The 72,089-nt window shown below is 45.4% G+C and overlaps 2 protein-coding genes and 1 pseudogene across 2 annotated transcripts; 1 reads left to right on the plus strand and 2 right to left on the minus strand.

Annotated features, from left to right (window-relative positions):
- The first annotated feature begins 26,717 nt into the window (after positions 1 to 26,717).
- Positions 26,718 to 27,656, plus strand: LOC141975997 (olfactory receptor 52P1-like). Its single transcript, XM_074936778.1, has one exon. It carries the CDS (start codon positions 26,718 to 26,720, stop codon positions 27,654 to 27,656), a length of 939 nt encoding a protein of 312 aa, XP_074792879.1.
- A 13,596-nt stretch (positions 27,657 to 41,252) lies between these two features.
- On the minus strand, positions 41,253 to 42,202 carry LOC141976066 (olfactory receptor 52P1-like; annotated as a pseudogene).
- A 25,106-nt stretch (positions 42,203 to 67,308) lies between these two features.
- On the minus strand, positions 67,309 to 68,247 carry LOC141976150 (olfactory receptor 52P1-like). Its single transcript, XM_074936985.1, has one exon. The coding sequence runs from the start codon at positions 68,245 to 68,247 to the stop codon at positions 67,309 to 67,311; it is 939 nt and encodes a 312-aa protein (XP_074793086.1).
- Positions 68,248 to 72,089: the final 3,842 nt, after the last annotated feature.

Raw genomic sequence — 72,089 nt, forward strand, 5'->3', positions numbered from 1 at the left:
AAGAGAGAAAAACCTTGCTGGGGTATGGATCCACCACAAGGTGTCTCTTAGGGTGAGCAGGCACCCTTCACGGTACCTTCCCACAGACGGAGACCTTGGGACTTTCGCAGGGAGGTGGTAGGAAGTGGCCAAGAAGGGCCACCTTACATAGGCAGCGGGTATAGGTCGCCAAGGGAGGCTAAATCTCCACTGTGGTGCTGACCCACCTGCCACATTTGAAAGTGTGGACACCTGGGCTGTGGTGGCTCATGCCCCACCTGCTCTCTGCCCCTCATGCCCCTCCCCTCTTTTCTTCCATGACTTCACCTACGCTCCATTCTTCCTGTCCTTGCGACACCTGGTTACCATGGCCTTTGCTGAGTCCTGACTCCCTCCTCTCCTCCAACCCCTCCTCCGTGAAGCCCCTGTCTGCCACTCACTGAGTCCCTCCTCTCATCCACTCACCTTCCCTGTGGCCCCCCACCTCCCACATGCTGAGTGCCTCCTCTGCTGCACCCCCGACCCACTGCTCTCTGAGTCCCTCCCCCTAATCCCTCATCCCCCAAAGCTTCTATTCCCTGTGGCATCTCTGTGTAATACAGAACCACATTTCAAAGCGGTCCCTGGCCTCCTGGCCTCCTGCATTCAAGCCCCCTCAGCTAAGTTGTTCCAGCATCAGCAGGCACAGCGGCAGGAGGAGTCCCACAGCTGGGCCAAGGGTAGGATCCAGATGTCAACCAAAAACCAGAGGCATGCAAATGCCGTAAGTGATTAAGGGTATGTCTGCACTACAGAATTAGGCCAGTGTTATTTAAGTCAATCCTCAGCCTCTGATTTAAGCAGTTCTGTTTTACATGTCCCCACTATGTTCATTGTGTCGGCTAAGCGCATCCTCACTAGCAGGGCTTGTCAGCATGCTCTTGTCTAACACTGCAGTTTATTAGATTGAGGCACACACAGACATAACCTATAGGTCTAGAATATCCCAGATATTTACCTAACATCTGGAATGGAACTGAATAATAAACAGCAGGTTCGCAGTGGGCAGTTGGTCACCCACTGGGGAGAAAGGGTGTCAGGAAAAAGGTTTCTCAAGATGGTTTCAGAGGACTGCTCCAAAGTGCAATATAATTAGCTCATCTTTTATAATGTCTACAAAGCATAGAGGTCATAGTGACCCCTACTGGATCACCACTTTTACCAACTTTCAATAAACTTCGAATATCAGAGGTGTTTAGATTCAAGGTTTTCATCCATTTATCTTCTCTCTTTCTCATGTATTTACTTGTCTGTCCACTCCTCCCATTGCAATTAGCAGAAACTGCCTGCTAGATTTTGACCTTGCATCTAAAAACCTCTTTTCTAATTAATCCTTAACTATGTGGTGTTCTATATTATTAATTCATTGTGGCCAGTGCACATCATATGGCTGCGATTAGCTTGATAACATTCTGAGGTAAACATCCCTCAAAATCCAGGGTAACATAGTGCAGTTCCAAAACCCTCTCTTGTCATGCGGGTTTAAAGTCAGTACCGCGAGGTGAGTATGTTCTGCAGATGTATTTGACCACTTTGTCACGAAGATCCTTGGTTTTGATCCCATAAATGATAGGGTTGACCATAGGGGGAATGAGGTAATTGAGGTTGGACAAGATGATGTGAACGTGCGGAGTGATGCCCTGACCAAACCTGTGTGACAGACTGGAGAGGAGTCCAAGAGGATAAGCCATCATTAGCGCACAGATATGGGCTGTGCAGGTGTTGAGGGCTTTCTGGTTGGCTTCCTTGGAAGAGATTCTGAGGAGCGTCCGGATGATCAGACCGTAGGACAGGCCAATGAGCGTCAGGTCGAACCCAATGATTACAAACGTTATCAGCAAGCCGTACACTCTGCTGGCTGTGCTGTCCCCACATGACACCTTTGCCACAGCTATGTGGTCACAGTACGTATGGGGGATAATGCGGTTGGCACAGAATGGCTGCCCGCTCAGGAGCAGGGGCATAGGCAGAATGAAGAGAACAGCTCTTATCAAACCCACTAGCCCTAGCTTAGCTATTCGTGCGTTGGTGAGGATGGTGGCGTATCTCAGAGGGTTACATATGGCAACATAGCGATCAAAGGCCATTGTCACTAGGACAGCTGAGTGCATAGTAGAAAATGCGTGAAAGAAGAACATCTGGGTGAGGCAACTCTTCACAGTAATGCTTTTCAAATTGAACCAAAAAATACACAGTGCCTTTGGCACAAAGGAGGTAGATGTGGTGATGTCTGAGAGCGCCAGCATGCAGAGCAGCAGGTACATCGGCTTGTGCAGGGTCTGCTCTTTGCCTACCACAAACAGAACTGTGAAATTTCCCAACAGGCCCATAATGTAGAACGCAGAGAAAGGGATGGAAATCCAGATGTGGTCAGCTTCCAGGCCAGGGATGCCAGTTAGGATGAATATTGAAGAGTCAGAGGGGGAGAAGCTGAAATTTGCCATGAGGTGGCCGGTGCGTCGATCAGGCTCAGAAATGTTCCATGTGCCTGTGAAGGGAGAGAAGCACAGCGAGGGGGATTACACAGTTTATAACAAATAGTATGGTAACTATTTTATAGTTATGAAGACTATAGAAAGGGGGTTAACCAGTGAGGTGGCAAGATTTACAGATGGCACCATATTATTTTGGCCATAGTCAACTCCAGAAATGGATTGGATCTGCCGTTGCAGCTTGATTCCTGTATGTTTTATGTGCTCTTGCCAAGAACTGAACAAAATAGGTACTCTATCTATACAAGCTCTGGCAAATGTTTGGAACCCAATTAACATCAAGCCAAGTTAATGTTGTCAATAGTGTAGGAATCTTGGCTTTTAGCCATGAAAGGAATATGATAGTGTGCCTCAGTTTCCCTTCTTATACAGCACATGAGGTCTGGAGTTCCTTCTCTCCTGTGAAAAGTTTCAAGACTGTTCACAGACACTAACTTTGAAATATCACAATCACAACGTCTTCTCACATAAAAGTGTTTTCTCATGCATCACTCTTAACATGTTCAAGGGATTTTCCAAACGATTAGGCACATTGTATAGTTTTACAGTTCTTGGTATTAGCAACACATTACTTCCAAAAATCACCACTGGCAATAACAACAAATCCATTGCAAGTGTCCATCTACAATCATTTTTGTCATGCCACACCTTTGGCCCAATACCATTGGGATTTTGGGGTTTTAGGGTTAACCTGTGGCCTCCCCTTGCAAAATTAAGTTCTCTCTTTCCTCCTTGTCCTGAAGGATCAAATCCTGATTTCTCTTGCTTAACAGATTCCACTGGCTGATTGGGTGTGCCCTCTGTGCTAACAGCTATTAGCCAGTCTTTCTTCTCCCTGTCAGCCAGGTAATTTGCATCCAACCAGACAGAAGCCCCTTTACCAGTGTTCAGATCCTTAACTCTTACCAATTCCAAGGCTGGACTCTGTCTTAAAGAGATACCATCCATTTTTACTAACATATTAGATGCAAGATTCTGTTGTCCTTCCATTACCAACCTCTGTTTCCACATGGAAACAGATGTTAAATTCACTGAGAGACTACAAGTCATAGCCAAAATGTCTAGAGGTGAGAGTGTACCTGCCATCCCTGGCCTGCATTCTTGAGAGATTAACTGCACAGATCTTCTGCTCTGCAGATTTAGCTACCCAGTCTTCCCTCTCAATCTGAGACACAGATTGTTCACTCACAGAATCTACATGGAGACATTCCCGTCCCAACAACATTGTCTTCCCAAAAAACTGGTGAAGCACAGCCACTTGGTTATAGGGCTGATCAAATTCCCTAACAATTTTCATTTTATCTGAAGCCTTCTCACAGCTATCCATACTGGATCTTTTCAAAGCAAAGTTAATGAATTGATTCTTAGCAGAACATTTCTGGCTATCAGGAACTGAAACTTCCTTGATTAAATCACGTCCACACCCTTCAGCTACAGCAAACTGCTTGCACAGATTACCATTACCTTTTCCTAGGAGCTTCTCTAAGCAACAATTCACCCCTCACAGAAATTCTGCCCATACCCTCTTCCCCTAGGGCTTGCTTTAAAGGACCATCTTCCTCAGCAACAACAGACTTTCTGGCCCATCGGGGCAATTTTTACAGAATCTCCTTTCAGGCAAGCTCATAGCCTCCCTAGATAAAAGGTTAGAGGTACTTTCTTTCCCACTGCAACTTTCCTGACAGTCACCAGCAACATGCAAGTTGTCAGGCTCAATAGGCTTAGGAATCATTTCCTCCTTGTTACAAGTTTCCACATTGTCAATGGGCAACATAGTCAAATCACCTTCATGCTCTCTTTGTGCCCTAGCTGATCAATCTGATCACGCAGACCTGGTATACCCTCTCCCAGCAACACCCCAGCAACAGGCAAAATAAAAGCACCAGAATTGTTTGGTCTCTGGGATTTTGTCATGACACTAACTGGATGCAACCCAGTCACAGTGTCATTCTTCCCAGGAGACACAAATCTAGGGCCATTCCCTTAATGGGCTTTAGTTGTATCCAGAACCGACTCTGAGACACCTGCATTACCCGCAACCATCACAGGCTGTACTGGTGCCTGCCTTGGCATTTGCCCCTCGTGTGTGATATATCTCACTGGCGAGACACAGTCACTGATTACCCCTCAGCCAAGGGAGCAGGGGTGACAGGAGGCACCTCACCCCCTGCAGAGGAAGAGCTGTGGAGAGCGTGGGGTGGCTCTGAGATGGTCAGATCTAGGGATTATTGGGGAGCATGGAGCAGACACTAGCGACCAGCATGCTGTTGGAATCGGGACAGCCTGGGATGGGGAAGGAGAGTATGGAGAGGGGGGGACAGAGTATAATGGGAGATTGAAAAAGGTGAGGAGCAAACTAACGGGTTTGTCCCAGGTGGCACCTGGAGCTGGGGTTCCACCAAGTCCTCTGACTCCTCAGCCTGAGCTTCCTCTCTCAATGGGCTGTTGTGACCCGCTAAAGACCCGCTCCCAGTGTTGCCCCCACCAGCGTTCCCACAGGCAGGGACACACCCGGCTGCAGGTACAGGCAGGCTCTGACCAGCTTCTGCGTGAGCCAACGATAGACCGATTACAGCCAAAATAACCCCCAGCTCCCCAGCCCATGACCCCAGAGCTGTGCCGGACTGAACTGGTCCAAACTCCAACCAGTATGAATTTCTTTCCTGGTTTGCCCCTCCCTCAATGTGGGGACACAGTGCACGCTTTTGGTAACCAAGCTGATATTCCCCCGCTCCCCACACACTTCACTTAACGGCATCCTGGGTTTAGATTAAAACATCAAACAAGTTTATGAATTATACTTGGGTTTCTCAGGTTTCCGTACACAGGTTAGAAATCCCTTTGGCCAGGGTCCAGCACTTCCCTCAGTCAGGCTTATTTCCTCACATCTTTCCCGTCCTCTTGAGTGGAGAGGCCCTTCCCAACCAGCTACCTAGATTGAAGGCATCTTGCCTAGCGGGCATTACTGATGTGTAACTACAATTGAAAAACAGATCGTAGAATACCAGGGTCGAAAGGGACCTCAGGACGTCATCTAGTCCAACCCCCTGCTCAACGCTGGACCAATCCCCAATTTTTGCCCCAGATCCCTAAATGGCCCCCTGAAGGATTAAACTCACAACTCTGGGTTTAGTAGGCCAATGCTCAAACCACTGAGCTATCCCTCCCTCCTACATATTGATACATAGTCAGTATTCATGATTTCAGGTACACAAATCATACATGCATACAAACAGGATAATCATATTCAGAACATCATAACTTTTCCAATGACATCTTACATAACACATCTGACATGAAATGTATCAGAAATATGCTATAATCATATCATAATAATATCACGATGAGAAATAGGGGTGCAGTGTCACACAAAGGTCAATTGTTCTTTCTACGGGTGAAATGCCTGAAGTTACACAACAACAACGATTGGAAATAAAACTGAGTAAACGTTGTGACACCCAGGCTGCAGTTCTGTGGCTTGCCAGGGCAAGGAGACCCATAGACCAGCACAAATGCACCCAGGGCCAGGAAAGTTCCCAGCACTGACCTTAGACCAACAATTACAAAGAAAATTTTAATTTCAGCAGCACTGCCCACCTGGCAGGTATATACCGCTCCCTGTCCCCAACACACTCAGCTCCACTTGTCTGTCCCTGTGTACCCGCTGCCTGTCCCCACAACCCTCAGTGCTTCCCTATTCTTTGTGTACACACCCTGCTTGCCTCCCCTACCCTCAGCACTGCCCACTTGCCCATTTACAACCTGCTTCCTTCCTCCATAACTCTGAGTGCTGGCTACTCATCCATGTAGGTCTCCAACCCCGCACAACTTCCAGCCCTGGCACACAGTGCTGCCCTCACCCAAAACCAAAAACAGGAGCAAGACCCCAGAGAGGCAGCTCACAGAAATATCTCCTCAGACGAGGTTAAAGTCAGTGTCTGCCTGCACAGGGAAAAGGGGGAGATCAGCCTAAACTGCCTTTCTGGGGGCGAAGGGAACCCCAGCAGCAGCTCAGCTTGTGCATGAAAGGAGAGAGGGACAGATCCGGTGGGAGGGAGAGCGGACGTGGAGACTAAAAATAACCAGTCTCAGTAACTCTTCCTCAGAATGACTGTCAACGTTCCTTCCCCACTCTGAACTCTAGGGTACAGATGTGGGGACCTGCATGAAAGACCCCCTAAGCTTATTCTTACCAGCTTAGATTAAAACTTCCACAAGGTACAAACTTTTACCTTTTGTCCTTGGACCTTATGCTGCCACCACCAAGTGTTTTAAACAAAGAACAGGGAAAGAGCCCACTTGGAAACGTCTTCCCCTCAAAATGCCCCCCAAATCCTACACCCCCTTTCCTGGGGCAGGCTTGATAAAAATCCTCACCAATTTGTATAGGTGAACACAGACCCAAACCCTTGGATCTTAAGAACAATGAAAAAGCAATCAGATTCTAAACAGAAGAATTTTAATTAAAGAAAAGTAAATAATCACCTATGTAAAATCGGGATGGTAAATACCTTACAGGGTAATCAGATTCAAAACATAGAGGATCCCTCTAGGCAAAACCTTAAGTTACAAAAAGACATAAAAAACAGGAATATATATTCCATTCAGCACAGCTTACCAGCCATTTAATCAAAACAGAAATCTAACGCATATCTAACTAGATTACATACTAAGTTCTAAGAGTCCCTTCCTTTTCTGTTCCCAGCAAAAGCACCTCTCTCTCTCTCTCTCTCTCTCACACACACACACACACCCTTTGTTTCCTCTCCCTCCAGATTTTAAAATGGGTCAGGTGCCAGCGAGGTTTCTTAGCTTCTTAACCCTTTATAGGTGAAAGGATTTTGCTTCTGGCCAGGAGGGATTTTAGAGCACTGTATACAGAAAGGTGGTTACCCTTCCCTTTATATTTATGACAATGACATAAAGCTTTAACGTATTGCAGCCCCTTAGAAAACCGGACACCCCGTCCTGTGGCTGCTTTTCCATCTTGGCAATTGCTGATGTTACCACAAGGCTGTAGTGGGGCTACTCATGGGAGAAAGGGCGGTTGAGATGGGGGATGGTGTCAGATACAATCTGGCACAATGTGTTTTACATTATGTTGTAGTCTGAGACCCCCACCGATCCTAGGAGAACTTGTGATGCTTCTTTGCTCTGGGAATTAAGCAGGATGTTCATTCCCAGTCTGGATACTGCACATCCCCACTGCTCTCCACGCACTGTGCATTCCTGGACCACCCCAGGGTTAGATTTCTCGCACCACCTGGTTTCCTCTAAGGCAGAAACATGCTTTTATTTTTACTGCCTTTTGGGCTTCTCGAACCAGAGATGCAGGGGCACAGAGAGAGCAGACCTCTCTCCTGCCCTAAAAAAATTGTTACCCTGATTGATTTGAACCTCTAAACCTCTGAGTGAGATTTCAGGACACGAATAAACATTTCAAGTAACTGTGTAGGTGAACTCCTGCCCAGATGGTCCCTGACTTGAACCTGGAACTTTTCCTGAGCCCTTTACAATAACTTTAATGCAGAAACAAGCAACTTACCAAACATGCTTTTATTTTTACTGCCTTTTGGGGCTTCTCAAACCAGAGATGCCGGGGCACAGAGAAGTCAGACTCAAGTCCCGCCCTAAAGAAATTGTTATCCTGATTGATCTCAACCTGTACTCCTCTGAGTTTGAGATTTCAGGAACTCTGTTGTCAGTTTTTCTTTGGTCCAAATGAGCTCACCTGTCCTAAGAGACCACAGGATGACTCCAGTTGAAACCACTGGAGGCTCATGGCCAGTGTAAATCAGGCCATTTTTTTAAGTCCCTACAGGTGGATTTAGAGTGAACTCCAGGCCATGTTGGGAGTTTTGCCTTTGATCTCAATGAGATCAAGATTGCCACAGTTAGCGATTAACTTTCGGCTCCCAGCTGTGAAAATCACACCTTTGGGTCCTGCTACAGAGAGAGCTGTTTTGTTAGGGTGCTGAAAGAGCCCCCCAGGTTCATGTTGCATTCTCATTTTGTTCTCCCCAAAGGCCAGTTTTTTCTCCCCGTAGGAGTGACCCAGTGAGGGCAGAATGTTAGAGCAGAATTTGGCCAGTATGTGACCCATTCTTGCTGTGAATGCTCTGGTAACACAGAAACCCACTGCAGAGACTCTCTCTGGAGTTCCCAATAGGGCAGTGAAGTTACTGAATTTGAAAACTGGAGCGAATCGGAGGATAATCCACATAAACTAAAAACCAAAAAAAGAAAAAAAAAGAATTCAGCTACTGTGAGAGATAGAAGGACACAGTAAGACACAAGGAACTGTCCATAAAAACAAATATTTGGCTAAACTATTGCCAATACATCCGTAGTCCAAATTTTACCATATAAATCCACTGATGTTTTTGACACTACTAAACATTCAATGTCACCGTGAAGGTGAATTCCTGCACAGATGGTCCCTGACTTGAACCTGGAACTTTTCCTGAGCCCTTAACAATAACTTTAATTCAGAAACAAGCAACTTACCAAAATCCTGTTCAACAGGGGTTGCTAATGAATGTACGAATCTCACATGCCTGACACTCAGCGTGCCGGTCAGCGACCTTTATGATTCAACTGAACAGTCCCTGCAGACTCTCCGGTTGGCCCGGACTCCCGGACAATTCCCTAGGCTCTGTGAGCAGTGGAAAGAGCAGAAAATAGACCCTGGAGAACTTCAGCTTGAGAGCCTCCCCCGGGAGTGGAGAATAATTGGCCGATAATCAGGGCTCAGATTGTTAAGGGATCCTGAGTGTAATGTACTGCCAACTGCACTGTGTGTGGCAATGCTGCCAGAAGATACGGGACCAAGACCTATTTTTAATAAATTGTATCAGCGTACACGCTGCATACCGCCCATGCAATTGTAATGTCCCATCCATTAGTCTCTGAAAAATCAATGCCACTCCATATAGGCCAAATGACGTGATCCTGAATTGAAGAGAGCCAAAGAAGGTGAAAAGCTTTCTTCTCCCAGGATTCTGCCATCAAAGGCATTTGCCCGTATCCCTTTGTGAGGTCTAAATTGGATATATATTTGGCAGCTGAAACTCTTCTAAGTGTTCATCTATTCTGTGCATCAGAAATTGATGCAGAAATGGGTTGCTCACTGTGAGACACACGGGGGGTGAGTAGGCGAGCCGGGGGTTGTGGGGGGGATGATGAGCCAAGCACGTGGCACTAAGTTCTTCCTGTCTTCCACCCCTTCCTCCATGGCCCTCCTCTCTGCCACTCGCTGAGTCCCTCCTCTCCTACACCCTCATCCCCCAAGGCTGCTACCATATGCGACTCACCAGCGAAAAACAGAGCATATTTTTAAAAGTGGACCCTGAGCTCCTGGCCCCCTGTGTTCCAGCCCCCTTGGCAGAGCTGGTCCAGCATCACCAGGTACAGCAGCAGGAGGAGTCCGACAACTGGGCCAAGTATAGCAGCCAAACATCAACCAAAGAGCAGAGACATGCGAATGCCATAGGCGATTAAGGGTGTGTCTACATTACAAATGTAAGCCAATTTTATTTAAATTAACATAGAGCCTCTCATTTAATAAGTCAATTTTCCATGTCCCCACTATGCGCTTTGTGCAGGCTGAGTGGATCTTCACTACCAGGGCTTGCATCGACGCACGGAGCGCTGCACTGTGGAGAAATATCCCACCGTGCGTGGAGCCAAGTGGAATTTTGGGTTGGGCTTGCAATGCCTCATGTGACCAAAACATTTGTGCTAGTGGTTATAGGAACATGGCATTAGCCTCCCACGATGCACTTATCTCCCTCCCTCCCTGAAATCAATAACAAACAAACCAAGCCTTTTTCACGCCTTTTTTCCAAAGCCTGGCTTACCTGCCCAGATTCCATAGCACAGCAAGCATGGACCCCGCTTAGCTGTACATTGTTGTTGTGGGCATTACAAATCCCGGGCACCTTATCCTGCAGTATTTTCTCAGCCGAAGCATAGGATGCAATGCAAGCAGCCCTGGTGGAAGCCATAGGTGGAGCATTTTGCAGATGCTGGTGACAATCGTGCGTCACCTTGACATGGTGGAGCAGCACTTCTGGGCCCAGGAAGCAAGTACTGACTGATAGGACCACATAGTTATGCTGCTTTGGGACGATGACCAGTGGCTGCAGAATTTTCGAATTCATAAGGGCACTTTAATGAAACTGTGAGAAGTGTTTTTCCCAGCCCTGAAGCGCAGCTATACTAAAATGAGAGCTGTTCTGAGAGCTGAGAAGCGAGTGGCGATAGCTCAGTGGAAACTTGCAATGCCAGACTGCTACTGGCCAGTAGGGAATCAGTTTGGAGTGGGTAAATCTACTGTGGGGTCTGCTGTGATTCAAGTAGCCAAAGCAATCAGTACTCTCCTACTAAATAGTGACTCTGGGAAACAGGCAGGACATAGTGGATGGTTTTGCCACAATGGGGTTCCCTCACTGTGGTGAGGCAAGAACATGAATGCATAACCCTATTTTGGCACCAGACCACCCTGCCAAAGAGTATGTAAACCAAAAGGCATACTTCTCAAGAGTGTTGCAGGTGCTTGTGGATCACTGGGCCATTTCACCAACATCAACGTGGGATGATCCGGAAAGGTTCGTGAAGCACACATCTTTAGGAACTCTGGTCTGTTCAGAAATCTGCAAGCAGAGACTCTGTTTCCAGACAGCAAAATAATCATTGGTGGTGTTGAAATGCCAGTCGTGATCCTGAGAGACCCAACCTGCCCCTTTCTCCCATGGCTCATGAAGCCATACACAGACAGCCTGGACAACAGTAAGGATCGGTCAAACCGTAGGCTGAGCAAATACATAATGGTGGGGGAATGTGCCTTTGGATGTTTAAAAGCCCACTGGCATAGTTAGCTTGCTAGGTTAGACCTCAGTGAAATATCCCCAATATCCCCTAATATCCCCAATGTTATTGATGCCTGCTGTGTGCTCCATAATATCTGGGAAACAAAGGGAAAAAATTTTCCATCAAGGTGTGGGGTTGAGGCAGATCACCTTGCAGCCAGACACCAGGGCAATAAGAAGAGCACATCGAGCTACACTGTGTCGCCATGTGGCTTTGAAATCTGGTTTCATCAATGACCCACAGTAATGTCACATTTATGTGTGTTCTTCCTTACCAAGCTGTCCTCTACACCCCCACTAACCACTGTGTGCTCAACCAATAAAGAGCCTTTTCTCCTCATTCCATTAAATTTTATTATGATCACAAATGAGAGACAACAAAGAAAAGTAAGATAACCTGGGGCAAAAGAGCTGATAAAACTGGGGCCAGGGTATATGGGAAGATGTCAGCAAACCAGTAAAGTTCCTGAAACCACTATGGCTTATTGCGAAAAGCAGCCAAGTCAGAAGGCCGTGTAAAGTGGCCATGTAGCAAACTCAGCTTCACCAAGGCAGGAGGTGAGGGGGTTTTGAGTGCCACAGAAAGGGCAGCTTGACCCCCCATCCTTCCTGACAAGAATTGTGTTGAAGTTGCTGATACACGCATTTTAGAAGAGCAGGATGTGCCCTCAGGAATGTGTCTAACAGGGTCTCAAGGCTGTAAACTCTGGAAAAACCCACACCGGGTTAATCAATAATCAGAAGGAAGCCTCTTGCTTGACCATTGGAACTGCTTGTGTCAAGGGTCCTCCCCCACTCTGAACTCTAGGGTACAGATGTGGGGACCTGCATGAAAACCTCCTAAGCTTACTTTTACCAGCTTAGGTTAAAACTTCCCCAAGGTTCAAATTAATTTTATCCTTTGTCCTTGGAATATCCACTGCCACCACCAAACTCTAACTGGGTTTACTGAGAAACACAGTTTGGACACGTCTTTCCCCCCAAAATCCTCCCAACCCTTGCACCCCACTTCCTGGGAAAGGTTTGGTAAAAATCCTCACCAATTTGCATAAGTGACCACAGACCCAAACCCTTGGATCTGAGAACAATGAAAAAGCATTCCGTTTTCTTACAAGAAGACTTTTAATAGAAATAGAAGTAGATAGAAGTAAAGGAATCACCCCTGTAAAATCAGGATGGTAGATACCTTACAGGGTAATTAGATTCAAAACACAGAGAATCCCTCTAGGCAAAACCTTGAGTTACAAAAAAGACACACAGACAGAAATAGTCATTCTATTCAGCACAATTCTTTTCTCAGCCATTTAAAGAAATCATAATCTAATGCATACCTAGCTAGATTACTTACTAAAAGTTCTAAGACTCCATTCCTGTTCTATCCCCGGCAAAAGCAGCATATAGACAGACACAGACCCTTTGTTTTTCTCCCTCCTCCCAGCTTTTGAAAGTATCTTGTCTCCTCATTGGTCATTTTGGTCAGGTGCCAGCGAGGTTACCTTTAGCTTCTTAACCCTTTACAGTTGAGAGGATTTTTCCTCTGGCCAGGAGGGATTTTAAAGGAGTTTACCCTTCCCTTTATATTTATGACAGCTTGTTTAACAAGTTTTCCTTAAGGGACATGTCATTGTATTACTAATGTATAAATAAGGTGGAAACGTTTGAGGCGGGGGGACTCTTTGGGATAGGACTCTCCCTCTGGATGCATCTTGTGGTCCCCACTGGTAGAAAGGCTGCTGCTGTGACACTCGAGAGCCACACTCAGCTTTGGTAATTATCAAGGGTTGGGGGTGTTTTACTAACCTGTTGCAGATGTGTGTCAGTGCTTGAGACTAAGTAAAATTTGTCTTTAAGTGAAAGTGCTCTTGTGTCATCCTGTTTGTGCCAGCCATCTATCGGTCGGACAGCTGTGTCTCCTCTGATTTATTTCCTGACACCACATCACATAGAGTAAAAGTTACCAAGAGCTTTGGGTTGAAATAGCCCTGGGTAACAGGACAAGGACAGCTTGCTTACAATTGCACTGCAATATGAGAGAATCATAGAATAATACAACTGCAAGGAAACTTGAGAGGTCATCTAGTCCAGTTCCCTGCACTCGTGGCAGGACTAAGTATTATCTAGACCATTCCTGACAGGTGTTTGTCTAACCTGCTCTTAAAAACCTCCAATGATGGAGATTCCACAACCTCACTGGGCAATTTATTCCAGTGCTTAACCACCCTGACAGTTAGGAAGTTTTTCCTAATGTCCAACCTAAACCTCCCTTGTTGTAGTTTAAGCCCATTGCTTCTTGTCCTCTCATCAGAGGTTAAGAAAATCATAGAATCATAGAATATCAGGGTTGGAAGGGACCTCAGGAGGTCATCTAGTCCAACCCCCTGCTCGAAGCAGGACCAATCTCCAAGTAAATCATCCCAGCCAGGGCTTTGTCAAGCCTGACCTTAAAAACTTCTAAGGAAGGAGATTCTACCACCTCCCTAGGTAACACATTCCAGTGTTTCACCACCCTCCTAGTGAAAAAGGTTTTTCTAATATCCAACCTAAACCTCCCCCACTGCAACTTGAGACCATTACTCCTTGTTCTGTCCTCTTCTACCACTGAGAATAGTCTAGAACCATCCTCTTTGGAACCACCTCTCAGGTAGTTGAAAGCAGCTATCAAATCCCCCCTCATTCTTCTCTTCTGCAGACTAAACAATCCCAGTTCCCTCAGCCTCTCCTCATAAGTCATGTGTTCCAGACCCCTAATCATTTTTGTTGCCCTTCGCTGGACTCGCTCCAATTTTTCCACATCCTTCTTGTAGTGTGGGGCCCAAAACTGGACACAGGACTCCAGATGAGGCCTCACCAATGTCGAATAGAGGGGAACGATCACGTCCCTCGATCTGCTGGCGATGCCCCTACTTAAACATCCCAAAATGCCATTGGACTTCTTGGCAACAAGGGCACACTGTTTTTCTTCCTTCTCCTTATAACAACCTTTTACATACTTGAAAGCTCAGTCTTCTCTTTTCGAGATTAAAAAAAAAAAATTTTTTTAACCTTCCCTCAAAGGTCATGTTTTCTAAATCTTTAATCATTTTTGTTGTTCTTCTCTGGACTTTCTGCAATTTGTCCACATCTTTCCTGAAATGTGGCACCCAGAACTGGACACAATACTCGAATTGAGGCCTAATCAGCGCGGAGTAGAAGGGAAGAATTACTTTTCATGTCTTGCTTACAGTACTCCTGCTAATACATCCCAGAAGGATGTTCAATGCTAGCCATGGTAGTGAAAAAGCGCTCCACTGACCTAATATGCATAATGTGGACATGCACCTTCAACTTTATAAAATCAGACTCTAAAGGTCGACTTAAATAAATTCAACCTAATTTTGGCATTCCTTACAATGATCAGGTGGTGGTAGCATTGGGATGTCTGGAGCAGGTGGTGGCAGAATTGGGATGTCTTGTTAGCTCCCCACCTGACTAGACCAGCCCAGACCACCAACCAGGGGCACAACCTGATGGCTGGAAAGGATTGGCCCCAGGACCAGCTTTAGGGGGTAGCAAATAGGGCAATTGCCTGGGGCCCCACATCAGAGGGGTGTGTCACAAAGTTAAATTACATCATATCTTTTAAGTCACTGTGGGTATTGTAATGGAAGTATCACCATAATTTAATTTCTAAACGTCAAAATAAATCACACTAAAGCAGAGGTTTTCAAACTATGGGTAGCACCTTCGTAGGGGGTATGGAGGAATGTTTGGGGGAGATGGTGACTGGCAATGTCAGGTGTTTGGGGCTTCAGCCCTGGACAACAGTGCTCAGGGTTCGGCCCCGGGCAATGGGACCACTTCTTAGCTTCAGACCTAGGCCCAAGCGAGTCTAATACCAGTCTTGATTACAGCAGAGTTAAGGCCACCATCCTTGATTATATGGATGTCATGAAAAGACACTCTGGTGTTGCTTTCATGAACAGAAATATCTACCACGGGCCTGGCACCAGGTGATAGCCCAAGACTGGTGGAACACTGCTTGTGGTGCCTAAAACCTGAGATCAGCACCTGCCACAACTGGACTCCCTGCCCATCCTGGCTAATAGCCAGTGACGGACTCTTTGGACCTATCCCGTGGAACTCTTTGCCAGAGGATGTTGTGCAGGACAAGATTATAATTGGTGCCTACTGCCTTTGTGCCTTGAATAACTTGAGTCCCACTGAATGTGTCTGAACAGCTCCCTCCACCCTCCCTATTCTAATTATAGCTTGTCAGTGACTCTAGCAGTCCACAAGCCTCAGGGCACATGCTGATCACTGCGGGGGGGCGGGGGGGGGCTCAGGAAGCTGCTCCTCCCCATGACATGATATTGCACGATGAGGGTTTATGACTGATCAGGGGCAATCTGTGCTGCCCTCTGTCAGACAGAGGCTATCAAATGGGAGTGTCTATTACTCTGTGTTTGAAACAAGGATGTGCGAGAGCCTTTCCATTGCATGTTGTGTTTTCAGGGATTCAGCACAGAGCACGTCAGCTGCAAGGAGGAGGGGATGGTCAGGTTCTATGACGATGGGCAGCCAAATGGAAATGCTGATAGATAAATTATTACATCTAAACTTTTGCTCTTCCTTTTCTCTCTCTGGTTTCAGTAGTGCTGGACAACTCTATCAACTCTGCAAGACTCTGTTTGCTCTCACAATCCCAGCCACTGTTATTGGCAAATAATATCTTCACTCCCGGGGGAGGCTCTCAGGCTGAAGTTCTCCAGGGTCTCTTTTCTGCTCTTCCCAAGGCTCATGGAGACAAGAGAATTGTCTAGGAGTCCTGGCCAACCTAGAGTCTGCAGGGACTCTACAGAGGAATCATAAAGGTCACTGTCCAGCACCCTGAGGGTCAGACATGTGAGATTCATACGCTGATTCTCAGGGCTCTGCCTTCCTGTTGAGGTAAGGAGATTTCGTCTCTCCGTTGAGTGGGATTGCAGTGAGTTGCCTGTTTCTGCAATAAAGTTAGTGCTAAGGGCTCAGGAAGGGTTCCAGGTACAAGTCAAAAACCAGCTAGGCAGGAATTCACCAGCACAGCAACTTGAACTTTTTAATATTGTCAGAAACGCCAAGGGATTTACCTGGTAAAATTGGAACTACAAAGGTATTGGAAATAATTAAGACAAATATTTGTTTTTAAGGTCACTTCCTTGTCTCTTCCTGTGTTCTTCTATCTGTCTCAGTAGCTTCCTTTTTTTGGGCTGTCTGGTTTTCTGGTTCTCTCCAGTTTTCCAGTTCAGCAACTTCACTGCCCTGTTAGGTGAAATCTTGGTCCCACTGAGATCAGTGGCAAAACTCCTAACTTCACCAGCATTTCACCCTAACTCCACAAGTAGGGACTTAAATAAATGGCCTGTGTTCACCAACCATGAGCCTCCGGTGACTGAAACTGGAGTCATCCCCTGGCCTCTAAGATGGTGTAAGCTCATTTGGAACAAAGAAGAACTGGCAGGGGACTTGCTCAGATCTCAAACTCCCAGGCTTAAAATTTCAGAACAGTCAGGATAAAAAAAATATTTCAGGGCGGGAGAGGGGTCAGTATTTAATATTGGTAGCCAGACACTGAACAAGATTGTTTTGAATAACATGTGCCTTACTTCAGATGTAGTTTCAGAGTAGCAGCCGTGTTAGTCTGTATCCACAAAAAGAACAGGAGTACTTGTGGCAACTTAGAGACTAACCAATTTATTTGAGCATAAGCTTTCATGAGCTACAGCTCACTTCATCGGATGCACACTGTGGAAAGTATAGAAGATCTTTTTATACACACAAAGCATGAAAAAATGGGTGTTTACCACTACAAAAGGTTTTCTCCCCCCGCCACCCCACTCTCCTGCTGGTAATAGCTTATCTAAAGTGATCACTCTCCTTACAATGTGTATGATAATCAAGTTGGGCCATTTCCAGCACAAATCCAGGTTTTCTCCACACCCCCCCACACACACACAACATTTTTATGGCTGACTTAGAACAACGCTTCCTCAGCTCTCGTCCCCTAACGCCCCTACTCTACTTGCGCTATATTGATGACATCTTCATCATCTGGACCCATGGAAAAGAAGCCCTTGAGGAATTCCACCATGATTTCAACAATTTCCATCCCACCATCAACCTCAGCCTGGTCCAGTCCACACAAGATATCCACTTCCTGGACACTACAGTGCTAATAAACGATGGTCACATAAACACCACCCTATACCGGAAACCTACTGACCGCTATTCCTACCTATATGCCTCCAGCTTTCACCCTGACCACACCACACGATCCATTGTCTACAGCCAAGGTCTGCGATACAACCGCATTTGCTCCAACCCCTCAGACATAGACAATCACCTACAAGATCTCTATCAAGCATTCTTACAACTTCAATACCCACCTGCGGAAGTGAAGAAACAGATTGACAGAGCCAGAAGAGTTCCCAGAAGTCACCTACTACAGGACAGGCCTAACAAAGAAAATAACAGAATGTCACTAGCCGTCACCTTCAGCCCCCAACTAAAACCCCTCCAACGCATTATTAAGGATCTACAACCTATCCTGAAGGATGACCCAACACTCTCACAAATCTTGGGAGACAGGCCAGTCCTTGCCTACAGACAGCCCCCCAACCTGAAGCAAATACTCACCAGCAATCACATACCACACAACAGAGCCACTAACCCAGGAACCTGTCCTTGCAACAAAGCCCGTTGCCAACTGTGCCCACATATCTATTCAGGGGACACCATCATAGGGCCTAATCACATCAGCCACGCTATCAGAGGCTCGTTCTCCTGCACATCTACCAATGTGATCTATGCCATCATGTGCCAGCAATGCCCCTCTGCCATGTACATTGGTCAAATTGGACAGTCTCTACGTAAAAGAATGAATGGACACAAATCAGATGTCAAGAATTATAACATTCATAAACCAATCGGAGAACACTTCAATCTCTCTGGTCACGTGATTACAGATATGAAAGTTGCAATTCTGCAACAAAAAAACTTCAAAACCAGACTCCAGCAAGAGACTGTTGAATTGGAGTTCATTTGCAAATGGATACAATTAACTTAGGCTTGAATCGAGACTTGGAGTGGCTAAGTCATTATGCAAGGTAACCTATTTCCCCTTGTTTTTTCCTAACCCCTACCCCCCTCAGACGTTCTTGTTAAACCCTGGATTTGTGCTGGAAATGGCCCACCTTGATTATCATACACATTGTAAGGAGAGTGATCACTTTAGATAAGCTATTACCAGCAGGAGAGTGGGGTGGGGGGGGAGAAAACCTTTTGTAGTGGTAAACACCCATTTTTTCATGCTTTGTGTGTATAAAAAGATCTTCTATACTTTCCACAGTATACATCCGATGAAGTGAGCTGTAGCTCACGAAAGCTTATGCTCAAATAAATTGGTTAGTCTCTAAGGTGCCAGAAGTACTCCTTTTCTTTTTGCCAATACAGACTAACAAGGCTGTTACTCTGAAATAAACCCAGGACTCTCTGCAATTGTTTGTTAGCTATTAGCCATTCACAGGAACGGTTGTACATTCATCAGTGTGGAGATTTTATGGGCTCAAATTATTATTTTTCTCACCTAAAATGTTCATCCATGCAGTGCCTCATGGGATTCCTCAGCTTCATGAAATACACACGTAATGTAACGTTTTCAAGTTGCCACCCTCACATGAGACTTTGTCACCATAGGGCTACATTTACCATGGCCATGAACAGAAAAATGATTTCAGTAAGCTCAGGCACAACCCTGAAAGCAAAATGCCTCCAGCTGACTCCTGGGGACACGTTTTTAGATTCCAAGGCCAGAAGGGATCATTGTGATCATCTAGTCTGACTTTCTGTAGAGCACAGGCTGGAGAATTTCCCTAAAATTATTCCTAGGGCAGATCTTTTACAGAAATATCCATCCATAGTTTAAAACTTCTCAGTGATGGAGAATCTGCCATGACCCTTGGTAAATTGTTCCAATGTTTAATTACTCTCACCGTTTTAAAAATGTATGCCTTATTTCCAGTCAGAATTGTATCATGCTACATCTGTGTATGCCAGACTGGAAAGCCTGTAGTTAACTAGTTGTTCCCCATGTAGGTACTTAGAGACTATTGTCAGGTCACCCCTTAGCCACCTTTGTTAAACTAAATAGATTGAGCTCCTTGAGTCTATCACTATAAGGCAGGTTTTTTGATATTTTAATAATTCTTGTGACTCTTCTCTGAACCCTCTTGAATGTATCAACAGCCATCTTTAATCCTGGACACCAGAACACCAGGACACAGGCTTCCAGCAGCAGTCACACCAGAGCGAAATAAAGAGGTAAAATAACTTCTCCACCTGTCTTTGAGATTCCCCTGGTTATCATCCCAAAATCACATTGGCTCTTTTGGCTGCAGGGTCACACTGGGAACTCATGTTTAGCTAATTATTCCTTCAGGCCACTGTCAAGGTTCCTCCCCACTCTGAACGCTAGGGTACAGATGTGGGGACCTGCATGAAAACCTCCTAAGCTTATCTTTACCAGTTTAGGTCAAAAAGTTCCCCAAGGTACAAAATATTCCACCCTTTGTCCTTGGATTGGCCGCTACCACCACCAAACAAATACTGGTTACTGGGGAAGAGCTGTCTGGAAACGTCTTTCCCCCCAAATACTTCCCAAAACCTTGCACCCCACTTCCTCGACAAGGCTTGGTAAAAAGCCTCACCAATTTGCCTAGGTGACTACAGACCCAGACCCTTGGATCTTAAGAACAATGAACAATCCTCCCAACACTTGCACCCCCCCCCCTTTCCTGGGAAATGTTGGATAAAAAGCCTCACCAATTTGCATAGGTGACCACAGACCCAAACCCTTGGATCTGAGAACAATGAAAAAGCATTCAGTTTTCTTACAAGAAGACTTTTAATAGAAATAGGAGTAAATAGAAGTAAAGAAATCCCCTCTGTAAAATCAGGATAGTAGATACCTTACAGGTTAATTAGATTCAAAACATAGAGAATCCCTCTAGGCAAAAACTTAAGTTACAAAAAAGATACAGAGACAGAAATAGTCATTCTATTCAGCACAATTCTTTTCTCAGCCATTTAAAGAAATCATAATCTAACACGTACCTAGCTAGATTACTTACTAAAAGTTCTAAGACTCCATTCCTGGTCTATCCCTGGCAAAGGCAGCATATAGACAGACACACGACCCTTTATTTCTCTCCCTCCTCCCAGCTTTTGAAAGTATCTTGTCTCCTCATTGGTCATTTTGGTCAGGTGCCAGCGAGGTTCCCTTTAGCTTCTTAACCCTTTACAGGTGAGAGGATTTTTCCTCTGGCCAGGAGGGATTTTAAAGGGGTTTACCCTTCCCTTTATATTTATGACAGCCCCCAAATCTTATTCAGAGTCATTGTGCTTCCCACTATAGTCTCCCATCATGTCAGCTTTTCCTACATTCTTTGTACCTACATGTATCTATCTACATAGCTATATTAGAACACATATAGTTTTCTTCAACCAGTTTACCAACCAACCCAGATTGCTCTGAATCAGTGACCTGTCCTCTTCATTATTTACAATCACCCAACTTTTGTGTCATCTGCAAACTTTATATCTATATTGAGGCATGAGAAGGGTTGGCAGCTGAGTTGCTGACAATTGTCTCTGCTTATACTTCTTAGTTAACAACTGTAACTAATTGTGACAGGATCCTAAGGGTGCAGTCTGGAAAGGTGGGACGGCAGTGTCCCCTTAACTCTCCAGCCTGGGCCGTCTCTCACAATGCTTTGCTAGTGACAAACAGCAAACTCCTCCAGTCATTGTTATCACTCAGCACAACCCCAGGTGGAGCCCCACACCCAGCTAGATTGCATGAATGCTCCCAAAGCCACTCATGAATCACACAGAGAAAGGCACCAGCCAAATCCTCCCAGCTCCCAGCCCTGTATCTCAGGAATATACCGCCTTGCACTGCTCAAGATGAGCAGGGCAAGTTTATTAATTGGTTCAGCACTTCATCAATGGAAAGTGGATATACACCAGCCCTTGTAAACCTGAGCAGATTTGCCAAACACTTAATGCAAACTTACTGGTGAAGATGAAAAGTAAAACAAGTTTACAAAAGAGATTTTAAGTGATTATAAGTGATAGGCAAAAAGTCAGTTAGTTAGTTACCAAAATAAAATAAAATATTTGTAGCAGGAAAAGAGACTGAGACATGAGCCCTTATATCAGAAACCAGATATAAGGCAAAAGTTGTTCACAGAATCTGACTAAGAAATGCTAGTCACAGAGCAGTCACAAAAACACATCCCACTGTCGAGTAGTAGCAAAACATTCTGACACTCAGGATGGTACAAAAAGACGGAGAATAGGAACACACTGAGCTCTCCTAAAAGGTGAGGTCAGAATGACAATATGTAATAGGGATGTTTTAATCAAACCAACGTGTTCAAGGTGACGCCAGGGAGCAGTATTAACTTGCTTTTTATTAGGGTATAAAAATGTCTCAGAGGGAGTATCTTTGCCCATCATAGGGAGCAGTGGAAAGTCAAAGCACTGACTGAGCTGCATCCATTGTCATGGGCATCCGTGTCTTAGTATCCTCGTAGAGTGTGCCAGGTGCTGCTACTGTGCTTCCTCAACCGTAAACCTGGCTGGGAGCCTTCACACCTTAATGGATTGTGTGGTCATTGGGCAGTTCCCTCAAAGTCTGCTGTGCTGGCTGTCTGCACAAAGCTGGAGCAGCACCCAGGGAGATCACACTCACACACACACACAGCCAAACATCTGATGACAATAAGCAAGCAGCCCAAACTCTTAACCCTGTTAGACTTGGGAACATCTAGATTAAGCAGTTTTCCTCATCCCACCGGAAGTTGCAGTTCATAGTACACAGGTTTAACCCTTGAAACCTAGGCCAGTCTCCTCCATTGGAGTCTTCAGTCTTCTGAGTGTCCTTTTTGTTTGCCACACAGGTAGGGAGGGAGGGGGTGTTGCCTGATCTTTAGCTTGAGTATTAATTAGATAGACCACTAAAGAATCTCCAGTTATCACTTGGAGTGTTGACAGGTTCTTGTACCCAGATCAGGCCCCGCATTATTCAAATTATTTTATAGTTAGGAACCCCGATGTGCACAGTTGTCACACTCACACGATAGGAACTCTTGTATATTTACAGATATGGTTTATTAATACACGTAGCACAGTCACAGACACCCCAACTTAACAAGATAGATAGAGAACGTACATCTGCACTTCCACATACTCACAGCATCCCTTGTAGAACACCCTGAAGTGTTATCCGTCATCTTCCTCATCAGCTTCCCCATCCTCTCAGGTGGCCATCATTCTGGCACCTCCCCAGGATTACAGCTCCTTCTTCTGCAGCCCCGAGGCGGGGGTGCCACTTTTGTAACATGTTACACTGACATTGTTATGTCTGATGCATATTCAATAGGGGATTTTTCCCTCTTTCGTCATTTGTATTCCCTCACCTTACTAACGCGGCAGTGTCTATTTCCTGTAGGTCAGTATATCATTGACCTCAACTTATTATCATATGCGTCAATTCATTACCATGGCCCCTTTGTGATTAGGTATCACATTTGTTATTTCTGTCCTAACCGGTCATTTCATTCTGGTCTTAACTGGTTATTTTGTTTGTTTTTTTCCAAGTTGTGGTGTACCTGTTAAGTTTAAAAAGGGTATGAACTTAGGAAGGTCCCTATGCTATCTTGCTTTAACACATCATATGTGGACCTTATGCTTTAGCTCATCACCGTCTATCTAGGTGACAGGTCCTGAACATAGGTGAGCTAACTTTGCTATCTGGATGAATGGTCCCAGACTTGTATATGATAACTTTGCCTTAGTGCAACATACAGGATGTGGCCTTTAAGTCCTTTATGTAACAGCCAAACTACTTTACTATAAACCTGTTATAACTTTTTATAATAAAACAAATAATCAAAACCATAAGGAAATAAGAAATCTGTAGGAAATTATATCTCTATAGGCAAGCAAGCAGGTTAGCCCTATAGGCTACATGGGGAAAGGAGAAAGGGTCAAATGTGGGACCATTGTGTTCTGTTCTAAACCCTTACTCCCTGGAGAACACAAGTCCAGGCATGTCTGCTGGGCACTGTTGTGATGCCAGGTAAGGTTGAGTAATTCCTGTGATATGACCTTGTGCAAGCCAGTCATTGCATTGTAGCTCACTTGCTGGACAATGGATGTTGATGATTGTTTGACACCTGCCCAGGCTTTGTTTACTTTTTCTTGCTGTTCTCTCTGTGGAGCTGCTGATTCCCAGCTCACAGCATGATTAAGTGACAACCATCAAATGCACTCTCATAACTTCATATGCACTAATGCTTACATATTTAGATTGAACAATGACTTTCAGTAAATCATAATCTTTCCCTGATACCTCACATGGCCTGCTATATACGCAAGATCATGATGATCTATCAGTGAGAAATATGGGGGTTACAGGGCACTCCTGATATATTCAGTATCACACTTATGTCTCAGACAAAGCTGGGTACCTGCAAGAAAGTGGCTCATCAAAAGAAACACGGGAAGTAACAGAGGTACAGGCCTGTAGCGATCAATACCAAGATGCCTGTGCCCTTCATGCCAACTCTGTTGAGCAAAAAGTCATAGCCCAGCATGATAATGTCTCTTTCCATGGGGAAAAGCTGGCTCCTTTCCAAAGTGGGCCTTGCATCATAGATCAGACCTATGGTCCATCCAATCCAGTTTCCTCTCTCTGACAGTGACAGCCATAGGTGCTGCAGAAGAAGGTGAAAGAAACCCTGCAGTGGGTGGATGGGGGGATGACCTGACCATCGGGAGAGTGTCACCCACATGCCTAGCAGCTAGAGATTGGCTTGTGCCCTGAAACACATGGGTGTATAGGCTTTCCAAAATATTTATTTGGCTCTAACTATTGTAACTGGATATTCCCACTATCCATGTCAATGTCCAAATCCTTCCTGATTCTTGCTTAGCTCTTGGCCTCAACTACCTCTTGTGACAATGAGTCCCTCAGTCTAATTAGGCATTGAGTGAAGAAAGTACTATTTATTATCAGTTTTGAATTGGCCACATTTCAGTTTAATTGAATGTCTTCTTGATCTTGTGTTATAAGACAGGGGAACACATTCTCAATGTACTCTGTACGAGTCAGTATTTTATAGACTTTTCTCATGTCCCCTCTTATTCATCAACTCCTTTATAAGGCAACAATCCCAGTCTTATTAATCTCCCTCAGTTTGAGAGTTTCCCTAGGCTCTTGATCATTCTCTTTGCCCTTCCCTGAACCCCTGTAGTTCTGCAATATCCTCTGTGAGGAGGGTGCCCAGGACGAGAGAGGGGAGTCCAGAGGAGGGTGAAACATTGACTGACTGATCTCATGGCATTGTATTTACAAGATGAGTCCCCATCCCACACAGAAGACAAGAAAAGAGCACATTTAGTGCCCATTTATAAAAAGGGAAATAAGGACAACCCAGGAAATTACAGACCAGTCAGCTTAACTTTTGTACCCGGAAACATCGTGTAGCAAATAATTAAGGAATCCATTTGCAAACATCTAGAAGATAATAAGGTGATAAGCAATAGTCAGCATGGATTTGTAAAGATCAAATCATGTCAAACCAACCTGATCGCCTTCTTCAACAGGGTAATGAGCCTTGTAGATAGGGGGAAAATGGAAGAAATGGTTTGTCTTGACTTCAGTAAATCATTAGACACTGTCTCACATGACCTTCTCATAAACAAACTAGGAAAATACAACCTTGATGGAGCTACTATAAAGTGGGTGCATAACTTGCTGGATAACTGTTCCCAGAACGTAGTTATCAATGGGTCAGAGTCAGGCTGGAAGGGCACAAGGACTGGAGTTACACAGGATCAGTTCTGGGTCCAATTCTGTTCAATATCTTCATCAATGATTCATATCATGGCATAGAGAGTACACTTATAAAGTTTGCAGATGGTACCAAGCTGGGAGACGTTGCAAGTGCTTTGGAGGATAGGATGAACATTCAAAATGATCTGGACAAACTGGAGAAATGGTCTGAAGTAAACAGGATGAAATTCAATAAGGACAAATGCAAAATACTCCACTTCGGAAGGAACAATCAGATGCACACACACAGAATGGGAAAAGACTGCCTATCAAGGAGTACTGCAGAACGAAATCTAGGGGTCATAATGGACCACAAGTTAAATATGAGTCAACAGTGTAACGCTGTTGCCAAAAAAGCAAACATCATTCTGGGATATATTAGTAGGAGTGTTGTAAGCAAGACACGAGAAGTAATTCTTCCACTCTACTCCGCGCTGATTAGGCTTCAACTGGAGTATTGAGTCCACTTCTGGGCACCACATTTCAGGAAAGAGATGGATAAATTTGAGAGATTCCATAGAAAAGCAACAAGGATGATTAGGGGTCTGGAAAACATGACCTATGAGAGAAGATTGAAAGAATTGGGTCTGTTTAGTCTGGAAAAGGGAAGACTGAGAGGGGATATGATAACCCTTTTCAAGTACCTAAAAGGTTGTTATAAGGAGAAGGAAGAAAAACTGTTTTTTCTTAACCTCTGAAGATAGGACAAGAAGCAATGAGCTTAAATTGCAGCAAGGGAGGTTTGGTTTGGACATTAGGGAAAACTTCCTAACTGTCAGGGTGGTTAGGCACTGGAATAAATTGCCTAGGGAGGCTGTGGAATCTCCATCATTGGAGATTTGTAAGAGCAGGTTAGACAAACTCCTATCAGGGATGGTCTAGATGGTGATTGGTCCTGCCGTGAGTGCAGAGGACTGCACTTGATGACCTTGAGAGGTCCCTTCCTGTCCTATGATTCCATGATTCCTTGGATCCCAATGTTTTGCTTAGTTTCTGTGCATGCTTGCACTGTGAGCAGGGTTTCACAGAGCTGTGTACCATGACACCCAAGTCCCTGTCCTGAGTTCAGACAGTTAAATTAGGAACTTGTGTGAGGTGTTTGAGGGGTTTACGTTTTCCCCTCAAATTGGCATAAACGTTGCGGTTATTAACATCAAAATTCACCTGCCATCATGTTGCCCATTCACCTGGCTTGGTTAGCTCCCTCTGAGGACTTCTCTGGGCTTGACTATGACCTAAATAATCTGGTGCCATCTGTAAATGTTGCCACCTCACTGCTCATCCCCCTTTCTAGATTGGTAATAACTATAAAATATTTACCGTACTATTTGTTATAAACTGTGTTACTCCACGGCTGTGCTTCTCTCCCTTTGCAGACACCTTGAACATTTCTAAGCCCAATCAATGCATCAACCTCACCTCATGGCATCTTTCAACCTCACCCGCTCTGACCCTTCAACATTCATCCTTATGGGCATCCCTGGCCTGGAAGCTGCCCATATCCTGATTTCCATCCCTTTGTCTATGTTCTACATTATCAGCCTGTTGGGAAATTTCGTGGTTCTGTTTGTTGTAGTGAAAGAGCAGACCCTACACAAGCCGATGTACCTGCTGCTCTGCATGCTGGCGCTCACAGACATCAGCATGTCTAGCTCTGTCATACCGAAGGCACTGTGTATATTTTGGTTCAATCTGAAAGGCATTACTGTGGATGGCTGCCTCACCCAGATGTTCTTCCTTCATGTGGTTTCTGTTATGCACTCATCTATCCTTGTGACAATGGCCTTCGATCGCTACATTGCCATATGTAACCCTCTGAGATACGCCACCATCCTCACCAATGCACGAATAGCTAAGCTAGGGCTAGTGGGTTTGATAAGAGCTGTTCTCTTCATTCTGCCCATGCCCCTGCTCCTGAAGAGGCAACCATTCTGTACCAACCGCATTATCCCCCACATGTACTGCGAGCACATAGCTGTGGTGAAGATATCCACAGGGGACATCACAGTCAACAAGATGTATGGCTTGGTGATAGCTGTTACAGTTATCGGGTTAGACCTGATGCTCATTGCCCTGTCCTACGGTCTCGTCATCAGGGCCATCCTCAGAATCTCCACCAAGAAAGCCCACCAGAAAGCACTCAACACCTGTACAGCCCACATCTGTGTGATGCTGATGTCTTATACTCCCTCCCTCTTCTCCAAGTTGACACACCGGTTTGGTCAGGGCATCGCTCCCCATGTTCACATCATCTTGACCAACCTCTATCTCCTCATTCCCCCCATGCTCAATCCTATCATTTATGGGGTCAAAACCAAAGAGCTTCATGACAAAGTGGTCAAGTACATCTGCAGAAGGTGATCGCTGGGGGCCACTGACTTTAAACCTGCATAACAAGAGGAGGAAGGCTATCTCCTCATCAGTCAAGTACGCTCTGTTTCATTTTGGCTGAGCTCAGCATTGTGGAAGTTCAGTCTGAGAATGTCTTCACACCTAACATCATATCACTCTATCGCCAAGCACTGCTCCTTGTGTTGCTGAATTCTCTCTATCTTAACATCACCTGATCTCTTTCAGTGTCACCCATCAGCCCGCATCCCTATACTCACTGTCACTCAGACTTTTCGTGATTTCCACACCACCAGCAGATAGTGCAGCTTTATAAAATAAGGTGGCTTGCCATTAGCCCCTTTGTGAACAGGGTTCTTGGTCAGTTTGACAAATGGAAGCTACACTTGCTGATAGCCAAGACAAAAAAACAAACTACACTGCTGAACTTCTTTATCATATGTGCAGTGATCTGGTGAGCAAAATTTACCTGATTTTTCTACGTCCAATCCTTCAGGAAGCTTGGATGATAAACCAAATATTTCAGTTTGAAAATGCTAACACAGGAAAGGACATTTTACTAAAACTTATTGGTGAGAGTTGTGAAAACGTGTTTTTGAGAACAGGACTTCTGTGTTAAACCATGGCATCACCTTTGAGTCAAACTTCTTACCACTTTGTGCAGTCGATTTTGGAATTGCTTTCAGGTGGACCTTTCAAAACACACACTAACCCTCAAAAATGTCAAAAGTAGATGTCAAGATTTCATCTTGGAGTTCATGAAACAGATGAAACAGAGATTGCCACCAAACGTCAAGGTGATTAAATCACTTGCAGTACTAAGTACTTCATGACCTATATGGGCTGATATCTCATTTTTGCCATTGTTTTGTGGAGGCTTGGACAACTGGGGAAGCAATGGAGAGTTTTGCTTCTGGTTCACTGGCCTCATACTCAGGACAACCAAGTAGAGCAGTTTGGGGTTGAAGTTCTCAAACACATGGATGCTGCTGAGGATAAAAACTTTAATGAATTTTGCTCAGTTCTTCTTTCATTGCTGTCCCTACCTTTTAGCAGTGCTGCAGTTGAAAGACTGTTTTCTCAAATGAACTTGATAAAAACAAAACTGCACAACAAGATGCAAGAGGAACTTTTAGCAAACATTCTTTGTCTTAGGGTGTATATTGTTGACTTGAATTTATTGGCTAGTTTAAATATGGCTCCCCAATTATCTGATCAGAAGAGATTCGGTTCTTTTCCCAATTCAGGCAACGGGATTAGAAAACTCAGAGAATTCAATGACATGAGTAGACCCTCAGGTTGCATGTGGCAAGGACACTTATACTGAGGACAATACCAGAATATTAAGATCTTTATTAAAATGAATGAAAGAATAATAAATGATATAAAACATAGAGTCACAAAGAAGTAATACAGTTATATGAGCACTGGTGGTAACATCTCTATTCTAAAAGACTACTTAAACTAGTATACCCATACCCTTCCCGGAATACCTGGTAGTCAGAAACAGAGCACCAGCCTCATCTCTGGCATGCATAATGAATATGATTGTGCAGGCTTCCCAAGTTGATTGGGATTAGGTTCGAGTGTTAAGTAGCTAAGCTATACTGCAAAGAGGAGCTGATAGTTTGATAGGAGATAGAAAGAGTGGCTCTCCTGCACGGTTATTCACCCTCTGATAGGGTCCTGGCACTGCCTTAATTAGGGCCCAATCTACCATATCCAAAACTTATTTTCTCACCCAGATAATTCTTTGGGTACACTTACTCTATAGGCTAACATATTATAACATATATTCATGGAAGATAGGTCCGTCAATAGCTATTAGCCAGGATGGGCAGGGATGGTGTGCCCAGCCTCTGTTTGCCAGAAGCTGTGATTGGACGCCAGGGCATGGACCACTTGATGATTCCCTGTTCTGTTCATTCCCTTTGGGGCACCTGCCATTGGCCACTGTCAGAGGACAGGATACTGGGCTTGTCATACTGACTTTCTCTAGCTAATCATGCATGATACAGGCCTGTAGGTTCCTTGCATTACAGCCAACTACAATGAATAACTATTATGCATAATATATACTGGAATTCAACATAAACAAAAACCCAAGAAAATAATATAATCAATAAAACCAATAAAGAAAACATATTCTGCAATCTAGCAATCTAGCAAACTGGCCTTATGGGCTACAAGTCCCCCCTTCGATAGGGTGATTGCATAAAACCCCCATCACATAGATGAAGGGGTGGATAGCGGATGTGTGCCGACATGCCATGAGTGCAGGGGAATGGAGAAGATGACCTCTTGAGGTCCCTTCCAGTGCCATGATTCTATGTTCCACATTAATTTCCACCTCTCAGGATGGAGGCAGGATTTCATAATGGTGTTCTACCTTCTGATATATCTCTAGCATAGACATTTTGGATACATATTTACCAGGATCAATATCTGTTGCCTGTATGGACAATTGCTCTCTTTCTTCTAATTTGTTAATCTTACATTGTATATATCCTAAAATAATTCTTATTGCAATACCATGTACAGTAATCCATCCCTTTAATCCAACTTCTTCCCAGGGGACATTTACTGCCTGATCTCCCTGCACCTAATAATTGGACAATAGCTTGTTTAGCCTCATCCATGTCATTTGTAATTGAATGAGATGTGTTTCCTTTTGAATTCATAGACGCATGGAACTGGAAGGGCCCTCGAGATGTCATCAAGTCCAGTCCCCTGCACTCATGGCAGGACCAGCTCCATCTATAACATCCCAGACAAGTGTTTGTCCAACCTGCTATTAAAAATCTCTAATCATGGAGATTCCACAACCTCCCTAGGCAATGTATTCCAGTGCCTAACCACCCTGACAGTTTGGACATTTTTCCTTTCATTTGTTACTTGATGTATAAATTGATGTGTTAATAATAAATAATAATAATAATAAATAATAATAATTAATAATAAAAACCTTTGTTTAATAGATTGGGCTACTTTTAGATTAGTATGTATGTGGCTTTGGGGCTATTAATGCAGTAGAAATCTGGCAACGCGGGCAGGGGTCAGAGAAGCAGCCCAGCAGAGCCAGAGCTGGGCTGGAGCCAAGGACACAGAACGGAGCCAGAAGAGCGAGAGCTGGGCTTGTGGCAGAGCAGCGGTGCTGAGGCAGAGCTGGGGAGATGCAGCTGGAGCAGACCAGGACCGGGAGCCAGGACAGTGGACACCAAATATGCCACTAGCAGAGCATTATGAGCAGCTAGGACAGGAGTGGGCAAACTTTTTGGCCCAAGGGCCACACCTGGGTATGGAAATTGTATGGAGAGCCATGAATGCTCATGAAATTGGGGGTTGGGGTGCGGGAGGGAGTGAGGGCTCCAGCTGGGGGTGGAGGAGGTCAGGGGTGCAGGCTCCTGGTGGTGCTTACCTCAAGCAGCTCCTGGAAGCAGTGGCATGTCCCACTCCGGCTCCTAGGTGGAGGCACGGCCAGGCACCTCTGCATGCTGCCCGGTCCCCACGTGCCGCCCCTGCAGCACCCATTGGCCACAGTTCCTAGACACTGGGGCTGCGCCGTTGGCACTTAGGGTGGGGTCAGTGTGTGGAACTCCCTGGCTGCCCCTACATGTAGGAGCCAGAGTGGGGGACATGCTGCAGTTTCCAGGAGCAATGCAGAGCCACTGCACATGTGGAGCAGGTCAAGCCTCCATCTCCGCACCCCAGCTGGAGTGGAGCTAGCCCCAAACCCCACTCCCTGGTGGGAACTGGAGGGCCAGATTAAGGCACCTGAAGTGCCGGATGTGGCCCCCAGGCCATAGCTTGCCAATCCCTAAGCTGGGAAGAGCAAGGTGGATCCATGGACAGAGGGCCCAGCACAGGGAGATGTTGCTAGCCAGCAGGGCCTTGAAGGCTGGACTCAGAAAGGGAGATGTGGATCTGATGGGAGGGCAGATGCTGGGGAGAAGGCTCCTGCCAGCTAGAACCTGAGGGCATGTGGCTACTGTCAGAGCAGGTGTCTGACCCATGGTATCACCACAGCACAGCCAGGAGGCCTGAGACATGTGAACTTTCAGAGTGTGAACAGACTGTGAACTTTCTTTACATCCCCGAGACGGCTGTTTGCAGTGTTTCCCATGCCCATAAGGCGGGTCCCTTCTTTCCTTTAACCTTTCCCATTTGTTCCTTATTTTTCTTAGAGTTGCTGTTTAATACATTGTACGTGGTTTGATCAGCAGGTCAGGGGAAGGGCTGGTGTGGAGTCAGCGCCCACAGTCTGGACACCCTAGCCCAGTGCTCTTCACTGCAAGGCCCGTGAGCTCGTGGCAGCTCCCAGTGACCCTAAGTGCAGCTCCCTGCCTAAGGTCCCTCTAAGCTGAGCGGCCGCACAGCAGGCTGTGATTAGCTGTGCAGCAGCTCCAAAGGGCCACACAGCAGGGACCTGGATAGGAGAGAGGTAGAGGGTGGTCAGGAACTGGGGAAGGGAGGGAGTTGGGGCTTTCAGGCTACCCTGGGCCTCTTTCCATGGCCCCAGACCTCCCTGATGCTGGAGGGGACAGAGGGCCCCTTCCCCAGAACTAGCTGCTGCTCGCAGTGAGAGGGCTGGGGTGAGTCCTCTGGCCCCAGCCCTGGGGCAGCCTGCCTGAACCCTAAACTCCTCATCCCTGGCCCCACCCAAGATTAATTTTTTTATGTGCACCAATAGACTTTGTCTTAGTTACACGAGTGGCTCTGTCACCTTACATCGTTCAGGAGTAGTGAGCAACGTGTTATTTAGTAGTTGATGTGGTTCCCACATTGAAGGCTTTTTGCCAAGGTGGTCCCCACTTCAAAAATAGTGAAGAGCACTGCCCTAGACCATGTCCTAAATGATCACAATCAGACTGGGTGGCAAACCTAGGGCTGGTCGTTGATGGACCAGGGTGAGGTACTGAAGGGGGTGTGATTTGATACCTCCCATGTGCTGTGGACCGACAGCCAGCTGGGCTCACAGAGGGAGGCAGCCAGCCAGGTGAGAGACACGCAGCGCTGAGGACAGACCCAAGCTGCAGCTTGACCAGGCAGGCACTAAGCCAGCTAACTCCTCCAGTGGAAGCAGGGATCCCCACTCTCCCGGGACAGAGGGCCCCCTGCGTTAGAAGCCGTGCTTGGAGTGGGGCTCGGATGGAAGCGGTTCCCAATCTGATCTCTGGGATGGATGGCTGAGGTTGGTGGGGGGTGAGGAGGAGAAGGAGGAGGGGTGCATGTGCCAGCAGCTCTGTGTCGTAGCTGAGGGTTCGGATCCTCCCTGGTATCTAGGTTGTGGTGGGGGTGGGCCCGCATTACTGTCCTCTAAGAGCCCCAGACCTGTCCAGGAAAGGGCTTGCTTTTTCAACCGGCCCTCCTGCCAGGGAGGGGAGTGCACACTTGGCTCCCCACAGGTGAGCACCACGCTAACCCGGGGCACTTCAGCCTGCTCCCAGCCTCCCCCTGCAGACGAGTGACACATGGGGACACACCGTTTTCTCCCAGGGTTTGCCTGCCAAGTGCTTTGGTCCCTGCACGGCACTTGCTGGAGCTGGAGACCAGGAGAGCCAAACAAACAGCACATGCACCAAATGGCTGGGAGATGTAGGGAGAGGCTGCTGCTTTAGCTCTGAAGGGAGAGGTATAGGAGAAACAGCTGCTTTCCCATAGGGGTACTGAGGGTAAGGATAAGGCTGCCTGGGGACGGGGTGTGTGTGACTTGAGTTATTGGGGGAGGGGACCATTAAATTTGCACACACACACCAACTATCAGCAGATTTGGGTCCTCTCTGCTCCCCAGGCTCAGAAGCTTCACTCGCTTGGCCCTGGGGCTGCCTCCCCAATGTCAGGCAGGCAGATGGACAGGAGGTAAATGGGTGTGAGATCAGCTTCCCCATGTGCCTCCCCCCCTCTGAATAGGAATGGGGGCCACAGTGGGTAGGGGAGTAGCCTGCTGACCCCTGCGCTGAGCCCTGTACCAGGGATGTTCCCAGCACAGTGGCTTTGGAGTTTTAATGCCAAATTAACCATTAAGTAGATGGCACCTGCCTGCTGTGACCACCTTGAAACCCATCTCCCTTTCTTTCAATCCCTGATTGCCTATCCCCACCCTCCGGCTTTCTGTTTGTAACTGTTTCTGTTCCCACCAGCTGTACTTCACAGAATACTGACCTTCCTTGGGGCAAGGCCTTGGCTACGCTGTTGGGGAAAGTGCTGTACACATTTCTATACTGCATCAAGAATAAGGAAACTCCTTCCTTTACTCCCATCTCTGACTTAATCCCATATCCTGCAAACCTTCTTTGTTTTCTGGAAGTCACTGGGGTTCCTGCTGTTAGTGTGAGAACAATGTGGGATTCAGAGTAGCAGCCGTCTTAGTCTGTATTCGCAAAAAGAAAAGGAGGACTTGTGGCACCTTAGAGACTAACCAATTTATTTGAGCATAAGCTTTCGTGAGCTACAGCTCACTTCATCGGATGTTAGTCTGTATTCGCAAAAAGATGCATCCGATGAAGTGAGCTGTAGCTCACGAAAGCTTATGCTCAAATAATGTGGGATTGTGATTTACAGGGTTTCAGTCACTTAAACTGGGAGACAACTCTAGCGGGAGATAACACTCCCTCCCTTCCCCCACCCTCCCATACTTCAACCCTGCTGCTCTAGTGCCTTATAAATAGGCTTGGAGAATTCCTTTTCTTTTTTATAACTGATGGGCAATAGCGAGGCTTTATCTGTAAGCTTTTTTGTATTTTATCTTTTTTAATTTTCACAATTATGGGAAATTATGGGGGGAGGTCAGATATGTTTTCTATGACAGTAGAAGCTGAGATTCAAAGAGTTCAAGATTTAAAGCTGCTACAACGCAAACCTGTGACAAATGTCCTATAATTGGGTGCTTGTCTGTTTTTTTTGCAAAAAGAACAGGAGGACTTGTGGCACCTTAGAGACTAACAACTTTATTTGAGCATAAGCTTTCGTGAGCTACAGCTCACTTCATCGGATGCATCTTTTTGCGAATACAGACTAACACGGCTGCTACTCTGAAACCTGGGTGTTTTGGTATTTCAGGAAACTTGGAAGGAAAGAAAATGTCACCAGGACCTAAAGGAGAGATGTCAGGTGTACAGAACAGGAAATGAAAAGTAATGAGTGCAAGTGAAGAAAGGTGAAGATGCAATGAAAAAGTGCTTGAAATCTGTTAAGAGCAACCCATGCAGTAATCCTGAGATGGTCATAGAAGAGACATCAGAAGAGAAATGCATAGGTGATCCACAATTCAACATTCAAGAATCATTGCAAGAGAACCAGAGAGACCTAAATAAAACAGAAATTCTTTATCTAGACCAGAATAATGCTGATGCCACTAGCCATAGAGACGAAATGATTCCCATTACAGGCCTTGGCGATGCCATTTCTGATTCTGCTTCATGGCCCAATCTAACACCCAAATTCAGGGTGACCAACGGGCCACCAAAAGTAAAAGGACATGAATTCTCCTCTGGAGAAGCAGAATCACCATTTTCTATGATATTTTTATACAGAAAGCTTGAAAATGGCAAAGTTCTGAAGCCGCGCTGGCTGCTCTCCTTGGATTCCACTGACAAGGTTTTTTATTTCTGCTGCAAGCTCTTTGACTTGACTCCAAAACAATCCCTTGCACCTGAGGGGTCGAATGATTAGTAGCACGTGTCTCAGCTTCCCTTGTGTCATGAAATGTCACATTGTCATTTCAATTCCTTTCAAATGTGAGTTGAAACAGAGCAAAAGCTAAAACAGAATAATTGAATCCACATGGGACTTTCTTTGGGCTTACTTTAAACCCAGTTTCCTGAATCTTTTGTAACACTCTATCCAATAGTTCCAAATTCCCTTCTCTGGTCTCATTACAAATCAGGATGTTATCCACATGTGACCCTGAGGCACTGAGACCACGAGAGGGAGAGTGAAGTTTGGCTGCTCTACAGCCTGAGTTAGGGGCCAGCTGGCTTTTAGCTCATGCGGTAGGGGATCATGGCTTTAGCCCCAAAGGTCCCAGGTTCAATCCCACTCGCTGATGACCCGGGTCCATTGACATTACACACATAAGAAAATCACACTGTCTCTTTCAGGCATCTCCTCCCACATCTTGATTACAGGGGCATCCTGGCAAAACACAACTGCTTCCTTTGAAAGGGAAAAGCAAATTTTTAATCGCTGTCCCAATGTCAAAGGATAGCAAAGTACGCATTGGCTAAATCAAAAACAGGAAAAGCACTGCTCCCCAACACACACACAGTGGATGCCATTGGTGATGTCCCCCAATCCAAGGGGGGAAATTAACTACCAGCCTCCAGGTCTTGATGTCACTGTTAAGGAACAGCCAGAGAACAACATTATTGGGGCTTAACTGTTTCACTAAAATCTCTTGGCTTTAAAAGCCCACCGATTGTTTCTTTCAGGCGGCTTCTGTCTCCCTTGGATACCTGTACCGCTTCTGGGGTGGGGTATCGGGGCCTGTAACTAGGGTCTCTGCCTCCATTTTGCCACATTCTGTTTTATTCTTGGCCCATGCCTTCCAGTGTTTCTGCAATTGGCAACATTCAGATACCTTAAGGGCTGCTATCTGGTGCTTGCTAAAATCTCCACTGGCTCCCAGGATGTGCCAGAAGGTGTTTTCCTTCGAACCTGATTAGCAAAATCAACTAACACTCTTAATTCTCTTAAGACATCAGTTCCCAAAATCCCTTCTCCTCCCAAATTCATTAAGCCAAATTAGTCTTTATTTCCCCTCTTTCACACTTATTACAAAATATTTCTGCAGAAGGGAACAACATTCTTTGTCTCATTAAACTCCTGTAAAGACTTAACTACAGCCAGAGGGTCTAACAGGTTCTTATTCTGAGTACTCATCAAAGAATAAGTGGCACTTGTGTCTAACAACAAATTCTGTCCAAAAGCCCCTCCTTCAAACTTCACATAAAACATGAACCTCCTTCACCCATCAGTGTCTAAAGGTGCCATATCTGCAGATCTCCGGCCTCCCTACAGGGAGGCAAATGGCTGTGGTATTGGTGCACTCCGGCGTTTTTCCTGCATGCTCAGTCAGCCTTAACAAAAATTCCAGGGTGGACAAGCCTTAGGGGATATCTCTAAATTTTCACCTACAAGGAATCAAGAGCTTTGACTTGACCCTTGAAGCGCCTGACTTCATTCACTTTCCTTTTTTCATTTTTGCTCTCCTTTAACTTTTTATTTAGGAGAGGCCATAGCTTTAAACAAGATTGTTTCATGCAGACACAAACTCTTCAATCTTTGGGCCAGATCCTTCATTTGGAAATTTACTGATTTTCTCAAAAATGCTTCCTAGGTACTAATCTATAATTGCCTGGCAACTATATCCTCAAAGATAATAAGTACTTTCAATGGAGGGGGGTGGGGCGGGAGAAAGAGAAGGGAGAGAGAGCGGGGGCAAGAGAAAAAGCAAAGAATGAGAAAAAGTGGAGAGGGGGAGAAGAAGCAAAGATGGGAAATGAGAAAAGCATGACTTAGGCTGAAAGGAAAACCTAAGCAGAGGAAAGTACAGAGAACAACTATGAATCTAGAAGTAGGCCCCTAGGGGCAAAAGCATCTAGAAACCCCTACCCCGAGCTCCTATTCTGGCACCAAGAGGTGAGTGGGAGTTGCTGCCACATATGCCAGAGTGAGACCAGCCATTACAAGGCTGTTGCTCTGGGTTAATGGCTCAACCAGTTTTCCTGAGGCTCTAGTCTGGTCAGGGGTGAAGAGCCTGACCTCTACCCATTCTTCCCCTCCTGGGTTATTCCCTGGGGGACCAATATCAACTACCATGGGGGCTATGGGTTTCTGCAACTCTTCCAGAATTTCAAGCAAGGGGCGGTGATGGGTTGGGTCACAGATACTCCCTCAAGACTGTCATTAGATGTGCTGGGATACCACTAAGAACAAACCCCCCTGCCAGAGAATGCTTCCCTCTGCTCCCATCTTATAGATTCATAGATTCATAGATATTAAGTTCAGAAGGAACCATTATGATCATCTAGTCTGACCTCCTGCACAACGCAGGCCACAGAATCTCACCCACTCACTCCTTCAAAAAACCTTTCACCTATGTGTGAGCTATTAAAGTCCTCAAATCGTGGTTTAAAGACTTCAAGGAGCAGAGAATCCTCCAGCAAGTGACCCGTGTCCCATGCTACAGAGGAAGGTGAAAAACCTCCAGGGCCTCTTCCAATCTGCCCTGGAGGAAAATTCCTTCCCGGCCCCAAATACGGCGATCAGCTAAACCCTGAGCATATGGGCAAGATTCACCAGCCAGATACCCAGGAAAGAATTCTCTGTAGTAACTCAGATCCCACCCCATCTAACATCGCATCACAAGGCATTGGGCCTATTTACCATGAATATTTAAAGATCAATTAATTGCCAAAATCATGTTATCCCATCATACCTTGCTGAGCTAGACACACCAGTTGGCTCCAGCACTGACCAAGAGGTTGGGCCATGCCCCCCTGCAGTTCCCAGAAACTAGGATTCACTTAGCCCAGGGGCTTCTCAGTTAACAGGGACCTTCCCAGCACCCAGTACTCAGTCTTTCTGGGAGCCTAAACCCCAAATAAAACTTGTAAATTGTTCTCCCTCTATAACACTGATAGAGAGATATGCACAGCTGTTTGCTCCCCCAAGTATTAATCACTTACTCTGGGGTAATTAATAAACAAAAATGATTTTATTAACTATAAAAAGTAGAATTTAAGTAGTTCCAAGTAAAAACAGACAGAACAAAGTTACCAAGCAAAATAAAACAAAACACGAAAGTCTAAGCCTAATACATTAAGAAACTGAATACAGATAAATCTCACCCTCAGAGATGTTCCAATAAGTTTCTTTCACAGACTAGACTCCTTTCTAGTCTGGGCCCAATCCTTTTCAGACCAACATTGTAGGTCTCTTGAGCCATCTCTTGAGCCAGCTGAAGACAAAATGTAGAGGCTTCCAGGGCCTTCTATATTCTCTCTCTTGTGGGCGGAAACCCCTTTGTTCTTCTGTGCAAAATTGCAGCAACAAGATGGAGTTTGTAACCACCTGGGCAAGTCACATGTCCATGAATGATTCAGCTTTTTGCAGGCCAATGCCATTGTTTACATGTTAGTTGGAATGTTCCCAGGAAAGCTCAGAAGTGGATTGGCATCTCCCAAAGTCCATTGTTAGTTAAGTACTCCCAATTACTTTAATAATCATTTCACAACATGTTGGCCAAACCTTCCTTATGTGTTTCCTACAGCAAACACTTTAAATACAAGCATAGAGCCAACACTAATAACTTCAGATATAAAAATGACACATGCATACAAATAGGATGAATATATTCAGTAGATCATAACCTTTGCAAAGATATGTTACATGGCATATCTAGCATAAAGCATATTCCAGTTATGTCATATTTATACTCTTAAGCATATTTCCATAAACATATAGAGTGCAACATCACAGGGACCATACAGGGACTGCCCAGAAGAGTAAAGAGAAAAGGAAGCTAATGGGAATCACCCCCTCATTCTCATAATGAGAAGGATAGGAGTAGAGATATGATGCTGACTCACTCCACTTTCTAAGGCTATGATGCCCACAAATTGGAACCACTATTTCCCTCTGCTCTTCCCACATGGGTTTGAGCACACAACTTTGACTCTTACATTCTCCGAGATCTGCCTGGGTCTTATCCTGGAATTATTTTGGTAAGGCTCTAACAGCACATTCACTCTCAGTTTTCTGTTGTTTGAATCCTGACACTTACTGTTTCAATGTGTTATTCCATCTTTGACTGTCACACACCTGCTTATGAAGTACCACTATCTGAGCTGCCCTCAGTCTGCACATTGCTTTCTCTTTCACAGATTTCTCTATTTCTGTCTTGAACACTTTTATCTGCTTATCTGCCAACATCGTTGCAATATGCTTACAGAGCTGCAGGAATGCTTCGGGGATCGGTGAAGCTCCCAGGCTTCCAAACGTCATTATCATGCACATGAATGAAATCTGCCAAGTTTTTATCCAAATCTAATTCTAGCTTTCTTTCTCTCTAGGTGTTCCCTGTCCTTCTGACATATGCTTTATTCAACAAGGTTTCTCAGCCCAAGCCCATAAATAAACAACAGAATTTGACAGTGAATCAACTCACACACTATGTCATGGAGAATTACAGTTTGCTACCCTGATCCACTGCCCACTTCACCTATTGAAACAAACAAACAAACAAACAAACCACTTGCATTAATTTTTCCAGTCACCTCCTGGCTGGCTCACCAAAATCTGTTACCAGGGGTTTTCAGAACCCCCAGCAGGAGATTAACTATTAAATTTTACTATTTCACTGCAGGCGATGTCAGGAATAAATCAACTGGAACACAGCAATTCTGTCTGATCAAGGATTAAATGGAAGTAAGTATGCCTTTGTCTAACACTGAAGTTTATTTGATTTAAGCACACAAAGACATAAGCAATAGGTTTAGAAGATCCCAGATATTTACCTCACATCTGGTACGGTATTGAATAATTAACAACAGATTCACAGTGGCCATTTGCTCACCCACTGGGGAGACAGGGTATCAGGAAAAGGGACTCTCAAGATGGCTTCAGAGGACTGCTCCAAAGTACACTGTATTTGATAATCTTTTATAACCTCTAAAAAAAAAAAAACCCATAGGTCACAGTGACCCCTCCAGGATCATCACTTTTCCTAATTTGAAATAAACTTCTAATATCAGAGGCATCTAGACTCAAGGTTTTCATCAATTTATCTTCTTCCATTCTCACTTATTTACTTGTCTGTCCACTCCTCCCATTCTGATTAGCAGAAGCTTCCAGCTAGGTTTTGAACTTGCATCTAAAAGCCTGCTTTCCAATCAACCCTTAACTATGTGGTGTTCTATTTTATTAATGAATAGTGGCTGAATACACATCATAGGGTTGCCATTACCTTGATCACTTTCTGGGTTACACACCCCTCAAATCCAGGGTAACACAGTCCAGTTCTCAAAAACACACACTTTAACAACTCTCACCAATAAGCTCTAGTAGAGCATTCCTAATTTCTACAGCTGCTTTCCTGTATTAACACTTTCCAATTCAAACATTTGGATTATCCTCAAGCATCCTGCAGTATTGGAAGGAGAAACATCAGGTAAATTTTGCTTACCAGATCACCGTACATATGACAAAGAAGTTCAGCATTGTAGATGATTTCTTTGTTTTGGCTATCAGAAAGTGCAGTTTTAGTTTGTCAAACTGATCAAGAACCCTGTTCACAGAGGGACTAATGGAAAGTCACCTTGCTTCAGAAAGCTGCAGTATCTTCTGGTGGTCTGAAACTCATCAAAAGTCTGAGTGACAGGGTGTGTGGGGATAGAGTCTGACAGGTGACACTGAAAGAGATGAGGTGATGGTCAGAAAGAGGGAAGTTTGGAGAGAGCCATGCTTGGTGATGGAGTGATAAGATGTTAGGTGTGAGGAACTTCTCAGACTGTGAACTTCCACAATGCTGAGCTGAGCCAAACTGGGACAGAGCACCCTTGATTACTGAGGAAATATCCTTCCTCCTCTTGTCATGCAGGTTTAAAGTCAGTGGCCCCAGGTGAGCACATTCTGAAGGTGTATTTGCCCACTTTGTCACGAAGCTCTTTGGTTTTGACCCCATAAATGATTGGATTGAGCATGGGGGGGATGAGGAAATAGAGGTTGGCCAAGATGATGTGAATGTGGGGAGCGATGCCCTGACCAAACCGATGTGTCAGAGAGGAGAAGAGGCAGGGAGTATAAGACATCAGCATGACACAGATGTGTGCTGTGCAGGTGTTGAGGGCTTTCTGGTGGGCTTTCTTGGAGGAGATTCTGATGATGGTCCTTATGATCAGACCATAGGACAGGGCAATGAACATCAGATCTAACACGACGACTACGAGTGCTATCACCAAGCCATACAACCTGTTGACTGTGATGTCCCCACAAAACATCTTTGCCACAGCTATGTGGTCGCAGTACGTGTGGGGGATAATGTGGTTGGCACAGAATGGCTGCCTGCTCAGGAGCAGGGGCATGGGCAGAATGAAGAGAACAGCTCTTATCAAGCCCATAAGCCCCAGTTTAGCTATTCGTGCATTGGTGAGGATGGTGGCATATCTCAGAGGGTCACATATAGCAACGTAGCGATCGAAGGCCATTGTCACGAGGACGGCTGACTGCATAACAGAAGCTGCATGAAGGAAGAACATCTGGGTGAGGCAGCCACCCACAGTAATGCCTTTGAAGTTGAACCAAAATATACACAGTGCCTTCGGCACAACAGACGTGCTGATGTCTGTGAGTGCCAGCATGCAGAGCAGCAGGTACATCGGTTTGTATAGGGTCTGCTCTGTGCCTACAACAAACAGGACCGTGCAATTTCCCAGCAGGCTGATAGTGTAGAATGTAGAGAAAGGGATGGAAATCCAGATGTGGGCAGTTTCTAGACCAGGAATACCGCTTAGAGTGAATGTTGAAGGGTCAGCGGGGGTGAGGTTGAAAACGGCCATGGGGTGATTGATGCGTTGATCATCTAAGAAATGCTCAAGGTGCCTGTGAAGGAAGAAAAGCACAGTGAGGGGGGTTATACACTTTATAACAAATAATACGGTAAATATCTTATAGTGATTAAGAATATAGAAAGGGAGGTGAGCAGTGAGGTGGCAAAATTTGCAAATGGTACCAAATCATTTAGGTCATAGTCAAGTCCAGAGAAGTCCTCACAGGGAAAAAACCAAGCCAGGTGAATCGGTAACATGATAGCAGATTAACTTCAATGTTCATAACTGCAACTTGCATGCCTATTGGAGAGAAAAGCTTGAAATCCTCAAACACCTTACAAGTTTCTAATTTCACTGTATGAACTCAGGACAGTGACCTATGGATCACGGTATGTATCTCTGAGAAACCCTTCTCCCAGTGCAAACACCAAGAGAAACTAAGGAAAAAAATTGGGATCCAGGAGGAGGGGGATGGGGAATCATATAGAAAATACAATGAAGATGACATTTCACTGATTCAGAGCCATCTGTATTAGTTGCTAAACTGGTTGAAGCAAATGATATGTCTTCTAATATACCCATGTAGATATCTACATCTAGGAACAAAGAAAGTAGGTGATGCTTACATGATGGTGGACTATCATGGGATGCTCAATGACTCTGAAAAAGATTTGTGGTTGTGAAGAGATAATAAGCTAAACTTGAGCTCCCAGTGTTACCCCGTGGCAAAAACAGGCCATGTTACCCTGGGATGATAACCAGGGCAATCTCAAGGAGACATAGACGCTATTTTACCTCTGTCTTTGGCACTATTGCGACTGCTGCTGGAATCCTGTGTCCAGTTCGGGTGTCCACGATTAAAGATGGATGTTGATACACTGAAGAAGGTTCATAGAAGAATCAGAAGTATTATTAAAAGATTAGAAAACCGACCTTACAGTGATAGACTCAAAGAGCTCAATCTGTTCAGTGTAACAGTTTAACAAGGTTGGTTAAGGGGTGACTTGATAACAATCTGTAAGTACCTACATGGGAAACAATTATTAATCATAAGTTTTTCAGCCTAGCATACAGAGGAGTAAAATGATCCAATGGCTGAATCCAGTGGTACTTGGTACTGCTGTGAGTGCAGGGGACTCCATTTGATGACCTCTCAAGGTCCCTTCCGGTCCTATATTTGTATTATTCTATGATTCTAAGTTGAAGCTAAACAAATTCTGACTGTACCCAAAACATACATTTAACAGTGTGAGTAATCAAGTCTGTTCCGATGTTGGACTGTCAGCCCATCAAACCTTTGCGGTTGTGCCAGAACTGACCAAATGCTGAACGATTGCTATGGCCGACTGCCCAGCTAAGCGTTGAAGAGACAGAGAGAGTAATTAGCTATTGGTACTATCTACCAAGGTTCCTGGAGGATTCTCTCTCACCGAGAATTTTTAAATCAAGGTTGGATGTTTCTCTAAGAAATCTGCTCTAGGAATAATTTGGGGAAAATTCTCAGGCCTGTGTTATACAGATTATATGATCACAATGGTCTCTTCTGATCTTGGAATCTATGTGAGGCACTGCATGGCTGAACATTTTAGATGAGAAAAATAATGACCTGACCCCATAAAATCTCATACAACTCATGTCATTAATGGCTAACAGAGCTGGCTAGCAAAATATCCCAGAGCACACTGGGTTTTACGGCTGTGTCACAATGGCACATTGTTTCAGGCATCTGCCTGTGGCTCCTGCACATGGCAGCTGCATTTATCTACATCCTAACATATCCCAGAGTTCCCCAGTCTCATAATATAATGTGCATACTTCTCAGCTTGGGAGTTATTTCTGTGTAGCAGCCCTTGAAGCCACACACTGTGTGTACGGGTGCACCCATAGCAGCAGCACTTGTTAAGCAAGCAGTTCCAATGGTCAAGCAAGAGGCTTTTCTCTGATTATTGATTAACCAGGTGTGGGTTTTTCCAGAGTTTGCAGCCTTAAGGCCCAATTGACATTCTTGTGGCACATCCAGCTCATCCAAAATGCATGAATCAGCAACTTCAACACCATTCTTATCAGGAAGGAATGGAGGGGTCAAGCTGCCCTTTCTGTGGCACTCAACCCCCCCCTCCCCGCTGCCTTGGTCAGCTGAGTTTGCTACATGGCCACTTTATGGCCTGCTGACTTGGCTGCTTTTCACAATAAGCCATAGTGGTTTCAGGCACTTTTCTGGTTTGCTGACATCTCCCTGTACAACATGGTAACTATAAATCGGGTGAATAAATTCGCTGATAGGATGTACTATTACTGATCCCAGAGTGTGACTGATACTAAGTAAGGCACCTGTTATTCAAAACGATCTTGCTCAGTGTCTGGCTATCAATATTAAATCCTGACGCCGCAAAGCTACTGGTGTATCACAGAGCAATACAACCAACGGGTCAGAGAAGCCGTTCCTGTTTCCCGCCCAGTGAAATTTACCAAAGGGTGACAACCAGCAGTATGGGTAACCTCTAACATGAATGAACAGTACTGTGCAGTAACTCATTACATTTATAAATAGGGACATTTATATATACAGGCCGCATCTGTAATGTCATTACTCCAAATTTCTGTTTTACTTCTCACACACATAGCACTGTGGAACACACTGAAATAATGCCAATCCCAGTATTTCAGAATACTCAAGCGACTGCCAATAATAACACAAGTGGTAACTGTAATTGCCCTAATAGAAATTTGCCACAAGGGCCAAACCTCACCACCCAGACTGGAAACGGATTGTTTGGATATAAATTGACGCCATATATACACATACTTTTTGTATCATACCAATATATACACCATATCTATATTACCCATACATATTAATTATCTAAAATTGCCCCCAAAGCTCAATCATAAACCTACATTCCTCAGTGCCAGTTGTGTGCGCAGAGCTGGGACAGCACACAGACAAACATCTAACCACAGTGACCAGGGTGCTAAAGAGACAGATAGAAGGATACAGGAAGGGTTCCAAGGTTCAAGTCAAGAACCAACTGGGCAGAACTTCACCAGCATGGCAGCTTGAACTGTTTTGTATTGTCAGAAAGACCAAAGGATTTACCTCGTAAATTGAAACTACAAATGGACTAGAAATCATTTAGACAAATTCTTGTTTTTAAGATCAGTTCCTTGTCTCTGGCTGAGCCCTGAGCACTAACTTTAATGCAGAAACACACAACTCACCAAAATCCTGGTCAACAGAGAGAGGAAATCTCCTTCCAGTTACAGGAAAGTAGAGCCCTGAGAATCGGTGTAGGAATTTCACATCTCCCACTCGGCATGCTGGACAGCATCCTTTATGATTCTCTTGTACAGTCCCTGAGGACTCTCTGGTAGGCCAGGAGTCCCGGTGAATTCCCTGAGCTCTCTGAAGAGCGGAAAATAGACCCTGGAAAAAAATTATCCTGAAAGCCTCTCCAGGGAGTGAAGAAATGATTTACAGACACCAGGAGCTCAGATTATCAGAGCAAACTGAATCTTGCAGACCGTTCAGCCTAGCAATTGAAGATGGCTTTCTTTTCTGTGTGTAGCCTCTGAAATGGGGCTTCTCCACTCACTCTGTGATCCCTTCACCACTTGGAAGTCCAGAATCACCAGGAATTCACTGAGATTCCCAAATCTGTTGCCCAGGGGACATTTTTATTTTATTATTTTATTTTACATAGGCGTGCCCTGCTGGGGTGAGAACAAACTGCTAAAGGAACCAAACAACTGCTATGTCTGGATCTTTTCTTCTGGTTACAGTCCCTCCCCTGTGCTTGCATCACAGAGGCCTGGGGGCCTAATTTGCACTCCAGAGAGTCTGAGTGTTATGGGATGTCAGCTACGGGGAGCCATCTGGGAGCCATGCAAACTGCTGTGCCCCTCGAATCACCCAACTGGGCTGGCCCTTGTTCACACTGCTTTGCTGGTGATACAGCCTCTCCAGGCCCTATTATTACCCAACATGTCAGCAGAGGGCAACCACACACCCAAACTGAGCTTCCTGAGTCTTACCTAAGCCACCCAAGTGCAGACAATGGACATCAGCCAAATTCCCAACTCATGAGACTCACAACCCCCACTGGAGTATAAACCCACATTTATACTGTCTTGCACTGCACAGGGATCTGTACGATGTGAGCTCATTAATAGAGTTTGCCCTCCCCTTGATGGGGGAAGAATATGCAACAAGTCTGTGTTAATCAAGCTGAGATTTTCTCCAGACACTCAAGGGCACACTGATTTAGATAAACGAAAAAATAAGTGTAATTACAAAAAGATGGATAATAAGCAACTAAAACTGATCATAATGAGGTCAAAACAGATTATCTAGCAAATAAAAAACACCGCAAACTAAGCCTAAAATACTTGATAGATTGGATATGAATTAGCAGTTTTTCATCCTGGCTGATGGTACAAGCAGTCCACCGGGTTTCCATACACAGGCTAGAAATGGTTTAAGCCTCGGACCAGCACTTCCCCCATTTCAGTCTTTTTTTCTTGGGTGACAAGTATCAGAGGGGTAGTCATGTTAGTCTGTATCCACAAAAACAATGAGGAGTCCGGTGGCACCTTAAAGACTAACAGATTTATTTGGGCATAAGCTTTAGTGGATAAAAAAACTCCACTTCTTCAGATACAACTTGCCACAAAAGCGTATGCCCAAATGCATCTGTTAGTCTTTAAGGTGCCACCAGACTCCTCATTGTCTTTCTCTGGTGTTTCCAGGAGTTCTCTTGTGTGGGGAGTGAGGCCACTAGATGATGTCACACTCAACCTTATATACCTTTAACATATGGAGGAAATTCTTTGTTCCAAAAAACAGTTTCCTGTCTAGTTTATGGAAAAATACAGGTACCCATAATGGAGTTCCTTGCATGTGGCCTGGTCACATGACCTTGCATGCTCTGCTGAGTTAAAGCAGCCATTATCCAAAGGCTATCTGAAGCGACAATCAGAGGAGAGGCAAACACAAGGAATTTGCCTGGGGGGGAGTTACCACAGAGTTTTTTGCCTTTCAGATTTCTGTGAGCAGTAAATACAACATATGAAGAGGATTTTAGAAGGAAGACAATATGGATAGTGAACGATCAGCTGTTGTGACCTGCAAAGGATGCACCATGTTTGTCTTTCTCCCAGAGGATAGAAGCGACTTTGTCTGTATGAAGTGCAAGCTGGTCTCCATATTGGAAGAGAAGGTTAAAGTACTAGAGACCCAAGTATCAACCCTGCATTGCATCAGAGAAAATGAAGACTTTCTTCATTTGGTTCTGCAGGCACAGCATGCTGAAGAATCAGAGAGGGCAGCACAGAAGCAGGAAGAAAATTGGCAGCATGTGACCTCCAGAAGAAGAAAGAGGAGAACTCATGTACCCCCAATGCCCATAGAGGTCAGAAACTGTTTTCGGCTTTCTGCACAGGTACTACGTTAAAGAATGGTTTGTCCAGTAGAAAGAGAGTCTGAAACAAGACCTTGCACTAGAGGCCCAGAGCTAGGTTTTCAACCAGAGCAAGAGTTGTGGCTAGAAGCAAGCACTGCTCACAGGTGCAGCATAGCTCAGCCAACCTCTCGGTCAGACTCTGTGTGTGTGGAAAAGTCCAGCCACTGGCAGGAAAAGAGCTGAGTCTGAAAAATAAACACATCTAGGATAGAATCATAGACTCCTGTGCCTAGCATTAGGAGCACCTGGGATATGAAGCACTGAGACGTCCTGACACCAGAGAGATAACTAGAACCTTCTGACCTCCAAGGTATCATGACACAATGAACAGAGATATTTTGGTTATACCACCCCAGACATGAAGATGGGTAGGCTTCGGTGACATCACAGGGTGGTATATGACCTCGTCAGAGGGTGAGGAGCACAAGCATCGGGGGGAAGTACAAGCCCTACTCCCAGTATGGTGTAAATAGCAGTGTACAATAAAACAGCTTGTTCAGCCCAGGGGATGCAGACAGGTCCACCCAGTGTTCCCGCCGTTCCATTGTATTGGAGTGCTCATATTTGAAGGGTCCTCTGAGATATAGGATGCTTCTCGTTGTGCTTCACTACAATAAACTGGGGCTCGGGTGCCTTCGTTGGTTATCTAATCCGTGGTTGTGTCAATATCTTTGATCACAGTGTTGTCTCAGTTACTTGCAGAAACTGAGACATCACACACACGAGGGTATGCACACAGCCAAACAACATTGGTCAGTGCTATCAAAAAACACTGGTGACAGTTTGGAGGAGCCATCTGTGGGAGGGGATCAGAAGGAGACCCCATCGACTGGAAGGCATGGGATGCATTGTTCCAGGGATGCAGGTTCCACGACCATCACTCCCAAGAAGAGGCAACAGTTGGTGGTGGTCATGGACTCCCTCCTAACCCAAAACTGGGCGTAATAGTGCAGCTGTGGCCTCACCAGTGCCCTGTAGAGTGGAATAATCACTTCCCTCGATCTGCTGGCAATTCTCATACTAATGCAGCCCAATATGCCATTAGCCCTCTTGGCAAAAAGGGCACACCGCACTGAGGACGGAAAAATCCCAGGCACTGCTACAGGCTGGGGACTGATTAGCTAAGCGGCAGTTCCGAAGAAAAGGACCTGGGGATTACAGTGGACAAGAAGCTGGATATAAGTCAGCAGTGTGCAACTCACCCCTGGGCTCAGAGTGTCAGCTGGCTGCTGTTAAGTGCTGAAGGCTGGCATGTCGTTGCCGCGGTAACACGGTTCAGGCTGCTCAGTGCTTCCGTCCTTGGAGCTCCAGTGTTATCAGTATTCACAGGTGCACTGGGCAACCCGCTCATTCAGCAGACCTCAGTGTTATTCATAAAAAAACAACAACACCAGAACGTTTCCGTGACAAAGGCACCCAACCAGCTTTATTACTGTTTAGGCATAGTCCTGGCACCCTCGCTGTGAGCCGAATGCGGAAATGAGCTTATGAAATTCCTTTTTCCGGGTGGTAAGTTTGGGGGGCTGATGTTACAGTTTACCAGACAAGACTGAAGTCTGACAAAGTGCAAACACAGGGCATGGGGCCTATCTCTGTCTGGTGAGCTGCTGGCAGAAGGTGCAGCACAGGGAGCCCCAAAACAGAGAGCTTGCAGGTGTTCCACTTATGGAATATAACCAAGCGCTCAAAAACAACTCCCGTAAGGCAGGAAAAGGACATGGCAGAGGTAAACATAAACAGGGGCAGAGAGTTTAGGGTAATTAGAGGATAATTACTAGGCCAAGGCCAAGAGAAGAACTGCTCACCAAGGTAGGGGGAGGGCTAATGTTTACAATAAAGGGGAAATGCAAAGAAACCACAGAGTTCACTCCCTGGGATGTGTGTGGGGGTGGGGAGGGAGTGAACGAGTGATACAGCTGTGCTTCTGCAGGGTGTAGTTGAGCACCTGTTACAATAAACCAAGCCATGTGGCCATTGGTCGTGTCTGAAGACAAGGGATGCCCCTACATTTGGCATCAGAAACAGGATTCAGAGATAGATCAGTGGCTGATCACTGCTATTTACCATGGACCATTGTAAGTTCAATGAACCATTTAGATGTAGTCAGGAGCTGGTGGTGGGGATTTTGGAATCCCTGGGGTAAGTGTCCTTTTGGATAAAAGGACACGGGAGAATTAGGGCCCATTCCAGGTATGAGGGTCCACCCCAATGAGATTTTAGGGGACCCAAAGGGATGGGGGATGGCTGAGTAGCCTACCCTCTTTGGTAAATGGTTAGCAGAATGCGGTCCATGTCCATGGGGACAGGACACCTTCAAAAAGGCAACAGACATGGGAAGAGCCTTGGGACTGGCCTGTGGTTTGGCGCTGGGTGGATACAGTCCTGAGATCAAACACACCCTCCGTTAAAAAAGAAGGGGGTAGTAGTTCAGGCATTGGTTAAGAAAATAAAGGTCCTCTGGGAGGTGGCCCGAGAGGCAGTCGTGTGGGTGAAAGATTCTCTTCTTCTCCTCCTTCTTCTCAGTCCACTGTTTTCTACCCTCCCCACTTCACCCTTGTTTTCTGACATTTAACGAAGGGTGCTTTGGATACTTCTGTAAAATATTTTGGATCACTTGATGATTACTTGTTCTGTTCATTTCCTCTGGGGCATTGGCCACTGTCAGAAGACAGGATAGTGGGCTAGATTGACCTTTGGTGGGACTTGGTATGGCCATTCTTACTTAAGTTCTTATGTAGAACAGTCTCTAACCTAGTAGCTTTGTCCACCTTCTGAAATATAAAAATGTCTCCAACATATTCCAAGAAACTTGTTGGATGATCTGGACCCTGCTATGTTATTTTCCCAACAGATGTCGCAGTAGATGAAGTTCCCCATAACTATGCAGTCTGTGCTTTGGATGATTTTGTTAGTTGTTTAAAAAAATCTTCATCCACCTCTTCTTCCTGGATAGGTGGTCTGCAGTAGACCCCTACCATGACATCAACCTTGATTTTACACCTTTTATCTTACCCGGAGACTTTCAGCAAGTCTGCCTCCTATCTCCATCTCAACCTCAGTCCAAGTATGTACATCTTTTTTACTATATAAGGCAACACCTCCTCCCTATTTTCCCTGCCTGTCCTTCCTGAGCAAGCTGTACCCTGTGATACCAATATTCCAGTCATGTGTATTATCCCACCAAGTCTCTCTGATGCCAACTCTCTCAGTGGTTCTCAAACTTTTCTACTGGTATCCCATTTCACATAGCAATTCTCCCCCTAATTCTGTCTTGCCTCTCCCTTATCCCTGTTATAACAGCCCATGGTCCCCACAGATTCTGATCCTTCTGCCAGTTTGCCATTTTTTTGACTTACCACCTCTGCTGGGGAGGGATGGGAGCAGACTGCAGCCCCCTCGGTTTGTATGGTGCTGTCAAAGCTGATTCCCCACTCTGGCACTTCAAGTGCAGAAGGTGGGGGCCCGCAAGGACTCTAAAAATTAGTACTTGCCACTCCAGGCTTGTATTACACTGTCAAGGTTACAGCTTTTTTCAGACCTTGGATTGATAGCTGCTGCCACCACCTAAGTGCAGAGCCCCTTTTGAGAGCCCAGGAAGGGGCACTTGAATTCCTTCCTGTGGGGTAACCTCAAGCCCTTTCATGACCCCTCCAGGGAAGAGCTAAGAAAGGAAAAGAAAAAAGAAAATTGCTGTTGCCACCAGCTAACAAGCATGTGCCCAACCCTCTTAAGACACAGAAATCCAATCATGTTCTTAAAATGGTACATTTTATTAAAAAAAAGGAGAAAGAAAATACATCTGGAAACTCCGGTTGTTGCTTGATTTTAAAAGAGTAACTGCAGGAATTAAGCACCAAAAATAGCTTTCTCGGGGTCCAGCTTAAAGGTTACCAAGCAAAACAAAAGCACCTAGGTTTAGCACAGAGGAATCCACAAGCCATAATGAAATAAAAAGAGATAAACCTAATTGCATCTTCCCAGACATTTCCTGTTCTACTTACATATCTGGGGTTTTAAATGAGTATTTTCTAGGTATGAGACTGATAATTTTTCATACCTGGCCTCAAGCCTCTTACAGTGTAGCTGCTGCCTGTTTCTCTCTCGCCGAGAGAACAACAATAATCAGACAAAGTAAGGGGGAGGATTCACAATTTTAAAAAAAGTTCTGGCCTTCCCATTGGCTCTTTTGGCCAGGTGCCCTCTCACTTCCTCTTACCTGTGCATAGCACTGAGACTTTTTAACCCTTTACAGGCAAGGCAATCAGGGTACAGCTGCTAAGGAGGATTCTGTAGCTAACTGAATGGTTGGGTGATCATAAAAGGGAGCCACCCTCCCCCCGTCATTTATCACAGGTGCTAACCTGTGTGGAGCCAGGTGTGTGCTCCCCTACCTACCATCACTGCCGGGGAGAAAGAGCAAGCCCTTTCCTGAGCAACTATGGGGCTCTTAGGGGACAATAGTGCAGGCCCACCCCCACTGCAACCTAGATAGCTGGGAGGCTCCAAGTGCTCAGCTAGGACACATAGACCTGCTGGAACGTGCACCCTCATCCTTCCCCCCACCAACCTCAGCCACCCATCCGAGAGATCTGATTGGGAGCCTCTTCCAGCCTAGCCCCACTCCGGGCATGACTGTAATGCAGTGGGCCCTCTGTCCTGGGAGAGTGGGGAGCCCTGTGCACCCCTGCTTCCATTGGAGGAGTTACCTGAATGAGTGTCTGCCTGCTCAAGCTGCCGCATGGGTTCACTCTTTCCAGTGCTGCATGTCTATTGTCTGGCTGCCTGCCTGCCTGCCTCTGTAAGCCCAGCTGGCTCTTGGTTGGCAGATCAGATCAGGTGGGAGGTATCAAAAAGTGCCCCCTTTAGGACGTCACCCTGGGTCTTCACCTGGACCGTCCATGACACACATTGCGTTTGACCCCCAGTCTCACTGTGATCTCTTAGGACTGCACTGGGCAGCACAGCATGGGGAGGAGGTGGCCAGCCCTCTGTGAAGGAAGAAGTGGTTTGGGACTATTTAGAAAAACTGGACATGCACAAGTCCATGGGGCCGGATGTGTTGCATCCGAGATTGCTAAAGGAATTGGCGGATGTGATTGCAGAGCCATTAGCCATTATCTTTGAAAACTCGTGGCCATCGGGGGAAGTCCCGGACGACTGGAAAAAGGCTAATGTAGTGCCCATCTTTAAAAAAGGGAAGAAGGAGGATCCGGGGAACTACAGGCAGGTCAGCCTCACCTCAGTCCCCGGAAAAATCATGGAGCATGTCCTCAAGGAATCAATTCTGAAGCACTTAGATGAGAGGAAAGTGATCAGGAACAGTCAGCATGGATTCACCAAGGGAAAGTCATGCCTGACTAATCTAATTGCCTTCTATGATGAGATAACTGGTTCTGTGGATGAAGGGAAAGCAGTGGATGTGTTATTCCTCGACTTTAGCAAAGCTTTTGACACAGTCTCCCACAGTATTCTTGTCAGCAAGTTAAAGAAGTATGGGCTGGATGGATGCACTAGAAGGTGGGTAGAAAGTTGGCTAGATTGTCAGGCTCAACGGGTAGTGATCAATGGCTCCATGTCTAGTTGGCAGCCAGTATCTAGAGGAGTGTCCCAAGGGTCGGTCCTGGGGCCGGTTTTGTTCAATATCTTCATTAATGATCTGGAGGATGGTGTGGATTGCACCCTCAGCAAGTTTGCAGATGACACTAAACTGGGAGGAGTGGTAGATACGCTGGAGGGTAGGGATAGGATACAGAGGAACCTAGACAAATTGGAGGATTGGGCCAAAAGAAATCTGATGAGGTTCAACAAGGACAAGTGCAGAGTCCTGCACTTAGGACGGAAGAATCCAATGAACCGCTACAGACTAGGGACCAAATGGCTAGGCAGCAGTTCTGCAGAGAAGGACCTAGGGGTGACAGTGGACGAGAAGCTGGATATGAATCAACAGTGTGCCCTTGTTGCCAAGAAGGCCAATGGCATTTTGGGATGTATAAGTGGGGGCATAGCCAGCAGATCGAGGGACGTGATCATTCCCCTCTATTCGACATTGGTGAGGCCTCATCTGGAGTACTGTGTCTAGTTTTGGGCCCCACACTACAAGAAGGAAGTGGAGAAGTTGGAGAGAGTCCAGCAAAGGGCAACAAAAATGATTAGGTTTCTTGAACTCATGACTTATGAGGAGAGGCTGAGGGAACTGGTATTGTTTAGTCTACGGAAGAGAAGAATGAGGGGGGAATTGATAGCTGCTTTTAGCTACCTGAAAGGTGGATCCAAAGAGGATGGATCTAGACTATTCTCAGTGATAGCAGATGACAGGACAAGGAGTAATGGTCTCAAGTTGCAGTGGGTGAAGTTTAGGTTGGATATTAGGAAAAACTTTTTCACTAGGAGGGTGGTGAAACACTGGAATGTGTTACCTAGGTAGGTGGTGGAATCCCCTTCCTTAGAAGTTTTTAAGGTCAGGCTTAACAAAGCCCTGGCTGGGGTGATTTAGTTGGGGTTGGTCCTGCTCTGGGCAGGGGGTTGGACTAGATGACCTCCAGAGGTCCCTTCCAACTCTGTTATTCTATGATTCTATGAGGGGCTAGGGGGCCCACACTCTGGGGCACTCTCTCTGCACCAGCACTTCCCTGACCTGCTGATCACTTCATGACATTCATTTATTAAACAGCAATGGTAAGAAAAATAAGGAACAAATGGAAAATGTTCAGGGAAACAAGGAACCCACTCTATGGGCAAGGGAAACACAAAAACCCACACATCTCTGGGATGCAAGAAAAGTTCATAATCTGTTCCTCACACATCCCAGGCCTCCCTCCCAGCCCTGGATGTGCTGTGCTGATACCATGGGTAAAACACTTGCTCTGTGGGTGGCCACAGGCCCTAAAGGTCTAGGTGGCAGGCACCTTCCCCACAGCATCACCCTCCCCCTGCATCGGGTTCACAGCCCGCTCTCTGAGTCCAGCCTTCAAAGCACTCCTGTCTAGCAACCTCTCCCGGTGCTGGGCCCTCTGCCCATGGCCCCACCTTGCTTCCCCCACCCACTCATCAGCCTCGGCTGCTGTGTTACCTGTGCCAGGGCCCACACCCACTGTCCTGACTCTGGCCCCGCAGCTGCGTGTGTTAGGATATAGTTATTCAGGCCTGTCTGTAAAGGCCTGTACTTTAAGAATTTAGGGGTATTCTTATTACTTGGCTAGTTAGAGGTATAAAAGAAAGAATCAAAATCACTGTCTGCTGGTGTAAGGGCCTTCTCTTACTGTGACAGTTTGAGGCCCTGTTCTTTGGCTAAGGCCTTTGGCTAAGCAGCAGAGGCAGCCATAAGCTGGGAAGCGACCGGTCACCTCCTCACATTCCAACCTAGTCACATTGAAAGAAGGTGCTATTGGGCTGTCCTGAATACAATCCTGTCCTGAATACAATCCTGACCTGATAATTCCTATCACCTCCAGAGAAAGGGAAGTGCCTAGAAAATGTAAAAGGAAACTTAGTTTGATAGCATCCTGTCTGGCAAGAACTCACTTATCAATAGCTGAGATGTGAAATCCTCACTTCTGTATTGTTTTGTCATTATAGTTCCCACTTTGCTATTGTTTGTCTGTATAATCTCTGTCTGGTTCTGTGATTGTTTCTGTCTGCTGTATAATTAATTTTGCTGGGTGTAATCTAATTAAGGTGGTGGGATATAATTGGTTAGCTAATCATGTTACAATATGTTAGGATTGGTTAGTTAAATTTCAGTAGAATGATTGGTTAAGGTATAGCTAAGAATATTACTATATAAATTAGGGGCAAACAGGAATTAAGTTGGGATTCGAAAATAAGGAAAAAGGAACTTGGATTTAAGCTTGCTGGAAGTTCACCCCAATAAACATCGAATTGTTTGCACCTTCGGACTTCGGGTATTGTTGCTCTCTGTTCATGCGAGAAGGACCAGGGAAGTGGGAGAGTGAAGGAATAAGCTCTCTAACAGCGTGCTGTAGCTCAGCCCTGATTCCCCACAGGAGTAGCTGCTCTGTGCTGCCCCAGCTCCTGCCCCTGGTCTGCTTCAGCCCCCCCACCCCCACCCCCCCGCCTCAGTGCTCCTCTGCTGCCCCCGGCACATCTCTGGGCTTGTGGTTGCCAGATTTCTACTGCATTAGTGGCCCAAACTCACTTAAAAACTAACCCTAAAGAAGCCCAACCTATTTATTGAAACAAAGGGGTGGGTTTTTATATTAACACAGTGGTCTATACATCAAGTAGCAAATGGATTTTTTCTTTGATAGATAGTAGAGATCTGATTTTCAAAAACCAAACAAACAAACAAACCTAGAAGCCCCAGCAGGAGTTCACTCACATTAAGTGAGCTGTAGCTCACGAAAGCTCATGCTCAAATAAACTGGTTAGTCTCTAAGGTGCCACAAGTACTCCTTTTCTTTTTTCTTATTAGCAACAAAGTGAGATGAAAATCAAATTAACATTCAAAACCCTAGTACTGGTACTTGTCTCCCGACTGAGGGTGGGCAGATGTCTGAAACCAAAAATGGTGAATGACAGTGTTAAAAATAACCGAGATGTGGCTCAAAACGTATGTAGTGCAAAAACAACAATAGCAGTATGAGATTATTTATTTCTAATGCATTGAATCATGGTCGCCAATGTCCATATTTTGAGTTGAATTAGTTTGTTTCTGTTAGCCTCTAAAAGGCAACATTTCATCTCTGCCATCTTCATCAGAAGTAGAATATTTCTGCTGCTGGTTATACATCAGTAGTGACACGTGCAATCATTTCTTTCATTGATGTAAACTCTTCACAACAGATTTTGTATCACTGCATCTACGCCCTGACATGAAGAATGTTTTTTAAAGTTCCTTTTGCATCTTGTGGTGAACTTTTGTTTTTATCCAGTTCATCTGAGAAAACAGTCTTTCTGCTTCCCCACTGCTAAAAGGTCGTGACAGCAAAGAAAGAGAAAACAAGCCAAGTTCCCTAAAGGCTTTCTCCTCAGTGGCATCTGTGTGTTCGAGATCTTCAACCCCAAACTGCTAAACTTGGTTGTCCTGTTTCACAAACTCCAACATCAAATCTCAACACCTATTTTTGGTGTCTTTGACCACAGAAATGGCCAGTGTGTATTATAAAAATTCCATCTGAAAAGCAACTCCAAAATCATCTGTGCAAGACGCTACGTTTTGATTTAGTTGGGTATGATTTGGGAATGGTTTAGTTGGTCTTGGTCTTGCTTTGAGCAGAGGGTTGCAGTAGATGGCCTTCTGAGGTCTCTTCCAACCCTAATCTTCTATCATTCTAAGTTATTTGTCTCAAAGGCGATATCACAGTTTAACACAGAAGTCCCGTTCTGAAAAACACGGTTTCAAAACTCTCAACAACAAACTCCAGTAGAATGTTCTCAATTCCTGCAGCAGATTCTTGTATTAGCACTTTCCAAATGAAACATTTGGTTTATCATCCAGGCTTCCTAAAAGATTGGATATAGAAAAATCAGGTACATTTTGTGCACGTATGATAAAGAAGTTCAGCCTTGTAGTTTCTTTTTTTGACTTTGGCTTCTGTTTGCCAAAACTGATCCAGAACCCTGTTCACACAGGGACTAATGGAAGGCCACCTTGTGTCAGAAAGTTTCAGTATCTTTTAGTGGTCTGGAAGTCAGGGAAAGGCTGCTTTGCAACCAGGGACCGCTAACAGGGAGTTTCGAGAGGGAGTTCTCCAGGGGAAGGAGGTGCAAATATGGGACCCTTGGGGTAAGTGGCTGTCTGTAATGTGTGTTTGTGTTTGGGGGTTACTTGCTGTGTGCTGAGCTTCTGTTTGTTTGTTTGTTTGTTTGAAGGACTGTGTTCTGTGGCCGGCAGTTGGAAGCTGTGAGCTTCTAAACAAGGTTTGAAATCTAGAAATCTCTGTTCATTGTCTGAGCCTTAGTCAGGGGGTGGGACTATCAAGAAGGCCAGGGCTTTATAAAGTAGTGAGCAAGTGACCAGGGAGCTTTGCGACCAGGGACTGCTAACAGGGAGTTTTGAGAGGGAGTTTGGAAGGGGAGTGGAAAGGGGGCGAGGTACACTTACCATTTTTTAAAACTTCTTGATTTAAACAAAAACCCTATCATTACCCTAGGTAGCAGTAGGAGAAAATGCAGGCAGAAGACAGCAGCAGAGTGGGGGTTATCCTGTTTATTGCGCTCAGTGTAGCATGTATGATTACCTGCACTGTGGGCGGGTGGCATATCTGTGCATTTGGTGCAAGGAGCTCCTGGCCCTCAGAGACCGCATATGGTCTTTGGAGGCCAGGGTGGAGGAACTGGAGGAGCTAAGGGAGGCAGAGAGGTATGTTCATGAGGCTTTCCGGGACACTGTAGATTTGTCCCACGTCTGGTGAGACAGCCCCTGCACTGTTAAGGAGGATGAAAGGCTGGGAGAAGGAGAACAGTCAACGAGAACAGAGGGAAATCTTCCCATAGTTGGGACCCTCCTTCTAGATGATGTTGGGGTATCCTCTCACATTGAGGTTACCTCTCCAGCAGAGGGAACTCCAGTCATTAGGAAAAGGCAGGTGTTAATAATGGGAGATTCAATCTTTAGAAACATAGATAGCTGGTTTCAGAGTAGCAGCTGTGTTAGTCTGTATCCGCAAAAAGAAAAGGAGAACTTGTGGCACCTTAGAGACTAACAAATTTAGGTGGGCCATTTCCAGCAATTGAAAAAAATGTCTGAGAAACAGTTTGCAAATTAATTCCAATTCAGCAGTCTCTCGTTGGAGTCTGTTTTTGAAGTTTTTTTGTTGAAGAATTGCAACTTTTAGGTCTGTAATCGAGTGACCAAAGAGATTGAAGTGTTCTCCAACTGGTTTTTGAATGTTATAATTCTTGACGTCTGATTTGTGTCCATTGATTCTTTTACGTAGAGACTGTCCAGTTTGACCAATGTACATGGCAGAGGGGCATTGCTGGCACATGATGGCATATATCACACTGGTAGATGTGCAGGTGAATGAGCCTCTGATAGTGTGGCTGATGTGATTGTGATGGTGTCCCCTGAATAGATATGTGGACACAGTTGGCAACGGGCTTTGTTGCAAGACTCCAACCAGAGATTGCTGAATTGGAATTAATTTGCAGACTGGATACAATTAACTTAGGCTTGAATTGAGACTGGGAGTGGATGGGTCATTACACAAAGTAAAACTATTTCCCCATGTTTATCCCCTCCCACCCCCCACTGTTCCTCAGACGGTCTTATCAACTGCTGGAAATGGCCCATCTTGATTATCACTACAAAAGGTTTTTTTTTTTCTCTCCTGCTGGCAATAGCTCACCTTAAGTGATCACTCTTGTTACAGTGTGTATGGTAACACCCATTGTTTCATGTTCTCTGTGTATATAAATCTCCCCCCCTGTATTTTCCACTGAATGCATCCAATGAAGTGAGCTGTAGCTCACAAAAGCTTATGCTCAAATAAATTTGTTAGTCTCTTAGATAGCTGTGTTTGTGATGACTGGGAGAACCGTATGGTGACTTGCCTGCCTGGTGCGAAGGTTGCGGATCTCTCGAGGCATCTAGATAGACTTACGTGTAGTGCTTGGGAGGAGCCGGTGGTCATGGTACATGTAGGTACCAATGAAGTAGGGAAGGGTAGGATGGAGGGGGATAAAGTATGGGCCAGATCAGACAAGAAACATTCACATAAAGAATCTGACACATCAGAAAAGGACAGACAAATAAGCAGTGACGAGTTTTTAAAGTGCTTGTACACAAATGCCAGAAGTCTAAATAATAAGATGGATGAATTAGAGTACCTCGTGTTAAAGGAGAATATTGATATAATGGGCATCACAGAAACCTGGTGGAGTGAGGACAATCAATAGGACACAATCATTCCGGGGTACAAAATATATTGGAAGGACAGAACAGGTCATGCCGGGGGGTGGCGGGGGGGAAGGGGAGAAGGAGTGGCACTATATGTGAAAGAAAAAGTAGAATCAAATGAAATAAAAATCTTCAATGAATCCACATGTTCCATAGAATCTCTATGGATAGTAATTCCAGGCTCTAATAATAGATCCCTAGTGTTATATTCTTATCGACCACCTGACCAGGACAGTGATAGTGACAATGAACTGCTAAAGGTGACTAGAGAGGCTATCAAAATAAAAAACTCTACAATAGTGGGGGATTTCAGTTATCCCCATATTGACTGGGAACATGTCACCTCAGGACGAAATGTAAAGCCAAAATGTCTCGATACTTTAAACGACTGCTTCTTGGAGCAGCTGGTACAGGAACCCACAAGGGGAGAAGCAACTCTCGATCACGTCCTGAGTGGAGCGCAGGATCTGGGCCAAGAGGTAACTGTAACAGGACCGCTTGGAAAGAATGACCATAATATAATAACTTTTATGATTCCCGTGGTGGGAAGAACACCTCAACAGCCCAACAATGTGGCATTTAAGTTCAGAAAGGGGAACTGCAAAAATAAGGAGGTTAGTTAAACAGAAATTAAAAGGTACAGTGACTAGAGTAAAATCCCTGCAAGCTGCATGGACACTTTTCAAAGACACCATAATAGAGGCTCAACTTAAATGTATACCCCAAATTAAAAAAACACCATAAAAGAACTAAAAAAGAGCCACCGTAAAGAAGCAGTGAGAGATAAAAAGGCATCTTTTGAAAAGTGGAAGTCAAATCCTAGTGAGGTAAATAGAAAGGAGCATAAACACTGCCAAATTAAATGTAAAAATGTAATAAGAAAAGCGAAAATGGAGTTTGAAGAACAGCTAGCCAAAAACTCAAAAGGTAATAGCAAAATGTTTTTAAAGTACATCAGAAGCAGGAAGCCTGCTAAACAACCAGTGGGGCCCCTGGACAATCAAGATACAAAAGGAGCACTTAAAGACAATAAAATCTTCATGGAGAAATTAAATGAATTCTTTGCTTCAGTCTTCATGGCTGAGGGTGTTAGGGAGATTCTCAAACCTGAGCCGTCTTTTGTAGCTGACAAATCTGAGGAATTGTCACAGATTGAAGTGACACTAGAGGAGGTTTTGGAATTAATTGAGAAACTTAACAGTAACAAGTCACCGGGACCAGATGGCATTCACCCAAGAGTTCGGAAAGAACTCCAATGTGAAATTGTGGAACTATTAACTATGGTTTGTAACCTGTCCTTTAAATCAGCTACTGTACCCAATGACTGGAAGACAGCTAATGTAACGCCAATATTTAAGAAGGGCTCAAGAGGTGATCCTGGCAATTACAGACCGGTAAGTCTAATGTCAGCACAGGGCAAATTAGTTGAAACAATAGTAAAGAATAAAATTGTCAGACACACAGAAGAACATAAATTGTTGGGCAAAAGTAAACATGGTTTCTGTAAAGGGAAATCACATCTTACTAATCTATTAGAGTTCTGTGAAGGGGTCAACAAACGTGTGGACAAGGGGGATCCAGTGGACATAGTGTACTTAGATTTTCAGAAAGCCTTTGACAAGGTTCATCACCGAAGGCTCTTACGTAAATTAAGTTGTCATGGGATAAGAGGGAAGATTGTTTCATGGATTGAGAACTGGTTAAAAGACAGGGAACAAAGTGTAGGAATAAATGATAAATGTTCAGAATGGAGAGGGGTAACCAGTGGTGTTCCCCAAAGGTCAGTCCTGGGACCAATTCTATTCAAATTATTCATAAATGATCTGGAGAAAGGGGTAAACAGTGAGGTGGCAAAGTTTGCAGATGATGCTAAACTGCTCAAGACAGTTAAGACCAAAGCAGACTGTGAAGAACTTCAGAAAGATCTCACAAAACTAAGTGATTGGGCAACAAAATGGCAAATGAAATTTAATGTGGACAAATGTAAAGTAATGCACATTGGAAAAAATAACCCCAACTATACATACAATATGTTGGGGGCTAATTTATTTACAACTAATCAGGAGAAAGATCTTGGAGTCATCACGGATAGTTCTCTGAAGACGTGCACGCAGTGTGCACCAGCAGTCAAAAAAGCAAATTGGATGTTAGGAATTATTAAAAAAGGGATAGAGAATAAGACAGAGAATATCTTATTGCCCTTATATAAATCCATGGTTTGCCCACAACTTGAATACTGCATACAGATGTGGTCCCCTCATCTCAAAAAAAGTTATACTGGCATTAGAAAAGGTTCAGAGAAGGGCAACTGAAATGATTAGGTGTTTGGAACGGGTCCCATATGAGGAGAAATTAAAGAGGCTAGGACTTTTCAGCTTGGAAAAGAGGAGACTAAGGGGGATATGATAGAGGTCTATAAAATCATGAATTGTGTGGAGAAAGTGAATAAGGAAAATGTATTTACTTGTTCCCATAATATAAGAACTAGGGGCCACCAAATTAAATTAATGGGCAGCAGGTTTAAAACAAATAAAAGGAAGTTCTTCTTCACTCAGCGCACAGTCAACCTGTGGAACTCCTTGCCTGAGGAGGTTGTGAAGACTAGGACTATAACAGGGTTTAAAAGAGAACTGGATAAATTCATGGAGGTTAACTCTATTAATGACTATTATACAGGATAGGTAAGGAATGGTGTCCCTAGCCTCTGTTTGTCAGAGTGTGGAGATGGATGGCAGGAGAGAGATCACTTGATCATTACCTGTTAGGTTTACTCCCTCTGGGGCACCGGGCATTGGTCACTGTCGGTAAATAGGATACTGGGCTGGATGGACCTTTGGTCAGACCCAAGAGTAGCAGGGTGTGTAAGGTGGGGGCTGATGGGTGAAGCTGAAAGAGATCAGGTGATGGTCAGAGAGTGGGAACTCAGCAATGGCCAAAACACTACTTGGTCATGGAGTTCTAAGACCTTACGTATGAGGAAGTTCTCAGACTGTGAACTCCCACAATGTTGAGCTCAGCCAACGTGGAATCAGATTATCCTTGACTGATGAGGAGATATCCTTCCTCCTCTTGTCATTCAGGTTTAAAGTCAGTGGTACCCAGTGATCACTTTCTGCAGGTGTATTTGCCCACTTTGTCATGAAGCTCCTTGCTTTTGACCCCGTAAATGTTAGGGTTGAGCATGGGAGGGACGATGAAATACAGGTTGGCCATGATGATATGAATGTGGGGAGCAATGCCCTGACCAAACTGCTGTGTCAGAATGGAGAAGAGGGAGGGAGTATAAGACATCAGCATCGCACAGATGTGGGCTATGCAGGTTTTGAGGGCTTTCAGTTGGGCTTTCTTGGAGGAGATTCTGAGGATGGCCCTGATGATCAGACCATAGGATAAGGCAATGAGTGTCAGGTCTAACCAGATGACTACAAATGCTGTCACTGAGCTGTACGTCCTGTTGACTGTGATGTCCCCACACAACATCTTTGCCACAGTCATGTGTGTGCAGTACGTGTGGGGGATAATGTGGTTGGCATAGAATGGCAGCCGCCTCAAGAATAGGGGCTCGGGCAGAACGAAGAGTACAGCTCTTGTCAAACCCACAAGCTCTAGCTTAGCTATTTGTGCATTGGTGAGGATGGTGGTGTATCTCAGAAGATCACATATGGCAATCTAGCGATCAAAGGCCATTGTCACAAGAATGGCTGAGTGCATAACAGCAATCGCGTGAAGGAAGAACATTTGGGTGAGACAGCCATCCATAGTAACTCCTTTCAAACTGAACCAAAATATAAGCAGTGCTTTAGGCACTACATGCCAATGTCTGTGAGTGCCAGCATGCAGAGCAGAAGGTACATTGGCTTGTACAGGGTCTGCTCTTTGCCTACAACAAATAGAGCCATGAAATTTCCCAACAGGGTGATAATGTAGAAAGTAAAGAAAGGGATGGACATCCAGGCATTAGCAGCTTCCAGTCCAGGGATGCCTGTGAGAATGAATATTGAAGAGTCAGAAGGGGTGAGGTTGAAAGCTGCCATGAGGTGGTTGATACATTGATTGGGCTCATAAAAGGTCAAGGTGCCTGTGAAGGGAGAAAAGCCGAGTAAGGGGGGTTACATGCTTTATAACAAATACTACAGTAAATATTTTATAGTTATTAACAATCTAAACAGGGGGTGATCAGTGAGTTGCCAACATTTGCAGATGGAACCAGAATATTTAGATCATAGTCAAGTCCAGAGAAGGCCTCAGATGGCACTAAACAAGCCAAGTCAATGGGTAATATGTTGGCAGATGAACTTCGATGTTAATAACTGCGATGTGTATTCCCATTGGAAGGAGAAGCTTGAATGCCTCAATTTCCTAACAAGGTTTTAGTTTAACTGCATGAGCTCAGGATAGAGAACTGGGGGTCATGGTGTAGAGCTCTGTGAAATCCTACTTACACTGCAAACCCAGAGAGAAACTGAGAAAAACATTGGGATCCAGGAAGAGTTGGATGGGGAATCCTACAGAAAATATAGTGCCATGAGAACAGTCAGTCAGTGTTTCACCCTCCTCCGGCAGGGGAGCACCGGCACGAGTCTGCAGCGCCCCTCAGGCAGGGGAGGGCCGGCACGAGTCTGCAGCGCCCCTCGGGCAGGGGAGGGCCGGCACCGGTTGGTAGCGCACAGTTTTGCTACCCAAGGCAGGTTGGCCGGGGTAGGGGAACTCAGGCCCACCCGACTCCACTGCGTTCCAGCCAAGGCCCTGACAGTGGCAGGAGGCGAAGGTCCTGCCGCTGGGTCAGCGGGGGGCCATCCGCGCCCGGTGACCGAACACACCCACCCCACACTGCCGTTCTGCCCCTGGCCTACTTCCTACCCGGTCTCTCGAGCGGGTCTCTCCGGTCCCTCCAGCTTTCCGGGTATTCCGCTGCTGGCAGCTCCAGCTCCCCCCCTGTGTCGGACTCACGCCGGCCCGGGCTGCAGCCGGGCCCCTCCAGGTCCTCCGGGTATTCAGCGGCTGGCAGTCCTAGTCGCCACAGGTCTTCCTCCCGGTCAGGTTCCTCCTGGCCCAGGGCCTCCCCTGGGTCGGCAGCAGGATCGCGAGGGAGCAGCCAGCAGCCTGCGTCTGTCTCCCTCCCTGGTGCTCTCCTCACTTGGCCAAAGGCCCCGCCCTTTGTACTTCCTGTCCCACTCCTCCCCTTCCGGGGATTGGCGTAAGCTTGGTCTGGCCCCGCCCACTCAGGCTGAGAGGGTGGCTCTTTACCCTCTGGTTCGGAGGGAAGTCACCCTGGCTCCCTACGTAGCCCAATCTATTTATTGAAACAAAGGGTTTTTTATTAACACATTTTTTTTTACTAGCACATCAAGTAACAAAGGAAAGCTTTTGTTAGATACCTAATATGGATGTGATTAAAAAAAAAAGCTACAAGTCCCAACAGGAGTTCAGCCACATTAAAACCAAAGCGAGAGGAAAATCAAATTCACATTCAAAACCCCCATACTGGTACTTGTATCCTGATTGAGGGTTGGCGGATGTTTCAAACACAAAATGGGAAATGTGAAAAACAGCCCCAAAGTAGCCCAAATAGTGCAAAAATAAAAATGATATTATGGCATTTATTTCGAATGCATTCAATCATAGTAGTCAATGTCCATATTTTGAGTTGAATTAGTTTGTTACTGGTAGTCGCTAAAAGGCAACATTTAATCCTCGCTGTCTTCGTCAGAAGTAAAATGCTTTGTCATACATCAGCAATGACAGTGCAATCATTTCTTTCATTGGTGTAAACTGTTCACAAGAGATTTTGTATTGTTGCATATACGCCCTTGTCATAAATATAAAGGGAAGGGTAAACCCCTTTAAAATCCCTCCTGGCCAGAGGAAAAATCCTCTCACGTGTAAAGGGTTAAGAAGCTAAAGGTAACCTCGCTGGCACCTGACCAAAATGACCAATGAGGAGACAAGATACTTTCAAAAGCTGGGAGGAGGGAGAAAAAACAAAGGGTCTGTGTCTGTCTGGGTGATGCTTTTGCCGGGGACAGAACAGGAATGGAGTCTTAGAACTTAGTAAATAATCTAGCTAGGTATGTGTTAGATTATGATTTCTTGAAATGGCTGAGAAAATAGCTGTGCTGAATAGAATGACTATTCCTGTCTGTGTGTCTTTTTTGTAACTTAACGTTTTGCCTAGAGGGATTCTCTATGTTTTGAATCTAATTACCCTGTAAGGTATCTACCATCCTGATTTTACAGAGGTGATTCTTTTCTTTTTACTTCTACTAAAAGTCTTCTTGTAAGAAACTGAATGCTTTTTCATTGTTCTTAATATCCAAGGGTTTGGGTCTGTGTTCACCTATGTAAATTGGTAAGGATTTTTATCAAGCCTTCCCCAGGAAAGGGGGGTGTAATGTTTGGGAGGATTTTTGGGGGAAAGACGTGTCCAAACTACGTTTTTTCAGGAACCCAGATAAAGTTTGGTGGTGGCAGTGGAAGTCCAGGGGCAAAGGGTAAAATAGTTTGTACCTTGGGGAAGTTTTAACCTAAGCTGGTAAAAGTAAGCTTAGGAGGTTTTCATGCAGGTCCCCAGATCTGTACCCGAGAGTTCAGAGTGGGGAAGGAACCTTGACAGCCCTCATATGGGGAAAGTTTTCTAAAAATTCCTCTTTCATCTTGTTGTGCCGTTTGTTTTCTTAGAGGAACTTGATAAAAACGAATCTTTCAGCAGCAGCATTGCTAAAAGGTAGCCACAGCTGTGGAAATGCAAATGAGTCCAGTTCACTAAAGCCTTTGTCCTCAGCGGCATCCATCTGTTGGAGAACTTCAACCCAAAACTGCTCAACTTGATAGTCCTGAGTATGAGGCCAGTGCACCTCCAGTAGCAAAACTCTCCACTGCTGATCCAACTGTCCAAGGTCTCCAGAAAACAATGGCAAAAGTGAGATCTCAGCCAACCTAGGCTGTGAAGGACTGAGCGCAGTAGAAGGACATAGTACTGCAAGCGATTCAATCAACTGGACATTTGGTTGCAATCTCTATTTCACCTGTTTCATAAGTCCAACATGAAATCTTGACACTTCCTTTTGACATCTTCAACAATGAGAACGGTTAATGTGTGTTTTGAAGGTTCCAGATGAAAAGCAACTTCAAAATGAAGTGTGCAAAGCGGTACGTTATTTGACTGAAAGGTGATGTCATAGTTAAACACAGCAGTCCTGTTCTCAAAAACACAAAGTTTCATAACTCTCACCAACAAGCTCGAGTAGAAAGTCCTCCAATCCTGCAGCAGCTTTCCTCTATTAGCCTTTTCAATTGAGACTTTTTGTTTATCCTCCAGGCCTCCTGAAGAATTGGAAGTAGAAAAATCACGTATATTTTGTTCATCGGATGACTGCATATATGTGAAAGAAGTTCAGCATTGTAGCTGCTTTCTTTGTCTTTGGCGAACAGAAAACATAGCTTTCGTTTAGCCGAACTGATCCAGAACCTATTCACACAGAGGCTAATGGAAAGCCACCTTCCGTCAGAAAGCTGCAGTATCTTCTGGTGGTCTGGAAGTCATGGAAAAGCCAAATGACAGGGTGTGGGGGGGTGTGCTCAAAGATATCAGGGGATGGTCAGAGAGAGCGAACTCAGCCATGGAGAGAGCAGTGCTTGGTCTGAAAGTGGTAAGACTTTAGGTGTGAGGAAGTACTCAGACTATAAACTTCAAAAGTGCTGAGCTCAGACAAACTGAGACAGAGCACACTTGATGACTGTAGAGATATCCTTTCCCCCTTTTGTCACACACATTTAAAGTCAGTGGCCCCAGGAAATCATATTCTGCATATGTATTTGCCCACTTTGTCACGAAGCTCTTTTGTTTTGACCCCATAAACAATAGGGTTGAGTATAGGGGGGATGAGGAAATAAAGGTTGGCCAAGATGATGTGCACGTTGGAAGCGATGCCCTGACCGAATTGGTGTGTCAGGTTAGAGAAGAGGCAGGAAGTATAAGACGTCAATATCACACAGATGTGGGCTGTGCAGGTGTTGAGAGCTTTCTGATGGGCTTTCTTGGAGGAGATTCTGAGAACAGCCCTGATGACCAAACTGTAGGACAGGGCAATGAGCATCAGGTCTAACCCAATGACTACAAATGTTATCACCAAACCGTACGTCCTGTTGACTGTGATGTCTCCACATGATATCTTTGCCACTGCTAAGTGCTCGCAGTACGTGTGGGGGATAATGCGGTTGGTGCAGAATGGCTGCCCCTTCAGAAGCAGGGGCAGGGGCAGAATGAAGAGAACAGCTCTTATCAAACCCACTAGCCCTAGCTTAGCTATTCGTGTGTTGGTGAGGATGGTGGTGTATCTCAGAGGGTTACAGATGGCAACGTAGCGATCGAAGGCCATTATCACAAGGACAGCTGACTTCATAACAGAAACTGCATAAAGGAAGAACATCTGGGTGAGGCAGCCACCCACAGTAATGCCTTTCAAATTGAACAAAAATATAAACAGTGCCTTCGGCATAACAGAGGTAGAGATGCCGATGTCTGTGAGCGCCAACATGCAGAGCAACAGGTACATCGGCTTGTGCAGGCTCTGCTCTTTGCCTACAACAGATAGAACGGTGACATTTCCCAACAGGCTGATAATGTAGAACATACAGAAAGAGATAGAAATCCAGATATGGGCAGCTTCCAAGCCAGGGATTCCCGTTAGGATGAATGTTGAAGGCTCAGACAGGGTGAGGTTGAAAGCTGCCATGAGGTAGTTGATATGTTGATCAGACTCAGAAATGCTCAGGGTGCCTCTGAATGGAAAGAAGCACAGTAAGGGGGTTACACACTTTATAACAAATAGTACGGTAAATAAATTATAGTTATTAACAATCTAGAAAGGGGGATGAGCAGTGAGGTGGCAAAATTTACAGATGGCACCAGATTATTAAGGTTAGAACCAAGTCCAGAGAAGTCCTCACAGGTCGGTAACCAAGCCAAGCTTCATCTGAGAGGTAAGTTTCAGGTGTTAACTGAGAAGTGTAAGGAGAGAGACGTGTCAGCAACGCAGCTGCTAACACTTCTCATGCCTGAATATTGATGAAGTTTGCAGATGACACAAAAGTTGGGGGATGGTTAATAATGAAGAGGACAGGTCACCAAACTGAATTAGTTGGTCAACTTTGTTGAAGCAACCAAAATGTGTTCTAATATAGCTATGTAGAGATCTACATCTAGGAAGAAGGAATGCAGGCAATGCTTACACGATGGGGGACTTTCATGGAAAGCGGAATGAGTGAACAAAATTTTTGAGGGGGGGGTGAAGGGATAATTAGCTAAACCTGAGTTCCCAGTGTGACCCAGTGTGCCCAAAAGAGGCAATGTGATTCTTGGATCATAACAAGGGGAATCTCAAGGAGAAGTAGAGAAGTTATTTTACCTCTGTCACTGGCATTGGTGCGACTCCTGCTGGAATCCTGTGTCCAGTTCTTGTGTCCATGATTAAAATGTTGATACTTTGAAGAGGGTTCAGAGAAGAGTCACTAGTATAATTAAAAGATTAGAAAACCTGCCCTACTCAAAGAGTTCAATCTATTTACTTTAACAAAGATGGTTAAGGGGTGAGTTCAAAACCATCTGTAAGTACCTACACAGGGAACCAGTGTTTAATAATAGGCTTTTCAGACCAGCATACAGAGGTGTAACATGATCCCATGGTTGGAATTTGAAGTTAAAGAAATTCTGACTGGAAATAAAGTGAACATTTGTTAACCGGTGAGATTAATTAACCATTAGAACAATTTACCAAGGGTCATGGCGGATCCTCCGTCACTGAGAATTTTTAAATCAAGGTTGTAAGTTTCTCTAAAAGATCTGCTCTAGGAATAGTTTGGGGGAAATTCTCACGCCTGTGTTATACAGACCGAATGATCACAGTGGTCTCTTCTGGCTTTGGAATCGACAAACACGTCCCCAGGAGTCAGCTGGAGGCATTTTGCCTGCAAGCTCCTGCCTGAACCTACTGGAGGCATTTTTTCAATTCATGACCGTGGGGAATTTAGCCCTATGGGGAGAAATTCTCCTGTGACTGCCGTTTCTTGGACATGTTACACGAGGTGTGCGTGTTACGAGGCTGAGCGATCCCGTGAGGCTCTGCATGGACGAACGTTTCAGATGAGAACAATAACGACTTGACTCCATAAAAAATTGTACAACCCTCGCCCTGAATGGCTAGCAGAGCTGGCTGACAAATGGTCCCAGAGCATCCAGGGTTTAACGGCTGTGTCCCAGTGGCCCACTGTTTCAAGCACATACCAGTGGCTCCTGCACATGGCAGATGCATTTTTCTTGGCACTCACATGTCCCAGAGCTGCCCGCTCTCATTATGTGCATACTTCTCAGCTTGCGAGTTGTTCCTGTTTAGCAGTTCCCAAAGCTACACGGGGTGTCTCTGGGTGCGCGAAGAGCAGCCGCACAGGTGTCTTGGCATTTGCCACTGGTGTGGGAGATTTTTCACCGGCGAGACACCATCACTGATCTCCCCCAGACAAGGGAGCAGGTGTGATGGGAGGCACCTCACCCCCTGCAGAGGAAGAATTTTGGGGAGTGTAGGGCGGCTCGGAGGTGGTGGGAGCCAGGGATGACTGGGGAGCGTGGAGAAGACACTGGCGACCAGGGTGCTGTTGGAATGGGGGCAGCCTGGGATGGGGAAGGAGAGAACTGACAGGGGCTCAGAGTATAATGGGAGATTGAACCATCTGAGCAGGAAAGATCAATGGTTCTTTCCACTGACGAAATGGCAAAAATCACAAAGAAAATTTGACTTTCAGCAGCTCTGTCCGCCTGTCCCTTTACACCCCGCTCCCTGCCCCCACAACCACCAGTGCTGCCTGCCTGTCCATGTATGTCCCCCACCTTAGAAACTCCAGCCCTGACACACAATTATACCCCTCATTCACAACCTAAACCAGGTGCCAGACCCCACAGCGACAGCCACAGAACTATCTCCTCAGACTGAGTTAAACTCAGTGTCTGCCTGCACTGGGGAAAAGGGGGAGATCAGCCTCTCCGGGGTGAAGGGAACCCCAGAAGTTGCTCGGCCTGTGCAGGGAAGGAGAGAGGGACAGACCCGTCGGGAGGGAGAGAGGACGTGGGGACTAAAAGGAGCCAGCGTGAGTAACTCTGCCTCAAAACGACACAAAGCTTTAACATATTGCAGCCCGCTAGAAACCGAGACACTCCTTCCTGAGTCTGCTCTTCCATGTTGGCAATTGCTGACGTTACCACAAGGCCATCGTGGGGTTGCTCATAGGAGGAGAGATGGTCCGGATGGGGGACGGTGTCAGGGACCATCTGCTACAGTATGGTTCACGTTACGTTACAGTCTGAGACACCCTCTGCCCCAGGAGGCCTCATTCCTGCCTAATGCACAGACCAAAGAAGCATATGTTCATTCCCTATTTCACCCGGTTTCAGGACTCTGTGCCAATGTGATCTGCTCATCCCCTCTTCCCCTCACACTCACAGACACTGCATTTCTGGACCTCCCTGTGAGATTTCCAACACCTCCTGGTTTCCTCTAAGCCAGAAACATGGTTTTATTTTTACTGCCTTTTGGTGCTTCTCATCCTCTCCAGAAGCAGAGCCGTAGGGACTCAGAGAGAGCAGACCCCCCTCCCCCCTGCAAAACGCTTGTTATGCCAATTGTTCTGAACCTCTAAGCCTGTGAATTTGAGATTTCAGCAACGGTCCTGTCAGTTCTTCTTTGGTCCAAATGAGATCACCATCCTTAGAGGCCACAGGCCGACCCCAGTTGAAGTCACTGGATTCTCATGACCGGTGTAAATCAGGCCATTCATTGACGTCCCTGCTTGTGGATTTAGGGTGAACTCCTGGCCCTGTTGGGAGTTTTGCCATTGAACTCAATGGGACCAGATTCACCGTTCGTGTTTAACTTTTGACTTCCCTCTGCAAAAGTCACAGCTTTACGTCCAGTTACAGAGAGCGGTATTCTCTTAGGGTGCTGAAAGAGTCTAAAGGAAACCCCCAGTTTATGTGTCATCCAGAGAGTGGGCATGAAGGACAGGGATTTCAAAGCTCAGGGGATGTGATTTTGCTCTCGGGGAGGCCAGTTTTCATCTGGAGTCACCCACCGAAGGCAGAATGTGAGAGCAGAATCTGGCCTCTGTGCGACCCATCCTTGTTGTGAACGCTCTGGTAAGAGAGTTACCTACTGCCGAGATTTTGGCTGCACTTCTAAACAGGGCAGTGAAGTTGCTGAATTGGAAAACGTGAGCGAACCGGAGGAAAAACCACACTGCCCCAAAAGAGGAAGCTACTAAGACAGCTAGAAGGACACAGTAAGAGAGAAGGAACAGATCTGAAAAACAAATATTTGTCTAAGCGGTTTCCAATACCTTGGTAGTTCCACTCTCACCCAGGGAAATCCCTTGGTGCTTCTGACAATACTAAACAGTTCAAGTCACTGTGCGGGTGAATTCCTGCCCAGATAGTTCTTGACTTGAACCCTGGAACCCTTCCTGAGCCCTCAGCATGAACTTTATCGTAGAAACAGGCAACTCACCGACATCCCACTCAGCGCAGACAGGA

Source organism: Natator depressus, chromosome 1 (assembly GCF_965152275.1).
Source record: "Natator depressus isolate rNatDep1 chromosome 1, rNatDep2.hap1, whole genome shotgun sequence".
Classification (NCBI taxonomy): domain Eukaryota; kingdom Metazoa; phylum Chordata; order Testudines; family Cheloniidae; genus Natator; species Natator depressus.

Coding starts and splice junctions, on each gene's coding strand:
- LOC141975997 (XM_074936778.1), top strand. CDS start 26,718: ATGGCATCTTTCAACCTCACCCGCTCTGACCCTTCAACATTCATCCTT.
- LOC141976150 (XM_074936985.1), bottom strand. CDS start 68,247: ATGGCAGCTTTCAACCTCACCCTGTCTGAGCCTTCAACATTCATCCTA.